Below are 72,089 nucleotides of genomic sequence, written 5' to 3' on the forward strand. Positions count from 1 at the left end.
TTATATATACACACACATTTATGATATATACAGACATGTATATTATATGCATACAAATATATCTTATACAGGGGAACCTTGGATTAAGAGTAACTTGGTTTGAGAGTGTTTTGCAAGACAAGCAAAGCTTTATACAAATTTGTAACTTGGTTTAAGAGCAATGCTTTGCAAGAAGAGCAAATACTCACTGTGCACACTTCTACTTCTGCGCTCTGGAGGTAACATTCTGTACATATGTACTGTATACAGTATACCATTGTACAGTAGAGTATATACTATATAGCATGTCTATCAATGTGCATTTATGGATACAGTATTGTACTTTTTTTCTGCTAACCAGTGCAGCACATTACTTGTACTGTACCTCTTGCACCCAAACAATTGTATTGTAAGCTAAAGGGCAGTTTAATTTGCTTCATGATTTTTACTGTACAGTATTTTATATTAGTGACTGTAATAATTTTATATGAATAGAGTACATTATATTGTATTACTGTAATACGTTTGTATAAATACTGTAAATACAGTACACAGTATAGTACCGTGGAATGAATTGTCTGAGTATCAATTATTTCCTATGGGAACATTTGCTTTGATATAAGAGTAACTTGGTTTAAGAGCTCACTCCCGGGACCAATTATGCTCGTAATCCAAGATTCCACTGTATATACAGACACATGTACATTATATATTGTGAGGTAGCACGGTCGGCTGCGCAGCAGAAGACACGGGATCCAGGCATCAAGGTTCACAGCACACGGTTTTAATGTCCAAACAAAAAGTCCATAACAAAATACATGTGCCTCTCCAGCAGAGGGCTCAGGAAGTTCTGGTCACTTCCCCCACACCCGGCACACCTGCCCTTGTTCCTGATTCTATTTAACCCTTCCTTCAGCCTGTAGGGAAACAGCATTAACCCTATAGTGGATTTACTTTCTATCATGGAGTGAGCACAACCGGGGCGAGACATACCGGCCGTCATAGATAACCCCGGTCACAGTCTCACATACCCCCCCCCTCAGTTCAAGCGTGCGGGGTTGAACTCCCGCCATCAAACACGGGCCGCGGGACAAGGCATCGGCGTTGCCCTGCAACCTACCGGCCCGGTGTTCAACCGTAAACCGGAAGTTTTGCAGAGAAAGGAACCACCGGGTAACCCGGGCATTCCGTTCCTTGGCGGACCTCATCCAGACCAGTGGAGAGTGATCCGTCACCAAGCGAAACTGCCGTCCCAGCAGGTAATAGCGTAGGGACTCCAAGGCCCACTTGATCGCCAGGCACTCCTTCTCCACTACGCTATAATTCCGCTCGGGAGGGGTGAGCTTCCTACTTAAGAAGGTGACGGGGTGTTCCTCCCCCTGAACCACCTGAGACAGCACTGCCCCCAGGCCGATCTCCGAGGCGTCAGTCTGTACTATGAACTCCTTCCGGAAATCAGGGTTGACCAGAACGGGCTGTCCGCACAGGACCTCCTTCAGGGCCCGGAAGGAGTCCTCGGCCTGCGGAGTCCAGCGCACCATGACGGACTTCTTGCCTTTGAGAAGGTCCGTCAAGGGGGCTGATAGTCCCGCAAAATCCTTTACAAACCTCCTGTAGTACCCCACGATACCCAGGAAGGCCCTAACCTGCTTCGTGGTCAGGGGTCTAGGCCACTTCTGGATCGCCTCAACCTTGTTAATTTGGGGCTTAATCACTCCTTGGCCTATCACGTAGCCCAAGTAGCGGGCTTCCGTGAGTCCCAATGCACATTTCTTGGGATTGGCTGTCAATCCGGCTGTTCGAAGCGCGTCCACCACCGCTTGTACCTGTTCCAAGTGGGTCTGCCAATCGGAGCTGTAAATAATGATGTCATCCAGGTACGCTGATGCATACGCCTGGTGGGGTTCCAGCACTAAGTCCATCAACCTCTGGAACGTGGCCGGAGCGCCATGTAACCCAAAAGGCAAGACAACATAGTGGAAGAGACCCTCAGGCGTAACAAAAGCGGTTTTCTCCTTGGCGGACTCCGTTAGTGGCACCTGCCAGTACCCTTTGGTCAGGTCGAGCGTGGTAAAATATCGCGCCTGTCCCAGCCTATCAATCAGCTCATCCACCCGGGGCATGGGGTAGAGATCGAACTTGGATATTTCGTTCAATCTCCTAAAGTCATTGCAGAACCTTAAGGAGCCATCGGGTTTTGGTATTAGGACAATCGGACTAGCCCATTCACTCCGGGATTTTTCGATGACCCCCAGGCGTAACATTGTCTTTACTTCCTCCGATATGGCTTGTCGTCGAGCCTCCGGTACCCGGTATGACTTCAGGCGTACCTTCAGGTGGGGCTCGGTGACAATATCATGTCGTATCAGACTGGTCCTACCGGGCAGCTCGGAGAAGACATCGGGGTTCTGCTGAACCAACCGTCTGGCCTCTCGCCTCTGTTGCTTGGTGAGGGCTTCTCCAATCCTTACTTCCGGTTCGTCCTCTCCGGAGGTCGCTGGAGCCGGATGTGAACGACCCGAAGAGGAGGGAGGTGGGGAAAAAACAGCCATCAGGCTTTCCCGTTCCTGCCAAGGTTTTAATAGGTTGACATGGTATATTTGTTCAGGTTTCCGCCTACCGGGCTGCAATACTTTATAGTTAACCACCCCTACTCTTTCCTTTATCTCGTAGGGGCCTTGCCACTGAGCCAGGAATTTACTCTCCGCCGTGGGGATCAATACCAACACCCGATCCCCGGGTTTAAAGGTCCGCACGGTGGCTTGTCTATTGTAGCGGCCGCTTTGCGCGGCCTGAGCCTCCTGTAAATGCTCCTTCACAATTGGCATGACCGCGCTTATGCGGTTCTGCATACCCAAAATGTGTTCAATCACACTTTTATGGGGGGTGGGCTCTTGCTCCCATGTTTCCTTTGCCAGGTCCAACAATCCCCGGGGATGTCGCCCGTATAACAATTCAAAAGGCGAAAACCGCGTGGATGCCTGTGGCACCTCTCGTATGGCAAACATCAGATAGGGAAGCATCATATCCCAGTCTTTCCCGTCTTTTGAAATCACCCTTCTTAGCATGGTTTTCAGGGTTTTATTGAAACGCTCGACTAAACCGTCCGTTTGAGGATGATACACAGACGTACGCAACTGCTTGATCTGGAGTAGCCGGCATAGCTCTTTGGTCACTTTAGACATGAATGGGGTCCCCTGATCCGTAAGGATCTCCTTGGGCAATCCCACCCGGCAGAACACAGCAAACAACTCCCGAGCTATAAGCTTTGCTGCAGTATGTCTGAGAGGTATCGCCTCGGGATACCGGGTGGCATAGTCAACGATCACTAGGATGTGTTGGTGCCCTCGAGCGGACTTTACGAGGGGCCCCACCAGATCCATCCCTATCCGTTCAAAAGGGACTTCTATAATGGGTAACGGTACCAACGGACTGCGAAAATGGGTCAGGGGTGCAGTAAGCTGACACTCCGGGCAGGTTTCGCAGAACCGTTTTACCTCCCCAAAGACCCCGGGCCAATAGAACCTTTGCAATATTCGCTCCTGCGTTTTCTTGACCCCTAGGTGGCCACTCATCAGGTGTTTATGAGCCAAGTCGAGGACCCGCCGGCGATGCGGCTGGGGCACCACCAACTGTTCTACCCCTACGCCCCGTATTTCATCTACCCGGTAGAGTAAATCCTGCTTAAGAGCGAAATGGGGGTACCTTACCTGGGCACCGGGCAGCTGTGCCACCCCGTCGACTACTGTCACCCGACTCCGGGCATGTATTAACGTAGGGTCCTGGAGTTGGGCTGTCCCAAACGTATCCGGGGACGCCTCCAACTCCGGGATGGGCTCGACCGTCTCAGCCTCTCCTGCCAATACCTCTAGGGGCGACCTATCGGGTTCACACTCTGTCCCTATCATGGTGACCCCTACGGCAGGTGTCCCGGATTCAGGATTGTAGGGCTCAGGTCCCGGACCGACCAATATCTGAGGGGACTTAGGGGGTCCCCTCCATAAAGTCCAAAAATAGGGCAGATCCCTTCCTAGGATCACGTCATAAGGAAGAGTGTTAAGAAGTCCCACCTCATGTTGCACCTGACCGCAAGGTGCTGTGATGGTGACAATCCCCGTGGGATAGTCGCGGCGGTCCCCATGTATGCAAACCACCCCCACGGTGCGTCCTGTGGCCTTTACTTTAGCTCTCAAGGTGGATCGCACAAGGGTCACTAAGCTTCCGGAATCCAACAATCCTGTAACCGGACATCCATTCACCTGTATTTGGCACAAGTGGGGCTCCGTCTCTGGGGAGACCAGGTCAGCGGTACACACCACCTGAGCATACATTGAACCCCGCCGGGTAACCCCACAATCCATGGGCTCCGTGGTGAGTGGACACTGGGCTTCCATATGTCCCACCCGCTGGCACCGCCAACATCTAATGGGGACGGAAACCCCCTTGACGGGTTGTCGTTTAGGGTACAGAACCTTCCGGACCTCAGGAATGGCGGCCGCGGCCTCAGACGGGACGGTAGGGGACTCCTGTACCGTTGTCAGCGGTGGGTCCTTGGCCCTAGGCTTGGAGGGGCCGGACCGACGGGCGGTACGCAAAGTCTCAGTGTCCCGTATCAAGTCCTGCGTAGCCACATGCCGCTCTACCAGGGACACTAATTGGTCCAGGGTACTCGGGTCACCCTGTCCGACCCACCGTTGAACGGTGACGGGTAAAGTGCGCACAAAACGATCCACTACTACCCTTTCCACCATTTGCGCCGGGCTCAGAGTGTCAGGCTGCAACCACTTTTTTACAAGATGCAACAAGTCATAGGCCTGGGAGCGTACGGGTTTGGCTTCCTCATAGAACCACTGATTTACCCGCTGAGCCCGTACATAGGTATTCACCCCCAACCGAGCCAGTATTTCGGCTTTCAGGGTCACATAGTCAATGGCGTCCTCGGCAAAGAGGTCCAGGTACGCTTTTTGGGGTTCCCCCGTCAGATAGGGCGACAATACCTCAGCCCACTGCGGGGTCGGCAGCTTTTCCCGCTCGGCCACCCGCTCAAACACCGCCAGGAACGCTTCCACATCATCACCCGGGGTCATCTTTTGCAACGCTTGTCTCACCGCTTTCCGGACGCTGCCGTCGTCACCCGGTCCCGGGGTTGTTGCTGCCGGTCCGGCACGGATCGACTTGGCCAGGAGAACCATCTGTTCTTGGTGCCTTTTTTCCTGCAATTGCAAGGCTTGCTGCTGACGTGCATTGGCCTGCTCCATCTGTTCTTGGTGCCTTTTGTCCTGCACTTGCAAGGATTGCTGCTGACGTGCATTGGCCTGATCCATCTGTTCTTGGAATTTTTTTTCCTGCACTTGCAAGGATTGGAGCAGGTGTGCATTGGTCTGTTGCTGCTGTGCATTAGCCTGTTGCTGCTGTGCATTAGCCTGAGCCAAATGCTTTAGTATGTCCTCCATGGCGTCGCCGGGTTTGGGCTGTAGTATAGCCGCTCGAATCCAGGACATGCGCAGCTGGGTCACCAGGGATGGATGCTACACCTCACCGGCTGTCATGCCCGCCGATTCTCCACCATATGTGAGGTAGCACGGTCGGCTGCGCAGCAGAAGACACGGGATCCAGGCATCAAGGTTCACAGCACACGGTTTTAATGTCCAAACAAAAAGTCCATAACAAAATACATGTGCCTCTCCAGCAGAGGGCTCAGGAAGTTCTGGTCACTTCCCCCACACCCGGCACACCTGCCCTTGTTCCTGATTCTATTTAACCCTTCCTTCAGCCTGTAGGGAAACAGCATTAACCCTATAGTGGATTTACTTTCTATCATGGAGTGAGCACAACCGGGGCGAGACATACCGGCCGTCATAGATAACCCCGGTCACAGTCTCACAATATACAGACAGATATTACATTATATATACAGACACATATACATTATATACACAGACACATGTACATTATATATACAGACACATGTACATTATATATACAGACACATGCACATTCTATACAGACATATGTACATTATATACAGAATAATAATCTTTTCCTTGCAGGGCAGGGGGTCTCTTCTTCTTCCACAGACTCGGGGTTCCTTGACTCTTCTGGATGGCGTCCTCTTCTTGTCTTTAGGATCTCCGACCCCAGGATCTTCCCAGTCCAGTACTCGCTTGGCGGCCACCAGGGATCTGCCACAGTCCGGCTCGCAGTCTCCCTCCCAGTCTCTTCTTGCAGCCCGGCACCGTGCTTCTCTCCCTACCGCCATTCCCGGACACTTCGTCCAACTTAGTCCAACTACACAGCTCAAAGGGGAGCACCGACTCCTGTGGCTAATCTACAAAATACAGCACACAGGGGAGCACTGTCTCATAAAGTCTTAACATCCTTTACCTTTCATAGGCGCGACACCCCACAGACACATATACATTATATATACAGACACATATACATTATATATACAGACATATACACATTAATATACAGACACATGTACATTATATATACAGACACATGCACATTATATATACAGACACATATACAGTATATACAGAATAATAATCTTGTCCTTGCAGGGCAGGGGGTCTCTTCTTCTTCCACAGACTCGGGGGTTCTTGACTCTTCTGGATGCGTCTCTTCTTGTCTTTAGGATCTCCGACCCCAGGATCTTCCCAGTCCAGTACTCGCTTGGCGGTCACCAGGGATCTGCCACAGTCCGGCTCGCAGTCTCCCTCCCAGTCTCTTCTTGCAGCCCGGCACCGTGCTTCTCTCCCTACCGCCATTCCCGGACACTTCTCAGGCAGCGTCTTCTCATGTGACCCGACTTCTCCTGTTCCCGCCCTAAGCTCTTCTGCTCTTTCTCCTCTTCCCGTATGTTTTAGGCAGAGTTAGTCCAACTACACAGTTCAGAGGGGAGCATCGACTCTGCCGGCTAGTCCACAAAACACAGCGCACAGGGGAGCACCGTCTTTTAAAGTCTAAACGTGCTTTACCGTTCATAGGAGCGACACCCCTACATATATACATTATATATACAGCCAAATGTACACTATATATAAAGACACATATACATAACATAAACAGACACATGCACATTATATACAGAAACATGTACATTATACATATAGAACATTTACATTATATATACAGACATATGCATATTATCTATGCAGGAAAAATGTACATTAGATATACAGACAAATATACATAATAAATACAAACACATACCATAATATAAACAGACGCATGCACAATATATACAGATATATGCATATTATCTATGCAGTCAAATGTACAAAATATACACAGAAAAATATACATTAGACATACATGTTCATTGTATATACAGTCACATGCACAATATATATACAGAAATATATACATAATATATACATAAACATGCACATTATATATACAGATAACTCTACATTATATACAGACAGAATAGACACAAACATATTATATATAGACACATATACATTATATATACAGACCTATGTACATTATATACATAATAATAATCTTTTCCTTGCAGGGCAGGGGATCTCTTCTTCTTCCACAGACTTGGGGTTCCTTGACTCTTCTGGATGGCGTCTCTTCTTATCTTTAGGATCTCCGACCCCAGGATCTTCCCAGTCCAGTACTCGCTTGGCGGCCACCAGGGATCTGCCACAGTCCGGCTCGCAGTCTCCCTCCCAGTCTCTTCTTGCAGCCCGGCACCGTGCTTCTCTCCCTATCGCCATTCCCGGACACTTCTCAGCCAGCGTCTTCTCATGTGACCCGACTTCTCCTGTTCCCGCCCTAAGCTCTTCTGCTCTTTTTCCTCTTCCCGTATGTTTTAGGTAGGGTTAGTCCAACTACACAGTTCAGAGGGGAGCATCGACTCTGCCGGCTAGTCCACAAAACACAGCGCACAGGGGAGCACCATCTTTTAAAGACACAGACCCATGTACATTATATATACAGACACATATTACATTATATATAAACAAATATACATTATATATACATGTACAATATATATATATATATATATATATATATATAGATATATATATATATATATATATATTTTATATATATATATATATATATATATATATATACACACACATTTTTACAGACACACGACATATATAAATACAAAGTAAGTACGGTATATATATTCATATTCAGATACATTTTCTGAATACAGTAGGTGCAAAAGAATGAAGAGTCCACACGTGATGATGACTGCATCATGATGAGTATCACCGTATATATATAGTGCAGATTTATGGAGCAATCATTGGGGATCTCAGGCCCCGGAGCCCCACACATCTGCTCCATATAATAGTGACTATGGGAACTATTGTTACTCACCTGTCCTGGCTCCAGCGCTGGGCTTTTTCCTCCTGAGATTACTTTCTCTAGTCTTAGAGATCTGCTAAGGCAGAATCATCCATGGACCTTGTGAAAATATTCAGCTCTGCTATATCGTTGAGTCAGCTCTGCTATATCGTTGAGTCAGCTCTGGCATATTGTTGAGTCAGCTCTGATATATCGGTGAGTCAGCTCTGCTATATTGTTGAGTCAGCTCTGCTATATTGTTGAGTCCACTCTGCTATATCGGTGAGTCAGCTCTGCTGTTCCACGTTGCACTTTCTCCATCGCTGGTCCAGTCCTGCTGTAGAATCGCTGGTGTATCTCGGCCCGGCTACACTGGCTCCTCATGGCGGAGTCTTCCTCGCTCCCTTCTGGATTGCACATTTATCACGTTGCCTCGATTCTGCTGATCATGTCCTGTGGCTCCAGTTCTTCTCCTCCTTCTTGACCAGTCTGCGGCACCGGCCTCATCTGTCCATGATGAAGAACAACTGCTCATCTGACCCAAGGGCTTGAGATATCCATCTCACCAGGAGAGACGCAACACCTATCATCAAAATGAAAAATAAAATTAAATGTTAGGTATTATTAAAGAACTCCCCTTTATTATTTAGGGGGAAATGGTGCAGTTCTGAACTTCAGCACAATCTCCCCCCAGATACACAATGTGTGAATGTGGCCTCAGTGATAAGTGAGGAGCCTCATACCTGGACTTGTCTTCTTCAAGCTGACGAGCTCTAGTGACACAAAATGGGTCAGGATTAGAATTTTGGACATTCTGGACCAATTGTGATGTCATATGAGGTCATGTGACCTGTGATGTCATGTGACCTGTGATGTCATGTGCTTTGTGATGTCATAGAACCTGTGATGTCATATGCTCTGTGACGCCACTGCTGTTTTATGTAATAAGTTTCCAACATTAAGAAAAAATTATGGTAATAAAAAAATTATTACTGTCTACAAATAATCCCCGACATCATTTATAATCGAGTCATGATGTAGCAAAACTGAAATGTTTAAGAAGTCTGTTGTTTGTTTTTTCATAAATCAATAGTACATGTAAAAATAAAAAACTGTGCCTGCCTTTAGCTCCTCCCTCTGCCTCTAGCTCCTCCCTCTGCCTCGAGCCCTTCCCTATGTATCTAGCTCCTCCCCTCTTCTTCACAACTTTATGAGCACCAACTGTCATCTCCTATCTCAGTAATGGGAATATCTATACTCAGTAAATACAGATTTTACCCATGAATTTGAGAGTGAAGATGAATCCAGAAGAAAACAACAGATTCCTCTACAATTTATTACAAAGTTGCTTATTTTCATGTGATCTATTGATTTATGAAATAAAACTTATAATGACGGTCACTTGTAACATTTCGCCCCTTTTATGTTAATCCCTATCACCGGCTGCTCTATGCACTAAAGGGAAACACAAGACTCCATTCTGCCATTCCTGACTTCAAAAACCTGCAGGTTCCAGGTCACCCCCTGATCCAACAAGACCAACACAGCTGACAACAGAGAACAATAGAATTTTGCAATTACATTTATGTTAGGAAAATGCTATTTTGACAACATTAATGACAAAATACCAAAAATGGAGGTTTCCCAACATGACCAGTCCGGGGTATATGCTTTTATTAGAGCCTATGATTGTCATCGGTGGAATAATAACCAATTACTAAGGGTTTCTCAGACCTGTAACATGTGAGTGGCAAGTCCTCATTTCTGGAGGGTTTGTGCAGATGGGGTGACCCCTTGTACGGCCGGGGTTACACTGACATAGCAGAGCACCAGATGTACATATGTTACATACAATCAGGTCTGGAAGATTTCTCTGACGTCTCCATTACAGAATCATCATGACAATTTCAGCAGAGAACTCCCCATACAGAGATTTTGGGTAATTGATGCGTTCTGTGTCCCCCACTAACCCCCCAGCTACACAATGTATGGATGAGATCCTGGGTGAGGAGCCTCCTACCTGGACTTGTTCCCTTCCGGCTGTCAGGCTCTAATGATACCACATGGCTCAGGTCTAGTATTCTGCACATTCTATACCATTGTGATGTCATCTTATGTCTATGATGTCATCAGAACTGTCTGTTTAACCCCTTCCGCCTAATAAACGATTGAAGTCTGATCTGTAAAAATATAAAATTGTCTGATCTATACAGGAAATGTTATAAAGGAAAAAACAAATGTTAAAAAATGCAATAAAAAGGATCAGAACATATTATGTATCCCAATATCGCACCAATTTTTTTAACCTACTGACATAGTAAAGTCTCTGCATGATCGGTGTCACCGGTATCTCACTGACCGGACAGACATTTCCACACTGGATAAATCTATCACGACTTTCATTCTACCATTATTTTCACAATGGCTGATAATATCGCACATTTTCTACACCGGGGTCGGAGTCTGTAGTAATGGAGGCTCCTGGGTGCAGCATTGGCATGACCAAAGGCTCTGTGCACTAAAGAGCCCCTCCCCCACAGGCCACACCCCCTTTATATTGATTGACAGTGTATGATGGTGAATAGTTGAGCGACTGTTCACAATCATGAGCAGGGGCTGGCTGGCAGATTTTACCCTGGGGGCAAGCACATAGCACTGGCCCATGAGTATCGGCCCATTCTTAGTGTGACACCCTGGCAAAAGCAGGTAGTCACAGACTACTGTACCCCCCACCAATGGTACAGGAATCGCCTCCTCCTTGGAATTAACAACACACTTCCCACACACAGGAACACCAGCCACAAATCCCCATGACAGCCAGGACACACCAGTATGTGGGACCAGGCGGATGTGAACGCCCACCTAGGGGTCTTGAAGTGGCACGGGAAGGGAACCAGTCAGGCTAGTTTTGAGTTAAATAACGAATTCCATAGGGATTACATATAGTGTGCCCTTTTTAAATAAAAAGGAGCAAAAAGCATACTCTAAGGCGGGCTTTGCACACTACGACATCGCAGGCCGATGCTGCGATGCCGAGTGCGATAGTGCCCGCCCTCGTCGCAGCAGCGATATGTGGTGATAGCTGGCGTAGCGAAAGTTATCGCTACGCCAGCTTCACACACACACTCACCTGCCGTGCGACGTCCCTGTGGCCGGCGACCCGCCTCCTTGTTAAGGGGGCGGGTCGTGCGACGTCACTGCGACGTCACACGGCAGGCGGCCAATCAGAGCGGAGGGGCGGAGATGAGCAGGATGTCAACATCCTGCCCACCTCCTTCCTTCCGCATATCCTACGGAAGCCGCAGTGAGGCCGGTAGGAGACGTTCCTCGCTCCTGCGACTTCACACACAGCGATGTGTGCAGCCGCAGGAGCGAGGAACAACATCGGACCGTCGCGTCAGCGTAATCATGGATTACGCCGACGCTGCACCGATGATACGATTACGACGCTTTTGAGCTCGTTAATCGTATCATCCAGCCTTTACACACTACGATGTCGCATGCGATGCCGGAAGTGCGTCAGTTTCAATTTGACCCCACCGACATCGCACCTGCGATGTCGCAGTGTGCAAAGTGCCCCTAAGACTATAAATGACTGGAGAAACAAGAGTATAGATGCTTGAAAAAATGACTTTATTAGAGGATACTGTTGCAATTAAAAAAACCCTAGAGGTTAAGAAGATAGAAGAGAGTACAAGATTGTTGTGAAAGGAGGACCCAGAAACAATGGTTGTAAGCTAATCAAAGAGGTATAAACAAATGTCCGGTAAGTACAGGGATGATAAATACAATAAAATTGCACAAAGCCCAAATAAATATATTAGAAAAAACGGACATAGATAAAATAAATAACATATATAAAGTGCCTGTGTGTTACAATATATGTAAGCGAAAACTGGATGTGCAAGCCAGAGAGAAAGTGCTCATAGTGCAAACGGCGCCTTAAAATAAAGGTGCACAAACCAGCATTCAAAAAGGTATCAAAACACAGGAACAAACATCAAAGATCAGCAAACCATGGATCCTGGGACCAAAGAAACACCCTACGTACGTTTCACATGAGTGAGGTAACCACCAGCTTCATCAGGTGAAGAAAAGAATAGTGATCCCAGGATGCGATGTGCGCTGTTTTAAACCGTCCATCTGATGTCATAATAGCTCATCAGAACGCTGCTATGGCGGCGCATGCGTGCATGGTCCTCCCCATCCCATCCACCGAATCCAGCCGTCCGGGCATATCATGCATGCTCGGGCGGCACGGCATTAGCCATGACAACCGCGCACGCGCAGAGGCCCTAAGGACGCCGGAGAAGGAGGGCGGGAGAAGAGGAGCATGAACGCATGCGCACAAGCAATGTGTTATAATGGGGATAGGAATACAGACATAAATGTAAGTTGCAGACATGTATATAAGATCAAGATGCCACGATTGAATTTAAACAGTGAGCCACATAGTAACAACGGTAGTTGGTCCAGAGTAGTAATGTATTTTAAGGTCCGCAAATACATCCGAATACTCAGGTCCAGTCAGTGTCATGATACGATGGGAGCCAGGACGCAGCACACAAATCATGATAAGTGAAAATTAAATAGAATATATCTGAAAATTAAAGAAAAAAGAAAAAGAAAAATTAAGGAAAATAATAGATAAATGAAGGCATCCAGGGGAAAGAAGGAAAAAGTGAACAAACAAGTAAAAACAAAAAGAGAATAACTAACAGGAAAAAACTGAAAGACACAGCAAGAAATCATAAGAATGACGAGAAACTGATATTCTCATTAAGGCCTTTTAGGGTAAGGGTTCCCAGAACGGCAATCCACCTTGCCTCACAGTGGGCCAATAATTTTTTGAGATTACCACCCCTATTGCCTCCATGGATGACATCGATGCCCCTCACCTTTAATGAACTAGGGTCACAATTATGACGCATCATAAAGTGACGTGGCAATGTTTTGAGGAGAGAGGCATCCTCCACTGACCTGGCTGCCCCAATCTCCCTCACATGCTCCCTCACCCGTACCCGGAGCTCACGGGACGTGAGGCCGACATAGATGAGGGAGCATGCACATGTGGCAAAATATACCACATGAGTTGTGCCACATGAGAAATGATGTTTAATCCCATAAACACGTCCTTCATCAGCAGAGTGGAAAGTGGCACAACGAAGGACATTGGGGCATGCCACGCAGTGGCCGCATGGAAAACATCCGTGATTTGGTCCCCTACTACCAAAGGGGTTCCTAATGGGGGGGATGTAATGGCTATGAACCAGTGCGTCTCGTAAATTTGGCACTCTCCGGGAGGTCATGGATGGAAAGTCAGTTAGAACACTCGACAAGATAGGGTCCGTTCTGAGAACTGGCCAATGCCGTTTGAGGACGGAATGCATAGTGTCCCACTCAGCATTGTAGGTGCTAATAAATCTGATCACTGGATCCTGTGTAGAGGTTTTCTTCTTATATTGCAATAATTCATTACGTGGGGTATTTTTAGCTCTTAAATACCCGCGCTTAATGTTCCGCTTGCTATAGCCTCTATCTAGGAAACAATGACATAAGTCAGTTGATTGTGCCTCAAATTTTTCTTGAGTGGAGCAAATGCGTCTCATACGCAGAAACTGACCCGTAGGGATGGCGCGGATGGTCGAGGGGTCATGGGCTGAAGATGCATGTAGAAATGCATTAGTTGAGGTAATCTTTCTAAAAACATCAGTTTGTACCATATTACATGAGTCTATCGAAATGTTGATATCAAGAAAGTCTATATGAGTTTTACTGTATTTATATGTTAACCTGATACCAAAATAATTGCGGTTAAGATTCTGCATATAAAAACTCAAGCTCCCCCGTTGTGCCCTGCCAAATCATAAAAATGTCATCGATAAAACGCAGCCAGCACTGCACATGGGCACTGGCCTTTACTAGAGATGAGCGAACCGGCCGTGGTTCGGCTCGAGTTCGGTTCGTCGAACGGAGGTCTCGTTCGAGTTCAGTTCGGCGAACGTTCGACGAACCGAACTCGAGCCGCATAGGAAACAATGGCAGGCAATCACAAACACATAAAAACACCCAGAAAACACCCTCAAAGGTGTCCAAAAGGTGACAAAAAACTCACAACACAACACAAACACATAAGAAAGTGACAAGGACATATACTCATGCGAAAACAAAAGAGCTGGACAAGGAAAAAGAGGAGGAGACACAGATATAGGCATGGCACGCCCTTCTAAAATCATGTAAAACACCGCAAGGTGACTCCAAGCGGAGTCTCCCTTTTTTTCAAAAATTGGGCCACACACACACCCACCCCTTCAGTGGCAGCACTTGTGCCCCAGTTGTACACTTCACAGCTAGATTTGCATTAAGCACATTCAAAAATACGCCATAATTAACCGTCCCCAGGATGACACTGGGGTAGGTAGCAAAGTCTTTGCTGAACCATGACTTGTTCATCTTGACTCCTTTTAAAAAACACAGCAAGCAAGGGTTACTCCAAGCGGAGTCTCCCATTTTTCCAAAAATTGGGCCACACACACCCACCCCTTCAGTGGCAGCACTTGTGCCCCAGTTGTACACTTCATAGCTAGAATTGCATCAAGCACATTCAAAAATACGCCATACTTAACCGTCCCCAGGATGACACCGGGGTAGGTAGCAAAGTCTTTCCTGATCCCAGCTCTGTTCATCTTGGATCATTTTTAAAAACAATGTAAGCAAGGGTTACTCCAAGTGGAGTCTCCCTTTTTTTCCAAAAATTGGGCCCCACACACACCCACCCCTTCAGTGGCAGCACTTGTGCCCCAGTTGTACACTTCACAGGTAGATTTGCATTAAGCACATTCAAAAATACGCCATAATTAACCGTCCCCAGGATGACACCGGGGTAGGTAGCAAAGTCTTTGCTGAACCATGACTTGTTCATCTTGGCTCCTTTTAAAAAACACAGCAAGCAAGGGTTACTCCAAGCGGAGTCTCCCATTTTTCCAAAAATTGGGCCACACACACACCCACCCCTTCAGTGGCAGCAGTTGTGCCCCAGTTGTACACTTCACAGCTAGATTTGCATCAAGCACATTCAAAAATACGACATACTTAACCGTCCCCAGGATGACACCGGGGTAGGTAGCAAAGTCTTTCCTGATCCCAGCTCTGTTCATCTTGGATCATTTTTAAAAACAATGTAAGCAAGGGTTACTCCAAGTGGAGTCTCCCTTTTTTTTCCAGAAATTGGGCCCCACACACACCCACCCCTTCAGTGGCAGCACTTGTGCCCCAGTTGTACACTTCACAGGTAGATTTGCATTAAGCACATTCAAAAATACGCCATAATTAACCGTCCCCAGGATGACACCGGGGTAGGTAGCAAAGTCTTTGCTGAACCATGACTTGTTCATCTTGACTCCTTTTAAAAAACACAGCAAGCAAGGGTTACTCCAAGCGGAGTCTCCCTTTTTTCCAAATAATGGGCCCCACACAGACACCCCATCAGTGGCAGCACTTGTGCCTCAGTTGTACATTTCACAGGTAGATTTGCATCAAGCACATTCAAAAATATGCCATACTTAACCGTCCCCAGGATGACACCGGGGTAGGTAGCAAAGTCTTTGCTGAACCATGACTTGTTCATCTTGACTCCTTTTAAAAAACACAGCAAGCAAGGGTTACTCCAAGTGGAGTATCCCATTTTTCCAAAAATTGGGCCACACACACACCCACCCCTTCAGTGGCAGCAGTTGTGCCCCAGTTGTACACTTCACAGCTAGATTTGCATCAAGCACATTCAAAAATACGCCATAATTAACCGTCCCCAGGATGACACAGGGGTAGGTAGCAAAGTCTTTGCTGAACCATGACTTGTTCATCTTGGCTCCTTTTAAAAAACACAGCAAGCAAGGGTTACTCCAAGTGGAGTCTCCCATTTTTCCAAAAATTGGGCCACACAGACACCCCATCAGTGGCAGCACTTGTGCCTCAGTTGTACATTTCACAGGTAGATTTGCATCAAGCACATTCAAAAATACGCCATACTTAACCGTCCTCGGGATTGCACCGGGGTAGGTAGCAAAGTCTTTGCTGAACCATGACTTGTTCATCTTGACTCCTTTTAAAAAACACAGAAAGCAAGGGTTACTCCAAGTGGAGTCTCCCATTTTTCCAAAAATTGGGCCACACACACACCCACCCCTTCAGTGGCAGCAGTTGTGCCCCAGTTGTACACTTCCCAGCTAGATTTGCATCAAGCACATTCAAAACTACGACATATTTAACCGTCCCCAGGATGACACCGGGGTAGGTAGCAAAGTCTTTCCTGATCCCAGCTCTGTTCATCTTGGATCATTTTTAAAAACAATGTAAGCAAGGGTTACTCCAAGTGGAGTCTCCCTTTTTTTCCAAAAATTGGGCCCCACACACACCCACCCCTTCAGTGGCAGCACTTGTACCCCAGTTGTACACTTCACAGGTAGATTTGCATTAAGCACATTCAAAAATACGCCATAATTAACCGTCCCCAGGATGACACCGGTGTAGATAGCAAAGTCTTTGCTGAACCACGACTTGTTCATCTTGACTCCTTTTAAAAAACACAGCAAGCAAGGGTTACTCCAAGCGGAGTCTCCCATTTTTCCAAAAATTGGGCCACACAGACACCCCATCAGTGGCAGCACTTGTGCCCCAGTTGTACACTTCACAGGTAGATTTGCATCAAGCACATTCAAAAATACGCCATCCTTAACTGTCCCCAGGATGACACCGGGGTAGGTAGCTAAGTCTTTGCTGAACCATGACTTGTTCATCTTGGCTCCTTTTAAAAAACATAGCAAGCAAGGGTTACTCCAAGCAGAGTCTCCCATTTTTCCAAAAATTGGGCCACACAGACACCCCATCAGTGGCAACACTTGTGCCCTAGTTGCAAACATGATGTTTTGATTTGCATCAAGCACATTCCAAATCCACAAGCATTTACTCTCCCCAGGATGACACAGGGGTAGCAAATTCCTTGTGGATCTATGACTTGTTCATTTTGATGAACGTTAGTCTGTCCACATTGTCACTGGACAGACGCGTGCGCTTATCTGTCAGCACACACCCAGCAGCACTGAAGACACGTTCAGAGACAACGCTGGCAGCTGGACATGACAAAATCTCCAAGGCGTAAGTTGAGAGCTCTGGCCATTTTTCAAGATTTGAAGCCCAAAATGAGCAAGGCTCCATTTGCAAAGTCATGGCATCAATGTTCATTTGGAGATACTCCTGTATCATCCTCTCCAGCCGTTGACTATGTGTCAGACTTGTTGTCTCTGGTGGCCTTGCAAAGGACAGTCTAAAAAAATTATGAAAAGATTCAATAAAATTGCTGTTACCAGCACCAGATACGGTGCTGCTGGTACGGGTAGACTGTTGAAGATGACGAGACCATCTCATGTTTGTCAAGTTACAACTGGGAGATTCACTCCCTGCACCTGCACGGTTGTTTGGTGGAAAAGCTGAGCTAAGATCGAGTAACAGCTTCTGCTGATACTCCTGCATACGTGCGTCCCTTTCTATGGCTGGAATTATGTCACAAATTTTGGACTTGTACCGGGGATCTAATAGTGTGGCAAGCCAGTAGTCATCATCACTTCTAATTTTGACAATGCGAGGGTCATGTTGGAGGTAGTGCAGCAAGAAGACGCTCATGTGTCTTGCGCAGCCTTGCGGACCAAGTCCACGCTGTGTTTGTGGCATAGAGGTGCTAACCGTTCTTTCTTCCTCTGACATCTCCCCCCAACCTCTTTCAACTAAAATTTGACCAAGGTCTCCCTCATCCGCTAAGTCTTCCATGTCCATGGACAGTTCGTCCTCCATTTCTTCATGTTCTCATGCACCTTCCTCAACATTTCGCCTGCTACCATGCGCCCTTGTTGATTCCTGTCCCCCATGGTCCCATGCCTGCTGCGTTGGTGATGATGAACGTCTGGACCTTGGTGATGTTGTTGTGTCTTGCGCATATGAATTCTCCTGTAGTTCCTCCCCTTCCTGTTGTCCCATCCCCTGACTCCGAATAGTGTTTAGCGTGTGCTCCAGCATGTAAATGACTGGAATTGTCATACTGATAATGGCATTGTCAGCGCTAAACATATTCGTCGCCATGTCGAAACTGTGCAGAAGGGTGCATAGGTCCTTGATCTGAGACCAGTCCATCAGAGTAATCTGCCCCACCTCTGCATCTCGTTGGCCCAGGCTATACGTCATGACGTATTGCACCAGGGCTCGGCGGTGCTGCCACAGTCGCTGTAACATGTGGAGAGTCGAATTCCAGCGTGTCGGCACATCGCATTTCAGGCGATGAACCGGCAGGCCGAAAGACTTCTGGAACGATGCAAGTCGCTCAGCTGAGGCGGTTGAACGGCGGAAGTGAGCAGACAGTTTTCGTGCCCTGGTCAGAAGGCCATCTAGGCCGGGATAGTGTGTTAAAAATTGCTGGACAACAAGGTTCAACACGTGAGCCATACAAGGCACGTGTGTCACTTTGCCCAGGCGAAGGGCCGCACCCAGGTTTGCAGCATTGTCGCACACGGCCTTACCAGGCTGCATTTTGAGTGGAGACAACCATTTATTAAACTCAGTCTCCAGAGCTGCCCACAACTCAGCCGCTGTGTGACTCCTATTTCCAAGACATGTCAAGCTAAAGACCACCTGATGCCGTTGCGCTCTGCTGCCAGCATTGTAATGAGGGGTGCGTGATTCCCTCTGCGCAGTGAGAACGCTGGTGGCCTGACCAGGCAGGCTTGGGGCGGAAGTGGAGGACCCAGATGAGGTGGAGGAGGCAGAAGCAGTGGCGGAACTTGGACAGACAGAGGATTGACACACAAGTCATGGGGATGGCAAGACTTGTGCAGCAGACCCTTCACCATGTATCCCCATAGTTACCCAGTGCCCAGTCAGAGACATGTAACATCCCTGTCCATGCTTACTGGTCCAAGTATCGGTGGTGAAATGCACCCGTTCACACACAGAGTTTCTCAAGGAAGCGGTGATGTTGTGTGTGACATGCTGGTGTAGCGCGGGCACACCTTTCTTAGAGAAGTAGTGGCGACTGGGCATCTGGTACTGGGGCACAGCGACAGACATAAGGTCTCTAAAATCCTGTTTGTCCACCAGGCGGAAAGGCAGAATTTCGGTAGCCAAGAGCTTACAGAGGGATAAAGTCAACCTCTTAGCTTTGTCATGGGTCGCAGGAAATGGCCTTTTATTTGTCCACATCTGAGGGACAGAGATCTGGCTGCTGTGTGTAGACGGTGTTGAGTAGGGTGTCCCTGGAAAAATGCAGCTTTGTGAGGAAAGTGCAGGCGTAGACATGATGTTGCCTTCATCCAACGTTGGTGCTATCGATGTCTGAGAGAGCTGTACACACATACTTGTTTCCCCTTCCAAACCAACTGACGACCTACCAAGCAAACTGCCTGTTGCGGTTACAGTGGTGGAAGTTGTGCGTGGAAAACCAGGTGTGACAGCTGTCCCCACAGTCCTAGAAGATGAAGAGCGCGCGGATGCACTGGAAGGGGCAGGCGGTGGATGGTTCGCTCCGCTAGGCCGCATTGCAGCACGGTGAGCATATGATATTTATTCATGTGACGATTCATGGAAGAAGTTGTCAAACTGCTGAGGTTTTGCCCTCTACTAACAGAATCACGACAAATTTTACAGATCACATAATTTGGGCGATCTTTTGCTATGTCAAAAAAGGACCAGGCTAGGCAAAGCTTAGAGGGCATTCGACCTGCTGAGCCCCCCGACTAGTGCTCAGAGGCAGAGTGGTGGCTGAAGATGCAGTTGTAGACGTGCTACCAGTGCTCCGACTCTGTCCAGGAAGGCGCAAGGTAACTTTGTCGTCGGTTGCATCCTCCTCCACCACCTCTGCTGACCTCCTCGAGTGCCTGACTGTGGGTTGACAGTAGGTGGGATCTAGAACTTCCTCATCAATTGTTGTGTTTGCACTCCCCTCACCCTCATACCGAGCCTCTTCTTGCCCTGACCGAATATTTAAGTTGTCATCCCAATCTGGTATTTGCGTCTCATCGTCATCAGTATGTTCCTCATTGTCTATAACAACAGGTGTTACAGTTTGTGAAAAAAGGTCAACATTATGCTCAGAAACTTGGTCCTCACGGCCTGAATCAGAGTCACAAAGGTTCTGGGCATCACTGCAGACCATTTCCTGGTCTGTACTCACTGTAGCTTGGGAGCAGACTTCTGATTCCCTGGCTATAGTGTGACTGAACAGTTCTGCAAACTCAGCCATCTCAGTTCCACCATACTGTGCAGGGCGGATGGAGACTTCAGAGCTGGGAGAATGCAAGTGTGATTGGGCTGACAACTCAGAGGACTGGTGTTTTTTGGATACGGTAGTTGAGGTGGCGGCACTTGTTGGACCACTTGAGATCCATTCAAGCATTTTCCTTTTTTGGCCATCATCTACCTTTGTTCCAGTTTTTCGTGTCCGTAAAAAAGGGAGCACATCGGATTGTCCACGGTAAGTAGTAGACATCTTACTTTTGCTGGAAGATGGTCTATCTTCAGCAGATGTTAATGGAGCTTTGCCACCTTCCCCACGGACAAACCCTTTTTTTCCTTTTCCAACACGCCTCTTCCCCTTTCCACCAGCATCTGTCATTTTGCCACTCATTTTGATTGCGACAAGATTGTGCACTTAAAATGTGGTAGTAAAAATTGAGAGGTGGTGTAGATTTCAGCGGTGGTCTAGCTTTATTAACAGCAGAATAAACAACAATAATTATCTCTGACAATGCAACTACGGCCCTTAAACTGGCAGCAGTGTTTGCTAGTATAATGGCTTAGTAACAATGAGTTTGAGTGTGCAATGCAGGCAGACGTGCTGCAAATATCTTTGCACTAGTGGGACAATACAGAAGTCCAACAGCCACGTTTAGGATGCCACTAAGTTTCCTCAGTGTTTGCTAGTATAATGGCTTAGTAACAATGAGTTTGATTGTGCAATGCAGGCAGACGTGCTGCAAATATCTTTGCACTAGTGGGACAATACAGAAGTCCAACAGCCACGTTTAGGATGCCACTAAGTTTCCTCAGTGTTTGCTAGTATAATTATGGGGAGATAAGGTATGCACACCAGTGACTATGTAAGGGGAATACATGGAATAGCAGAAACTGCTGTGTGAATACTGACTTGAAAAATCCAATAGCTATATGTAAAGTGAAAATGTGAAAAATGGAATCTGCATTACTGCCATGAACATATGAATCAAGAGAAATTTAGCTACTGAATTGATCAGTAGCTAAATTTCTCTTGATTCATATGTTCATGGCAGTAATGCAGATTCCATTTTTCACATTTTCACTTTACATATAGCTATTGGATTTTTCAAGTCAGTATTCACACAGCAGTTTCTGCTATTCCATGTATTCCCCTTACATAGTCACTGGTGTGCATACCTTATCTCCCCATAGTGATGTTTTTTTAGGTTTTTGCACCCAGTTCAGACTTAGAATGGTGTTCCAAACGTTATCCTTATTGTTAGTATTTTTTCGTTTGGGAACCCTCCCCAACCACACCTATTGCCAATCCATATCATACGCATATATAGCCTGGGTCTCAGCTTCCCATACACGGTAAGTTTTTTAACTGCATGAGAGGACACACACAAGCTAGGGACCCCAACGTAAAGAAATACTTTGGCGTAGTGTTGGGGCTCTATTGCATTGATCAATTCAGTAGCTAAATTTCTCTTGATTCATATGTTCATGGCAGTAATGCAGATTCCATTTTTCACATTTTCACTTTACATATAGCTATTGGATTTTTCAAGTCAGTATTCACACAGCAGTTTCTGCTATTCCATGTATTCCCCTTACATAGTCACTGGTGTGCATACCTTATCTCCCCATAGTGATGTTTTTTTAGGTTTTTGCACCCAGTTCAGACTTAGAATGGTGTTCCAAACGTTATCCTTATTGTTAGTATTTTTTCGTTTGGGAACCCTCCCCAACCACACCTATTGCCAATCCATATCATACGCATATATAGCCTGGGTCTCAGCTTCCCATACACGGTAAGTTTTTTAACTGCATGAGAGGACACACACAAGCTAGGGACCCCAACGTAGAGAAATACTTTGGCGTAGTGTTGGGGCTCTATTGCATTGATCAATTCAGTAGCTAAATTTCTCTTGATTCATATGTTCATGGCAGTAATGCAGATTCCATTTTTCACATTTTCACTTTACATATAGCTATTGGATTTTTCAAGTCAGTATTCACACAGCAGTTTCTGCTATTCCATGTATTCCCCTTACATAGTCACTGGTGTGCATACCTTATCTCCCCATAGTGATGTTTTTTTAGGTTTTTGCACCCAGTTCAGACTTAGAATGGTGTTCCAAACGTTATCCTTTTTGCTAGTATAATGGCTTAGTAACAATGAGTTTGAGTGTGTAATGCAGGCAGACGTGCTGCAAATATCTTTGCACTAGTGGGACAATACAGAAGTCCAACAGCCACTTTTAGGATGCCACTAAGTTTCCTCAGTGTTTGCTAGTATAATGGCTTAGTAACAAATTAGCTTGAGTGTGCAATGCAGGCAGACATGCTGCAAATATGTTTGCACTAGTGGGACAATACAGAAGTCCAACAGCCACGTTTAGGATGCCACTAAGTTTCCTCAGTGTTTGCTAGTATAATGGCTTAGTAACAATGAGTTTGAGTGTGCAATGCAGGCAGACGTGCTGCAAATATCTTTGCACTAGTGGGACAATACAGAAGTCCAACAGCCACGTTTAGGATGCCACTAAGTTTCCTCAGTGTTTGCTAGTATAATGGCTTAGTAACAATGAGTTTGAGTGTGCAATGCAGGCAGACGTGCTGCAAATATCTTTGCACTAGTGGGACAATACAGAAGTCCAACAGCCACTTTTAGGATGCCACTAAGTTTCCTCAGTGTTTGCTAGTATAATGGCTTAGTAACAAATTAGCTTGAGCGTGCAATGCAGGCAGACATGCTGCAAATATGTTTGCACTAGTGGGACAATACAGAAGTCCAACAGCCATGTTTAGGATGCCACTAAGTTTCCTCAGTGTTTGCTAGTATAATGGCTTAGTAACAAATGAGCTTGAGTGTGCAATGCAGGCAGACGTGCTGCAAATATCTTTGCACTAGTGGGACAATACAGAAGTCCAACAGCCAAGTTTAGGATGCCACTAAGTTTCCTCAGTGTTTGCTAGTATAATGGCTTAGTAACAATGAGTTTGAGTGTGCAAAGGACAGGAGGGTACAGTGGCAGGGTTGTGGGTCTGGGTAGAGGAAAGGAAGCCTCCCTTTCTATCCCTCCTAATGGGGAAATGCAGCGAGGAAATCCCTGACCTTAGCTACACAGACGCTGTCATCTTGTGTAGCTGTTAAAATCTGTTTTCACGGCCCTGACTGTCACCTATGGCTCTGACCCTGCCGGTATTAGCCCTTACAAGGGCTGAAAGAAACTTCTATCCCTATTCTGTATAGCGCTGTGTATAGAGCGTACACAGCAGTATCGGACGCAGGAGCTACGCCAGCGGTGACTGACACCCAGACGCAGAAGGCAGATAATGGCGTGCTGGAGGAAAATGTCCGTTTTTATAATGCAGGGACATGTGACATGGACATCCTATCACACATGCCGTTGCTTCTCTGTCTAAAAGTCCACTTAGCTGTGTGTGTGTCTGGGATTGGCTGACATGCTGGCCCGTCCCATTACACGCGCGCGCTTAGGGAAGGAAGACAAGGAAAAAAAAAAATGGCGATCGCCATTATCCAAACAGCAGTGATCTGAATGCACTGTTCCCGCACACTATTCACTGAAATTTCATAATAGTGTGAGTCACAGAGTGACTTACACTATTACAGCGGAAAGCCAGCTAGTAATTAGCTTGTCTTTTTGCTGCTAGAACCGTTTTCGAACGTATCTAGAACTATCGAGCTTTAGCAAAAAGCTCGAGTTCTAGTTCGATCTAGAACAGCCCCCAAAATCACTCGAGCCGCGAACTGGAGAACCTCGAACCGCGAACCGCGCTCAACTCTACCCTTTACGCCTCCATCACTAAAGACCAACCTCTCCCAGTAACCCAGGAAGAGGTTGGCGTATGAAGGCGCACAGGCCGCGCCCATCGCAGTGCCGCGCTGCTGGAGATAAAAGACATCTTTAAAAACAAAAAGGTTATGCGTTAGGGTAAAACGGAGGAGCTCCACGACCAAATCGACCATCCCGCCATCCCGACCGGCTGCCTCCAAGTAAAAACGCACCGCTGCCAGACCATCCTCGTGTCTGATGATAGTATATAAATTCTCCACGTCTGCCGTAACAAAATACATATCCTCCTCCACAAAGACACCATCAATCCTAGTTACGACGTCCGTCGTGTCCTGGACAAACGAGGGCAGTGTGGCCAATAATTATTTTAGATGGAAGTCAATAAATTTACATATAGGATCACACAAGCCCTCGATGCCAGACACTATAGGACGTCCCGGGGGAGTGACGGCGTCCTTGTGGATTTTCGGGAGAAGATAGAATGTGGGAATGCAAGGATATTTGACAGCGAGGCCCTCAGCCATTTTTTATCAATTATGCCATGATCAACGGCTTTAGAGAGTATCCCTTTTAACTGAGCGGAGAAGGAGGATAAGGGGCAAAAGTGTAATCTGCTGTAAGTTACTTTATCTTTTAGTTGACGTAGCGCCTCCCTTTCTTACTTCTCCACCGGCCAAACCACTACGTTCCCCCCCTTGTCTGCTGGTTTAATAACTACATCATCCATCAGCTTCAGTTGTTCAAGTGCGTTCCGCTGCCGATGTGTTAAGTTGTCAAAATTACGTCTTGAACGAATAGTTCTAAAATTTTCCATGACCAGTTTAACAAATACATCGACAGCTGGACATAAAGTAAAGGGAGGGAACCTAGTGGATTTTGGCAGCAGAGAAGAAGGAAACTTACCAGTAGAAGGAGGTAATGGTTCTTGCAGCTGATCCTCTAATGCTCTCAAAGCCTCCCTCTCCGCCCAATCTTCCAGGATAGGGCCTTTGTGGTGAAGTTTATCCAGGATTACTTTTCGGGCAAAGATATGGACGTCCTTCATGGCTGTAAAGAGGTTAAAAGGGTAAGGCTAGGTTCGCACACTGCGTCTTTTTGACGCTGTGTTTTTGTGCGTTTTTGGCCGGTAAAAACGCACAAAAACGCACCTGCGTCGAAAAAACGCATCAAAAAACGCATGCGTTTTTGCCGCGATTTGGTGCGTTTTTGGCTGCGTTTTTGATCTCTGCGTTTTGCTGCGTTTTTCCAATGCATTGCATGGGGGGAAAACGCAGAAAAACGCAGGAAAGAACTGACATGTCCATTTTTTTTTTTTAACTCAAAAACGCAGGTAAAAAAAACAGATGTGTGCGGACAGCAAAAATGAAAACTCATAGACTTTGCTGGGGAAGCAAAGTCCTGCAGTTTTGAGGCCAAAAACGCACCCGAAGAACGCGCAAAAACGGCGCGAAAAACGCACTGTGCGCACATAGCCTTAGTAAGTGAAAAGTTCAACCTTTTTGATAACACTTCAATCTGTGAGACCGAGAGAGCACGTGATGAAAGATTGATTACCTGCAATTTATTAGTAGATTGTTTATTATTCATGGCCACAGTTTGTGCAGGTTGATGACGGATTTTGGCCTTTTTAGATCCTGCCAAGATTATCATCACATGCTCTACTCGGACCCCCAGAATGACCATCTTCCATAGAGACCAAAGATTGTAACGAGGTCGATCTAGATCGAGATAGTGAATTATTATGAGTGGTCGATCTTCCTCGTGTCTGATTATTCTTCCACTTGTAAATTCGATTTGTAAGATAGCCTTGTGAGTCTCTATGAAATGTCTTAAACTTGAGGGTCTTAATTTTCTTTTCCTATTTAGTCAGATCACCCTCAACCTCCGTATTCAGTTTCTCAAGGGCCTCAGGTGTAAGCGACTTTTTCAAAGTGGAATCAAGACCATCAATTTCCCATTCAATTAATAGTAAAGAAGAGCTATTATGGTCTCTGAGTAATTCCAGGTACCCTTTAGAACAATTATGTGAATATTGTTCCCATTGTGTTTTAAAATCATCGTCTTTAATGGGAAAAGAGGGAAAAACTTGTACCCTGAGACCACGGGGAATGAGTTTTTTTTCCAAATATTTATCTAAAAAAGTGCGGTTCCACCAGATTTTAGTACGCTTATACAGGAGGCACTTATACTTAGGGAGAAGTATTGCTGTTGACAAGCTGTCTTCAGTTTCAGGATTAAAATTGCCATCAGTTTTCATTTCATCATTAAGTTTATTGAGCTACGTCTGGTCCCGGGCTCTGAAATTCATGGTAATTCAAGGAAAAACTGTGAAAAACACAGAACACATATAAATAACGAATTCCATAGGGATTACATATAGTGTGGTCTTTTTTAAATAAAAAGGAGCAAAAAGCATACTCTAAAGGGTACTTTACACAGTGCGATATCGGTCCCGATATCGCTAGTGTGGGTACCCGCCCCCATCTGTTGCGCGACACGGGCAAATCGCTGCCCGTGTCGCACAACAGCCGTCACACAAACATACCTGTCTGGCGACGTCGCTGTGACGGGCGAACCGCCTCCTTTCTAAGGGGTCGGTCCGTGCGGCGTCACACCGACGTCACTGAACCGCCGCCCAATAGCAGCGGAGGGGCGGAGCTGAGCGGGATGTAACATCCTGCCCACCTCCTTCCTTCCTCATAGCGGCCGGGAGGCAGGTAAGGGGAGCTTCCTCGTTCCTGCGGGGTCACACGCAGCGATGTGTGCTGCCGCAGGAACGAGGAACAACTTCGTTACTGCTGCAGTAACGAGATTTGAGAATGGACCCCCATGTCGCCGATTAGCGATTTTGCACGTTTTTGCAACGATGCAAAATCGGTTATCGGTGTCACACGCAACGGCATCGCTAATGCGGCCGGATGTGCGTCACGAATTCCGTGACCCCAACGACTCCGCATTAGCGATGTCGCAGCGTGTAAAGCCCGCTTTAGACTATAAATGACTGGAGAAACAAGAGTATAGATGCTTGAAAAAATGACTTTCTTAGAGGATACTGTGGCAATTAAAAAACTGGATGTGCAAGCCAGAGCCAAAGTGCTCATAGTGCAAACGGCGCCTTAAAATAAAGGTGCACAAACCAGCATTCAAAAAGGTATCAAAACACAGGAACAAACATCAAAGATCAGCAAACCATGGATCCTGGGACCAAAGAAACACCCTACGTATGTTTCACATGAGTGAGGTAACCACCAGCTTCATCAGGGGAAGAAAAGAATAGTGATCCCAGGATGCGATGTGCGCTATTTTAAACTGTCCATCTGATGCCATAATAGCGATCAGCTGATCGCACATCAGAACGCTGCTATGGCGGCGCATGCGTGCATGGTCCTCCCCATCCCATCCACCGAATCCAGCTGTCTGGGCACACCACGCATGCGCGGGTGGCACGGCAGCAGCCATGACAACCGCGCATGTGCAGAGGCCCTAAGGACGCCGGAGAAGGAGGGCGGGGGAAGAGGAGCATGAACGCACGTGCAAAAGCAATGTGTTATAATGGGGATAGGAATATAGACATAAACGTAAGTTGCAGACATGTATATAAGACCAAGATGCCACGATTGAATTTAAACAGTGAGCCACATAGTAACAACGGTAGTTGGTCCAGAGTAGTAATGTATTTTAAGGTCCGCAAATACATCCGAATCCTCAGGTGCAGTCAGTGTCATGATATGATGGGAGCCAGGACGCAGCACACAAATCACGATCTTGAAGTGACACGGGAAGGGAACCAGTCAGGCTAGTTTTGAGTTAAGTGGAGTGAGTAGTTGGAGTCGGTGACAGGAGCTGAAGTGCAGCGTGGTCAGGTTTGGAGCCCTAGGACCACGGGAGGACCGACTAGGTGGCAGACAGATTTGTAGGGCCACAGGCGACGGAGATCCGGTTGCGGGAGACCTGAAGTGGACTGGGGCATGATTGTAGCCCGCCAGTACCGACAACGGGAAACCGGTCCGGAGGCCGTGCACAGGCGGGTTACCTGGACCCTAGGACGAGGCAAGCTTCAAGCCCCTTGTTAATTGACCATTGGGACAAGGTACCAGGCCTTGTTCCCGAGGAAAAAAGCCCAGATAGAGCAGACCGGCAGCCCAACGCGGGGGACAGGGTGTCCGCCAAGAACCCACTGAAGTCCCACGGGTCAGTGTCTGCGGGCAACGGCTCCCTCTGCATCCAAAACTGCAGGGGAGCGGATTTCTCCCGTTCCATGAGGGGTTAATCCACACACCACAAGGCACAAGTGCAGGAGGAATTGTCCCTACTTTGTCAACCCGTGTGCGGGACCAGCACACCCCTCCAGAGGCAACCGGCATGCGGCCTTGGTTTACAATACAGATTTGGTGTGATTTCTTCCTAATTGTAAGTACACCGGTGTCATCCGGTCCATCCTGCCGACAGCGCCCAAGCCCTGCTCCTTACCTACACCTGGGCCCCGGGACTACACTTCTCCCATACCCGTGGAGGGGATACCACCTTGCTGCCCCCACGTCATTGGTCCCGAACGCCGGCCACAAGAGCTAGCGGCGGTGTCACCATCCCATCACCGCAACCCACGAGTAGTGTCACAGACAATCTCCCCTGTAAATACCTCCCTTTTTTCACTGTGTGCGAGGACGGGCGGTTGCACAAGCCCCGGGTCCGGTCACAACAAGAGCCTAGGACACGATCCCGAAACCGAGCGCCACTCGATCAGCCCCGGTTGCCGCAGCGGAGGCGGCACTGTACCACCCTGCGCTCGGCTGCAGCCGAGCTGCTCGGATCCAGGCTCGTTGGTGGGTGGCTCGAGCGCCTCCGGACCCGGGGTCACTTCGCTCTGAAAGGATGCTGGCGCTACGTAGGGGGGTGGTAGGTAGGTGTACGGCCGGAGCCGTGTTTGAGTTCGTGATGTGGTGAAGGTGTAGACACCACCGCTGCAGTACGGGGCACCCGGGGTAGATGGTTATGCAGCAAGATGTTAACCCCTCCGTGGGCAGGGATGATGGCCCCAGGACCCGTTGGGGAGAGCTGGGTGGTGCAGGGCGCTGCGCGGCCGGATGGCACTCTTGTACTCACTGTTATTTACACACACAAGTCTCTGGTAAACAAAGTTGATGGTGGTCGGTGCCCGCAGCCGACTGCATCTGGTCCCCCAACCGGTTCGGTGGTCTTTGCCTTTCTCCTGCACCTACTACTACTTTGTGTAGTGTATGTGTAAACTGCCTGCGCTTCAGCGACGGGAGTCCGCTCCCCGGCTGTATGTATGTCGGGAAAGCCCGTTTGCTCGCAGATGCTAGCCCGTGGGATCTCTCTGCCTGTGCGGTGGCTTTCTATCCCCCTCGGTGGGCTGTTGTCTTCAGTCGGGACTTGGGTGGGAAAGGAATTATAGTCCAGACCGCAATCAGTAAATTAACTCAGTCCAGTGAATTCTGGACCTCGTTTCAGGGTCTGAGTACCCCCCTGTGTGCTCCGGTTTCCAATCGGTTCCCCGGGTCGGTACCGGCGGGCCACTACCCTGTCCCGGTCCACCACAGTTCCACCGAGCCGTCTTCCCGGCTCCTGCAGGCTAAGGCCACCGTATGCCTCCTAGCCAAGGTGTGCGGGCTACGACCCTCACACCTGTCAGTCTGCTGCAGACCTGTACACAGGCCTACTTCCACTCTCCTTCACTCCTGTCACTAATCTGTCTTGACTACTGAACTTGACTGACTTGCACTTCCTGCCTCAGGCCCTCTGAACTCCTTGGTGGGCGTGGCCAACCGCCTGGCTCTGCCCCCTGATGTGTCCATTAAGCTCTGAGGGAGGTGACTAGGGTTTATGTGGTTTGGCTGGTGTTACCTTGTGTGGGACTGGTGTTGTGCGGGGCGCTATCTGTGACTACCTGGCTAGTCCAGGGTGTCACAGCACCTGTCCGCAACATTAGCATGATTACTTCTAGATGCTTCATAGGCTTTGTTTTCAGGACCTTACTGTCTGTCTGAGTGCTGTCGATGGAGAAAACTAGCAGCACTGGGACCAGTTCAGATGATGGTTTGTACTGGTCAGGTCTAGTACATATTATACATGTTGATGACTATCTATAAGCTGGATTACTACAGATATAAGTAAAGCAAGGTACACTGGGCTTTTCTACACTCCTAAAAAAACATATCCCTGGAGTAAAGGTTGTCACATATAAGCATAGGTCCGCTAGATAAAGTAGTACAGGGGCGGTCAGGGCAGGGGTTGTCATCAGGCTCTGGAGCCCAGGGGGCCCAAAAAATACCCTTTGGTCTATATCAGGGGTGGAAACCTTTTTTTTGTCAGGGGCCATTTGAAAATTTCTTCTATCATTCGGGGGCCACACAGCTTGAAAATTACCCTACTATAGTTGGTCAAACTATTAACTCATTGTGGCGGCTGGAGCTGCTTCTCTTTAGTGCGGCTGTGATATTAGGTAATATTGATCTTGTTGCATCTCCCAACTACTTTACCTGGCTTGTGTCGCCTGAGACTGCTGAGGGCATATACATCACAGGAGATGCTAGGGGCATTTACATAAGAGGAGATGCTACGGGCATATACATCACAGAAGATGCTGGGGGAATATACATCACAGGAGATGCTGGGGCATATACTGGACATCACAGGTGATGCTGGAGTCATATACATCAAAGGAAATGCCAGGAGCTTATATATCACAGGGGAGGGCTGAGAGGAATATACATCACTGGGAAGACTGGGTAGCATAGAATTGACTAGGGAGGCTGGGGAGCATAGACATGACTAGGGAGGCTGGGCTTCATAGACCTCACAGTAGACATTGAGGGCATATACATCACTGGGGAGGGTTGGAAGGATTATTCATCTCTAGGGAAGCTGGGGGGCATGAACATCACTGGGGGTACAGACATCTCTTGGGCTATATGCATCACTAGAGGGCACAGACATAGGTGGTCACAAACATCGCTGGTAGTATATACAGCACTCGAGGGGCACACACAGCCCTGGGGAGGCTGCAGAGGCACATGTAGAGGCCTAGAGTGGCTGCAGGGGCACACAGAGGCCTGGGGAGGCTGCAGGCGCACACACAGACACTTGGGGAGGCTGCAGGGCACACACAGTGGCCTAGGGAGGCTGCAGGGGCACGCACAGAGGGCTGGGGAGGCTGCAGAGACACACACCAAGGCCTATGGAGGATATAGAGGGACACACAGAGGCCAGGGGAGGCTGTAGGGACACACACACAGAGGCCTGGGGAGGCTGCAGGGACACACACAGAGGCCTAGGGAGACTGCAGGGCACGCACAGAGGCCTGGAGAGGCTGCAGTGACACACATCTGGCGCCCCTGACCTGGTCAGGCACCACTGAGTACTGCACCCATGCTGGGAGCAGTGCAATACAGGTAATCCAGAAGGCTGACCGAGGTGTGACTACACAGGCGCATAGTAATCAGGTCTCACACATCTACCTTTGGGAGGACACCTGAGAGATTCCATGAGGGGGGCGTAGCCTCCATGTCCACTCAAGGGGTGTGGTAGAGAGCCTGGTTGCTAGGTGGCGTAGGCAAGAACAGGAGAGGAGGAGCAGTGAGCCAGTTTAGTGTGCAGCTCAGGGAGAGCAGACGTGAGGAGCAGACCCTGGAGCTATTGCAGTCTAACTGCGTCCGCGCAGTGACTACCGACGGGGGAGATCGATCACCTGGTAGTGCCGCTCGAAATCCACCCAAGGCTAGAGAGAGCAAAGGGGGGGCAGAGTAAGGGGGACTGCCAGGGAGGTACCAGGCCCGCAAGGTTAACAGGTCCCAGTGCAGAGACAAATTCACCTTTCTTCTGCCAAACCTGCCTGAGGGGGCACTTCAGACCCTCAAGACAACACCACAGAGCCATGTAGCAAAGAGAGGGCCCATAGTTCACAGGAGGCTAGCAGCCGGAGTAACCTGGTCCAGGCTGCAAGCATACAGGCCGAAACGAGGGGAGAACAGGCAGCAGCAACTTCCCTGGGTGACCCCCGTAGTGACTTCAAGTCGAGGTCACCACAAAAACACAAAGGGCTAAGGAAGGCGAGTTGGTACTCACCATCATCAGCCAGCCAGGATACCTGGTTCCAGCCTGGTTCATCCAAGTTACGCCCGGGTTACTCACCCTGCCACCTACTGTGAGTAAAAACCCTGAAAGACTGTCTGGACTGTGCCTGAGTCATTCTGCGACCTGTGGTTCCACAAACTTGCACAGGGCCCTGGGGCTTGCCTCACTCTCTGGAGGCCACTACAACTGACTGCACCCACCATCAGCCCCAGGCACCCCTTAATCTGCAGTGGCGGTCACCCTGACCGCAATACTGAGAGTGGGGTCACGACAATCCTAAAAGAAGGTTCCCTACCTGTGACCAGACTGTTCCATCCACGTGGAGTCCCTGAAGGTAATGCACCGACACATCACCTGTGGGGCTTCACACACACAGAGGCCTAGGGAGACTGCAGGGCATGCACAGAGGCCTGGAGAGGCTGCAGGGGCATGCACAGAGGCCTAGGGAGGCTGTAGGGGCACACACAAAGGCTTGGGGAGGCTGCAGGGGCACACACAGCGTCCTGGGGAGGCTGTAGGGGCATTATATAAATACTTTATATAAATTCCATATAACATGTCATCTTTATATCTATAATTCTACATACTTTTTTTTAACATTTTTGCTGATATACATTTTCTTAGGAAATATGTGATTTGCTTGTGTCTATGGGCACCCTATATGCAGGGGCGTACATAGAAATCATGGAGCCCCATAGCAAAAGTCTGAATGGGCCCCACCCCCACCAATAAAAAAAAACAAAAAAACAAACAAAATATTATCATAGTAATCATTATACATGTTACTGGGGGCCAGCATGCGTTACTGGGGGCGGCTTATAGTCAGAAATAACACATACTACTACATAGAGTTACTGAACAACACCCACCATATAAAGGTTTGCAATGTACTATTACATTGCAAAATAATGCCGCCACATCATGACCAAATATCACCACATAGAGTCTGAATATAACCACCGTCCTGTTACTGAGCAAAGGCCACTGCACCAAGACAAGTGAGGTCACATCACAAATCCCTAAAAAATCTGCAATATGTGAACTTGGCCTAAAGTAGGGATGTCCTTCTTCGTGCCCCTCACTACACACAATATATATTTTCACATCTGTCTCTCCCATTTAATGGTAACGATTATGACCCTCTTTATAGCCTTTGGATCTATACTAAAACTCTGCAAAGTACAGGGATAATACACACACACACACACACACAGTGATGGCACAGCACAGGGGCAACACACACACAGTATTGGCACAGGGGGGCACACACACACACACCCATAGTGATGGCACAGCACAGGGCAGTTTTTCTGTAGTGTTACAGGCAGACGTTTGTACATTATAATACCTGCTCCTGTGCTGTGAGAGATGATGATAGTGGCTCCGGCCTCCCTGCTGCACTTCCTGTGAGTCTTCCTGGCTGCTCCTCCTGTCCTCTGCTTTTTCTATAAAATTCCTTCTGTTCTCCGCTTCTCACTGTTTTTTCTGCTCTTTGTTTGCTTTTCTCTCTTTTCTGTGGTCTCTACTCCTTCTTCACTCCTGCACTCTTTTCCTTTTCATCATTTCATTCTCCCGTGGCTGTACTGAACAAGCTCCGCCCCCTCTCCTGATTGGCTGTTCTGACATCTCTCACTAGAAGAAGCTGCTGCCTGGTCACTCCCTCCTCTTCAGCACAGGCCGTGCACAGTGTGCAGTGTGGGCACCTCTGAATCTCTGCGTTGGCTAGTCTGCAGTTATAGAAACAGTGCCGGCTCCCAGCGGTGTTAATCAGCTGCTTGGTGATGGCCCCGAGGGCATATTGCATGAAAGTGAAAACGCACACACTGCGGGCAGCCAACCCGGGCCCCTCCAGCTGGGGCTGCCACCAGGAATTTCCGGGCCTGATATGGACAAAATTTTCTGGCACCCTTCAGACTCCACCACAGCTCCACCTCTACCCCTCGAACCTTCGGCAATAGAAAAAAGTTGTTTCCAGCATCACGTCCAAGAAAAGGTTAAAAAACAATTTTATTCCATAAGGTTAAAACCAACACTAAGTTGGATGGACGTCCACAAAATATAAAACAAAGTCTTATGCGTTTCACACCTAAAAGAGGTTCTTAGGGGTACTTTGCACGTTACGACATCGCTACTGCAATATCGTCAGGGTCATTACGAAAGTGCCGCACATCCGGCGCCGGTAACGACGTCGCAACGTGTAAAGCCTAGATGCGCCAATAAACGATTGAAAAAGCGTCATAAATCGGTGATCTGTGTAGCGTCGGACATTTTCATAATGTCGCACCAATAGGAGATACGATGTTGTTCCTCGTTCCTGCGGCAGAACACATCGCTGTGTGTGAAGCCGCAGGAGTGAGGAACTTCTCCTTATCTGCCTCCACCGCCAATGCGGAAGAAAGGAGGTGGGCGGGATGTTTACGTCCCGCTCATCTCCACCCCTCCGCTTCTATTGGCCGCGTGCCGTCGCTGTGACGCCGCACGAGGAAGGAGGTGGGTCGCCAGCCAGAGCGACGTCGCAGGGCAAGTAAGTGCGTGTGAAGCTGCCGTAGCGATAATGTTCGCTACGGCAGCTATCACAAGATATCGCATGTGCGACGGGGGCAGGTACTATCGCGCTCGGCATCGCTATCATCGGCTAGCAATGTCACAGCGTGCAAAGTACCCCTTAGTCTTAGACATATCTGGCTAAATCTGCAAAAGTAAAGGCCCTGTCACACACAGAGATAAATCTGCGGCAGATCTGTGGTTGCAGTGAAATTGTGGACAATCAGTGCCAGGTTTGTGGCTGTGTACAAATGGAACAATATGTCCATGATTTCACTGCAACCACAGATCTGCCAAAGATTTACCTCTGTGTGTGACGGGGCCTTAACTTATGGAATAAAATTGATTTTTAAACTTATTTCTTGGCCATGATGCTGGAAACAACTTTCTTCTATTGCCAAACTTTGCCTCTTTGAACATGGAGCTGCCCTCCCTGCACCGACCCCCAGAGAAAGCACACTGGTGATGCATTTACAAGATGAGCTCAGATCCTCCTGTGCATACTGACCTCCAACCTTCCACAATCCCACCATCACTCTTGGAAAATCTCCAATTCTGCAAACAGTCCTCACCAATGAAACATTAACCGCTAGTCGTCATTTTGACAGCCCGAAAAAAGCTAGTCAAATAGCCCTTACACAGCCTGGAGGTGTGTTTGGGGTCAATGTCCTGTTGAAAAATAAATGATGGTCCAACTAAATGCAAACCGGATGGAATAGCATGCCGCTGCAAGATGCTGTGGTAGCCATGCTGGTTCTGTATGCCTTCAATTTTGAATAAATCCCCAACAGTGTCACCAGCAAAGCACCCCCACACCATCACACCTCCTCCTCCATGCTTCATGGTGGGAACCAAGCATGTAGAGTCCATCCGTTCACCTCTTCTACAAAGACACGGTGGTTGGATCCAAAGATCTCAAATTTTGACTCATCAGATCAAAGCACAGATTCCCACTGGTCTAATGTCCATTCCTTGTGTTCTTTAGCCCAAACAAGTCTCTTCGGCTTGTTGCCTGTCCTTAGCAGTGGTTTCCTAGCAGCTATTTTACCATGAAGGCCTGCTGCACAAAGTCTCCTCTTAACAGTTGTTCTAAAAATGAGAAGGTGTCTCCAAACTTTTGGTCTGAACTGTATATATATACTGTATGTGTGTCCCCTATAGGAACCTGCACCGTCTCATTTACAATCACGATATTTTGCATAGACACCTCATGTGACTCAGGGATCGTCATAGACTATTTTTTGAGGGGAAAATGTAACCCCGCGCTTTAGGCTGGGGCCACACAGGGCACTAGTGTGATCCTCGCATGACCCTCGGCTCACACTGGGAGCACAGCAGGAGCCGAGTGTCATGCAAGTGTCACTGCGACTGAGGTCCGATCAGATCATGCGAGCAGACCTCAGCTGCGGGGGACGGGACGGCACTCAGGAGGGGAGGGCCAGCGCTGCGGAGGGGAGGGAGGTATTTATCTCCCTCTCTCCTCCATAGCCGGCTATTGCCATTCTCGTCCTGCACATGGGTTACACCGGTGTAACGCAAGTGCAGTGCGATATTTCTCTCGCCCCATACACTTGAATGGGTGCGAGAGAAAGAGTCTCGCATAACAATCGCAGCATGCTGCAATTGTTTTCTTGGTCCTATTGGGGCCGAGAAAATAATCGCTCATATGCGCTGGCACATAGGCTAATATTAGTCCGAGTGGAATGCGATGTTTTATCGCATCTCGCTCGCTCTGATTTTCATGCCATGTGTCTTAAGCCTTACAGTTACTCTCCAAAAAAATTCCTTACATTAAAGTCAATGAAGCTAGTAGGTGAGGTCATTAATAGGAGTTGTGAATGGTTATTATAGGCAACAAAGGACGTTGCTAATGTAAGAAGCTTCTGTGTGAGGTAATATGATATCGGTGGAGAGACGGATAGAGACAGACAGGGAATGAGAGAGAGAGACAGAGACAGCGACAGACAGCTAGGGAATGAGAGAGACAGAGAAACAGAGACAGACAGACAGGGAATGAGAGAGAAACAGAGACAGATAGGAAATGAGAGAGAGACAGAGACAGACAAAAAGGGAATGAGAGAGACAGAGACAGACAGGGAATGAGAGAGAGACAGAGACAGACAGATAGAGAATGAGAGAGAGACAGAGACAGACAGATAAGGAATGAGAGACAGACAGAGACAGACAAAAAGGGAATGAGAGAGACAGAGACAGACAGGGAATGAGAGAGAGACAGAGACAGACGGATAGAGAATGAGAGAGAGACAGAGACAGACAGATAAGGAATGAGAGACAGACAGAGACGGACAGATAGGGAATGAGAGAGACAGAGACAGACAGGGAATGAGAGAGAGACAGAGACAGACAGATAGGGAATGAGAGAGAGACAGAGACAGACAGAAAGGGAATGAGAGAGACAGAGAAACAGAGACAGACAGACAGGGAATGAGAGAGAGACAGAGACAGACAGATAGGGAATGAGAGAGAGACAGAGACAGACAGATAAGGAATGAGAGAGAGACAGAGACAGACAGACAGGGAATGAGAGAGACAGAGACAGACAGATAGGGAATGAGAGAGACAGAGACAGACAGATAGGGAATGAGAGAGACAGAGACAGACAGAAAGGGAATGAGAGAGACAGAGAAACAGAGACAGACAGACAGGGAATGAGAGAGAGACAGAGACAGACAGATAGGGAATGAGAGAGACAGACAGACAGAAAGGGAATGAGAGAGACAGAGAAACAGAGACAGACAGACAGGGAATGATTAAGAGACAGAGACAGACAGGAAATGAGACAGAGACAGACAGACAGACAGGGAATGAGAGAGACAAAGACAGACAGATAGGGAATGAGAGAGACAGAGACAGACAGATAGGGAATGAGAGAGACAGAGACAGACAGAAAGGGAATGAGAGAGAGACAGAGAAAGACAGATAGGAAATGAGAGAGACAGAGACAGACAGATAAGGAATGAGAGAGAGACAGAGAAAGACAGATAGGAAATGAGAGAGACAGAGACAGACAGAAAGGGAATGAGAGAGAGACAGAGAAAGACAGATAGGAAATGAGAGAGAGACAGAGACAGACAGATAGGGAATGAGAGAGACAGATAGACAGACAGAAAGGGAACAAGAGAGACAGAGACAGACAGGGAATGAGAGAGAGACAGAGACAGACAGATAGGGAATGAGAGAGAGAAAGACAGCGACAGACAGGGAATGAGAGAGAGAGACAGAGACAGACAGATAGGGAATGAGAGAGAGAAAGACAGCGACAGACAGGGAATGAGAGAGAGACAGACAGATAGGGAATGAGAGAGAGACAGACAGATAGGGAATGAGGGAGAGAAAGACAGCGACAGACAGGGAATGAGAGAGAGAGACAGAGACAGACAGATAGGGAATGAGAGAGAGAAAGACAGCGACAGACAGGGAATGAGAGAGAGACAGACAGATAGGGAATGAGAGAGAGACAGACAGATAGGGAATGAGGGAGAGAAAGAGACAGACAGATAGGGAATGAGAGAGAGACAGACAGATAGGGAATGAGGGAGAGAAAGAGACAGACAGATAGGGAATGAGAGAGCCTGCTTGATCTATCCATAGATTTTTTTTCTTTTTTTTTCAATATTCTTTTTATTATTAAGAAACATCAAACAGTTTTAACCAGCAAAAATACACAACAGGCACCGTTACAGAATAAGGGTCACTGATTAAGGTCCATCTAGAAAGTCAAGTATAATATAATATAATGAGCATTGTAACGTCTTCCTATTAGTTAATCCAGGTTAACTCCCTATGTCATCTTGTCCTTAACTGCACTTTGAGAGAAGGTAGGAAATAAAAAGGGGACTGTGACAAAAGATAAGGGAAGGAAAAAAAGATTCCTGTAAAGATAGATTGAAGTCTCTTTCACTGGGCGAGAAAGTGTAGAGAGGGTAAAGCAGGTCCCATACAGAAAAAGTGGTAAGTAGGTGGAAGAAATTGAGAAATTCGTTTAATATATGGGGGGGGAGAAGTCTGGGACGGATTACTATGGTGTCACCAAAGTACGAGGGGCTGCTGATAAGTCTTTGGCTTTGTGATCTTTTTTTGTTTCTATGGTAACGAATGTTACATCACATGAAAGCCTTATGTGTCTAATATATGTTTTCAAAATATTGTGCTTGTTGCTCATGACGACAGTGTTCTACGGACGCGGGAAAACAAAATGGCGGAGTCTAATGCGATATTCACAACAACTGAGACAGAGGAGTGATAAAAGTTTTGTTTCTGCAAGGAAATTCCGCGAATGATATTCATGGTGATATGTCGCAGACATTGGAGGATCAATGCCCTTCATATTCCACAATTAAGAACTGGGTTGCCAAATGTAAAATGGGCCACTTCAGCACCAATGATGAGGAATGTCCTGGACGACCGAGAGTGGTTGTTGTTCCGGAGATTGTCGATGCTGTGCACAACCTCATACTGGAGAATCCACGAATTTCAGCTAAAGCAATCTGCTAGAGAAGGGGAGACAAAGGCGCAAATAGGGTCTTACCCGGTATTTACCGTGTAAAAAGATAAAGATGAACACACTCACCTGATGAGGTTGTGCCAGTCACAACCCCTTGAAAAGCATGTGAGTGTCAGCGTGGTTGAAAGCAGCGGCCCCGTGATGTACGTAGTAAAAAATCTGTATATATGTATATACATATATGAGAAACGGGTTTCAGCCGCGCTAAAAACCACTGTTACCAAGGTGTTGATTAAAATCTCTTATAGTAATATTTTTTATCTATTATCTATTATTTATCTATAATATTTATTTTTAATATTATATCTCTTATATAATAATATTTTTACGGCATCCACATGCACATATCTTTATTACATCAGTGCATTTGTCACCTGCACATCACTATTTCTATATTTTCGAACCCCTTATTGGGGCACTAGTAGTAGCCGTTTAATTCTCCCTTCTCCAACAAGTAGTCAGCTTTGGAGTAACGGATGATGGCAAACCACTTTGTGTTTGAACCCAGTGAGATACTCCTCCTTTTGGGTTCCAGTACCACGTTAAACACGTTTTTATGTCCATCATCAATTGACGCGCTTTGAAAGAAATCAAACAGTTTATATATACATTTCACTTTTATTTCATTTTCACAGCCATTTCACGTTTATTTAAAAATTCTAGATGCTCTGTAAAAATTTTTTTGCTGGGTGTTAATACATTTCCTTTTGCAATCTTCACGTGCTCATGAGTCATTCCGTTACCATGAGAGCATTGACGTCACAGATGTCAACGTGGTGAAATGGACTCCTATATAACCAACCGGTCTGCATACTGTTTGTACATTTTCTCTTTTTCCCTGAAGAAGGAGACGGCTTATGTCTCTGAAACGCGTTGGATTACTGTAATAAAAAAGAGATTTTAATCAACACCTTGGTAACAGTGGTTTTTAGCGCGGCTGAAACCCGTTTCTCATATATGTATATACATATATACAGATTTTTTAGCTAAAGCAATAGCAGACATCATGAGGATTTCCCGTGAACGTGTTTGTGTCATTATCCATGAACATTTGGACATGAGGAAGTGATCTGCAAAGTGAGTCCCCAAATGTTTTACAACAGATCAGAAAAGGAGCGAGTGACAACTTCCCGGTCCATTTGTCAGCATTTCCGGACTGATAAGAACTTCCTGGATTGACTGGTCACTATGGATGAGACCTGGATTTATTTGTATGACCCTGAAAACAAGGAGCAGTGAAAAGAGTGGAGGCAATCAGCTTCATCTTCCATCTCACAGGCAATCAGTGATGTAGTATTGTTACAATACAGCAGAGCTGTGAGAGCTGCAGCTGGTAATGTCTTTGTAAGAAGAGGAAGTTCAGATCTACTGTTCTAGTTAAGTCATATGTCTAACACCGGTAATGCACAAACACTTGATTTTCCTCAATTCATGGGCAGTTATTTGTGCCTTTTTTGCCCAACACGCTTCTTGTGACCCTGTTGGCTATTTGCCATGAAACGTTTGATTGTTTGGTCATCACGCTTCATAAGTTGGGCAATTTCAAGACTGCTGCATCCCTCTGCAAGACATCTCACAATTTTGGACTTTTCAGAACCTGTCAAATCTCTCTTCTGACCCATTTTGCCAAAGGAAAGGAAGTTGCCTAATAATTAACCACAGCTTATATAGGGTGTTGATGTCATTACACCGCACCCCTCCTCATTACAGAGATGCACATCACCTGATTTACTTAATTGGTAGTTGGCTCTTAAACCTATACAGCTTGGAGTAGGACAACATATATAAAAAGTATCATGTGATTAAAATACTCATTTGCCTAATAATTCTGCACACAGTGTAAGTAACAACTGATCCTTATTCGAGGAACCAATGCAAGAATTCACACACAAAACTTCACCATTCTTCCCACACTTTTCTTACTTTTTTCACACTGATTGTTTAATTAGATCAAAAACTACTTCGCTACCAGATTCCATAACCAGCTGGGACACTCCACTACCACGTCGTCCATCCACGGAGCCAGCAAATAAGCTACAACTGGAGGAGATTTAGCTGTTAGAGAATTAATTGCATGACCCACAGATAGGTTATCACAAGGAAAACAAACCTTCCTGTTCCTGAATTCTGAACCCCAAAATTCGAATGCCACTATGATAGGAAAAAATTCCTTTAATGACAAATTCTTTACAAAAACCATATCACTCCAAGACACAGGACACCAACCTAAACACCAATGTTACTGAAAAAAGCACCAAAAACAACTATTCTCACTGCATTTGTATACAGCTGCAAGCCACCATTGGACACGCTCTTCTCCATCCACAACAAAAAAGTGTTATATTTTGCCAAAAAATAATCCCAAACAGTCAAATCGGCCCTGACCTCCTGATTGAATCTCACAAAATGCACCAGTGATTTTACTCCCGGTATGGCAACTTCCAAACTCTTAGAAAAAATAGAAAACATTTATCCTATAGGCGTAATACGGCATGTAAACTTGAGCCTATCCAATAAAAACTGAACTTCCCTGCATTGAAACTTTTTAGTCAACCTTAGCGCATCCACTGGCAACTTCAAAGCTGCTAACTTTTCCACCGGGAGCCTATATTCCACTGCCGTTGAATCAATCTCAATACCCAGACAGCACATAACCCACATCATTGAATCCACTGCTTTATCAAATGATATATATGATCCGTAAGACAACTCTGTATCAATGCTGTCATTTACCCACTCACCGGCCGGGTAAGAAAAATAATGGTTAAGCCTAAACCTTTGTTCAAACTTTTGGAACCACACCCAAAGGGGACACCCTGAAATTGGGCCATGGGAGGTCTCAGAATTGTTTTACTTCCTTGGATATTTTCTCCATCACTACTTCAGGATATTTCCGTGCTGATTTCAAATTACCTAGCCTTAAAACTGGAGCCTGTCGAGCAGATGGGATCCAGAACCTCTCTGAAAAACCAGACCGAATTAGAAGGCCTGCTTCTAAATTTGGATATCTGTTTTAAAGAGAGGAGCATTACTGCAACCTTCAGCAGGGTCTTCCCTTTATCAGCACCCTAATATGACTTTATTTTTGCTCTCTAAGACCACTTGGACAAGCCATGACTCCCTCCAACAACTGGAACACTTGTCTTTGAACTTACACAATGCTCCAAATTTGCATTGTTCCTCATTAAATTGCCAACAAAAACCTTTTCTTTGAGATACCTAGGATCCACCTGCTGACCTAAAAACCCTGGCGCTCCCATGAAACGGCTATGAAGCGAAAAACCATATCACTCCAAGACACTGGCCACCGACCTACGTGCATCCACAAGGATATGTCCTTATGGTCCCACCTCATGCTGACCTCATGGCCTTACACTGTCTAAACTGTTCATCATATGTAAGGCCAAGCCACAGTCCCATACACTCTGTAAGCCTCACCAATCACATCCATATAACTAAAAAAGGCGAACAATGCTCAGGCTCTTTTTCCCTATCACAATTGCCAAGATCTCAAACACCTGCAACCAGTTGGAAAACATCCTAGGAATTAACCGATACCTACATTTTTACTCCTCCTCCTTCTACGTCTTGGAATCGCTAGGCTTTACCTCAGGGATGGGAAACATTTTTTCTATCAGGGGCCATTTGAAAATTTCTACCATCATTTGGAGGCCACACAACTTTAAAATTACCGAACTATATTTGGTCAAACAATTAACTCACTGTGGCGGCTGGAGCTGCTTCTCTTTGGTGTGGTTGTGATATTAGGTAATTTTGTTCTTGTTGCTTCTCACAATTGATTACCAGGTTTGTGTCACCGGGAACTGCTGAGGGCATATACATCACAGTAGACGCTGGGGGCATATACACCACAGGAGATGCTTCGGGCATATACATCACAGGAGATGCTAGGGGCATATACATTACAGGGGAGGGCTGAGAGGAATATACATCACTGGGGAGGCTGGGGAGCATAGTCATGACTGGGGAAGCTGGGGTTCATGGGCCTCACAGTAGACATTGAGGGCATATACATCACTGGGGAGGGTTGAAAGGAATATACTAGAGAAGCTGGAGGGCATAAACATCACTGGGGGGGTACAGACATCTCTGGGGGTTTATACATCACTAGAGGGCACAGACAGCCCTGGGGAGGCTGGAAGGGCACACACAGAGGCCTGGGGAGTCTGCAGGGGTACACAGATGTCTGGGGAGGCTGCAGGGACACACAAAGAGGCTGGAGTAGGCTACAGGGGTGCACGCAGAGGCCGGGGCAAGCTGCAGGGACACAAACAGAGGCCTGTGGAGGTTGCAGGGGAACACAGAGTGGCCTGGGGAGGCTGCAGGGGCACACACAGAGGCCTGGAGAGGCTGCAACGGCACACACAGAGGCCTGGGGAGACTGCAAGGGCACAAACAAAGGCCTGGGGAGGCTGTAATGGCACACACAGTGGCCTGTGGAGGCTGCAGGAGCACACACCAAGGCCCTGGGGAGGCTCCTGAGGCATGCACAGAGGCCTATGGAGGCTGCAAGGGCACACACAGAGGCCTGAAAGCCAAAACACGTGTAGGGTACATGCGCCAGCACCAGCAGGAGAACATGCCACTGGTAATATAAAATTCCTGTTTACTGACATCTTTTTGTAACTCTATATTTCCCAGCAACTGCACATTGATCACTTGGCTGCTCTTTGTGATTGGGGTTTGTTATCCACACATGCGATTAATTTCATTAACACCCTGATGTCTTGAGAGTAGTGTTATTTACAGCCTTGTATGGTTGCTTTCTTTAGCTTTTTCTCCCCCTGCTGTTCTTGTGGTGCCTATCAGTCACTTTGTTTATGCCTTGTTTTAATTTGTTTAAATAAAAATTACCTTTTAGCTTTGATTCATGTATACTGAACCCCCCTTGTATTGGTAACTTTTGGTCATTTGTTTATTCAATTAATTGTTGAATGAGGGCGTGTTGGGGAGTGTTTATTCAAATGAACTTTTTTTTCGTATGTGTGTGTTTATTTTAACTCTATACTTATCGGGTTAGCAACGCGGGTGTCTGATAGACACCTATCCATTATTAACCTCTGGGATTGATTCCAGCTGTCAATTCACAGCTGACATCAACCCCAAAAGTATCACCCCAATTGCTACCACACCAGAGCAATTAGAAAAAGTAGTGCAAAGTGCTAGAATTGGCACAACTAAAGGATTTGCCACTTCTGAAGAAGCTGTGGGCTGCTTTTTTTAGGCTGGGAGGTGACAAATAACCATGGACCTTCCCACCCTATAAATATCAGTGACCAGCTGTGTGCTTTAGCTTGGCTGGTTATTAAAAACAGGGGGGTACCCACACCATTTTATAAATTAATGAGTTTAAAAAAATGGTGTGGGAACCACTCTATTTTTGATACACAGCCAAGGAGGGTTACAGCTTGCAGGTGTCTGCTTTACCTGTGCTGGCTATCAAGAAATAGGTGGGAGCCCACGTCATTTTATTTTTCTTTATTGTTTGCAGCAATGTGCAGGCAACTTCCCCATGCAATAAAGCTTGTTGCTTGATTAGCTGCAGAATTTCAACTAACTTTATTAACATACAAACAGAACCCGAACATGGTCACAAATTTTCTTTAAAAGTCTGTGACCTGGACACAGTACAAACCCACCTCTTTACAGTTCAAGTTCGCTCATTCCTACTCATTAGAGTTGAGCGATCCTGAGGTTTGGTGTTCGGTGATCGTACAAAACACAGACTTTACAAAAAAAAACTGTTTGAGTTCGGAGTTTGGGTGCTTTACGTATGGAAACCACTCGTGTGAGCATCACTGTGCTCGGTTACAGCCCAGTGTGAGCCGATTGCAGTGTTTGATAGGCGCCCTCTGGAGATAACAGCACCGTGATCGGACGTAGTGTACACAAATAAAAAAAATGGAAAAATCCTGCCCTGGAAGTGTAGTGTTTATGGCCGGCTGCATGTGAGCGGAGACCCGAACTGCCCAATTAATGACTTCCTTTTGGGTTCAGGTCAAGTCTGGGTCCCAAATCGATCTTTATCTAAAGCTCGGCTACACCCGCTGAACCGAACTTCCATAGGCCCGCTCATCTCTAGTACTCACCAGATGTCGGTAGCAACCCATACAATCCACACTGGCAAAGAAATTAAACCATAAAAATCCTTACATATTTTTTTTTTATTGATTCCCTATCCACATTTGTTTTCAGGACAATTGCCCCCGTTGTGCTTCCTTTTGCCGCACCTAGCCTGTACTACGACCATTTTACAGGCATTTTACAACAGAGGTTTGGGTCTCCATTGACTTATATGGGGTCAGAGGTCACTTTCAGATCAAGTCCGCATCCAGATTCAAATTTTTAACTAAAGTCCAGCAGAACCCGGACATCCATGGGTCCTCTCATCTCTAATGGTGATAAATACATGTCAATTGCACCTTTAGAAATATATTTACTTAGGAAATGGGTGATGTGTTCAATATTTATTTTATATAGGTTGAACTCGTTGGATTTCTGTTTACCTTCAACCTTAAAAACTATGAAAAACTATACAAAGACCTATGATTGTACCTGATAATGGCATGAACTGTCCCTGAGATCCTTGTATACAATGTGACTGCTGACCAATGCTCTTTATCTTACTTTAGGTTGTGATTGTACAATGTTATTATACTAAACGTTCCAGATATTCATGCATAAATACACATTACTTAGGCCTCATTCAGACGTCTGTGTTACATATATGTGTGGTTCTGTCGCTTATCCATGTTATGTAAATATAAGCTTATAACCTGACTTTAAATTCATCCATTGGTTTTATAAATTACTCTTTTGAAAGCTGAAACCCTCCCAAATTTGGTTTAGGTTATGAAAATAAAGTTCCTGTAAAGCTGAAATATTGGTCATTTAATAAACACAGAAAGGTCAGATTTTGGCAAGACAAAAGTTTTGTCGCCCACAGAAAGTAATGTGAAATTCAAACAAATAATTGACTTCTAATAAAAAGATATGTTGCATAACATTGGTGAATGAAGTTGTGGTGCTATTAAAGCCATATTTAATATTTTGTGTGACTTCCATAAGCTTGAAGGACTGCATCCATGCGGTTCAACGATGATTCATACAATTTATTGATGAAGTCATCAGGAATAGCAAAGAATGCAGTCTTATATGCCTCCCAGAGTTCATCTAGATTCTTTGGTTTTGTCTTCCAAGCTTGCTCTTTCATCCTACCCCAAACTTGCTCAATGATGTTCATGTTTGGTGACTGGGCTGGCCAGTCCTTGAGCACCTTGATCTTCTTTGCCAGGAGCAACTTTGTTGTAGAGATGGATGTACGAGATGAAGCACCATCCTGCTGCAGAATTTGACCCTTTTTATGATTGGGAATGTAAGAGGTAGCTTGATATTTTAGGCTATTGATATTGCCTTCCACCTTGCAAATGTTTTGCACACCCCCATTCTGAATGTAACTCCAGACCATGATCTTTCCACCACCAAACTTAACTGTTCTCTGGATCCATACGGGCTCAAGTAGGTCTCCTGCAGTATTTGCGGTGGCTGTTGTGTAATTCTACTGAAGATTCATCAGAGCAATCCACCTTCTGCCACTTTTCCAGCGTCCATCTGTTTAGCAGGCTGGTGAACTTGGCAAATGCCACATGGTTATTTAATTGCCTTTTGTTTAGTGCTGGCTTCTGGGCACTGATTTGACCATGGAGGCCATTTCAAGACAGAATCCTACAAACTGTTCTAGTTGACACAGGGACTTGAGGTGACCAGGCCTTTTGGAGCTCTGCTGCAGTAGAAGAGGGGCTGGCTTTGGATTTTCTAACCAACAAACGTTCCTCCTAAGCAGTTGTCTTGCGGGGTCTGCCGGACCTGTGCTTGTCAAAAACATCACCAGTCTCTTCAAAAAATGTTTTAATTCTTTGTACTTGATGCTGAGACACATTAAAGGTGCCAGCCACCTCTGCAGTGGATCTGGTCTTCAGCCTCTTGAAAATCAAGGCTTTGGTCGTAGGGTGAATTTTTGGCATGTTGTCAGAGGTCAAGTTGCAGTTCAACTGAAGGTCTGGGATGCTGGGTTTCTTTTTATACACACCCACTAATTAACCGATCATTTAGTGAGCACAGGTGAGGATGTAAACTAGGATTGGGTGCATTATATGACAAGGCGACAAAACTTTTGTCTTGCCAAAATCTGACCTTTCTGTGTTCATTAAATGACCAATATTTCAGCTTTGCAGCAACTTTATTTTCATAACCTAAACCAAATTTAGGAGGGTTTCAGCTTCCAAAAGAGTAATTTATGAAACCAATGGATGACTTTATAGTCAGTTGATAAGCTTTTATTTACATAACATGGATAAGCGACAGAACTTCTGTCAGGGACTGTATGTCACGTACCACTATAACCTATGGTGCTGTGTTATCTCAGAGACCGTGTGTCCTTTACTTTACCCTGGGGCCATCTGTCCTGTTGATAATTTGGCCTAGAGCTTCTGTGGTTGATTATTTTTGCAATAATAATAGTAAAAGTGTGAGTCTAAACTAGACGGATCCCTTGTCTAAATGCACTTGGACTCTAATTGTGCAAACTACCTCTCTGGAACAGGACTTCAGCTGCATAATGTCTAGATAGCGGCATATTTGTACACAAAGCTGTATAATTATGGTCATGGCCTAGTGGTCACAAGGACCAACGAAGGTGCTGGGGAAATGTAAACTAGTGGATGTTCCCAAATGTGCTACAATTATTAAAGGGAATTTGTCAGCAGGTTTTTGCTATGTGAGCTGAAACAGAATGCTGCAAGGGTTAACACAGAGAATTCAGGGATGCCTGACTTGTCAGGGTCCGATCAGTTCTTTATTTGCTATGTTTCTTTAAGCAGCAGGACTTCTCATTGCTCGGACTATAATGTCATGAGCACGGCAGTCTGGCATGCCTCCTCCTCTGACACCTCATTGTCATTTGTGTAATATTGAGGGCAGTAGTGATCACTCCCATCATTGTCACTGTACAAGTAAAATTCTAGACAAGAAACACGCACCACACCGTATATATATTTTAATTATTTTTATTGAAAAGTAATAAGCAACATTGTAATGAAACTATTACTGGCCTTTTAAGTGATGAAGTAATGATCACAGTGACTCTCAGATCAGTGGAGACTACAGGACGAGCTGTGGTCATTGTGGACTGGTAGAGAGTCACTGGACCCTAAGATCCAGAGGAAGGCGAAGAAACCCCCGGAGAGTTCTGCCTCAGGGGGAAAAAAATTCCTTCCTGACCCCAGTTCTGGCGATCGGATATTTCCCTGGATCGTGTCTGTCCTGCTGCATATTGCTGTATATCAGTATGTGATTATCAGCTCAGGAGAGCCGGACTCTGCCGAGAAGAGCCACATACACCTGCTCCTAGGGGATTAAATATTGTTTGTTAGCCCTCCCCCAAAAATAAGCCCTACCCTGAAAATCAGCCCTACCCCAAAAATAAGCCTTACCCCAAAAATAAACCCTCACCCAAAAAAAGCCCTACCCCAAAAATAAGCCCTAAAAGTAATTTTTGGCCTTTTCGGAATAAGGCTTAAATATCAGCCCAACTAGAAAATAAGCCCTAGTCACGGTTCAATAATGAAGTGTCCATGCAGCTAAATAAGCTAAAGAATACTGCAGGACACTTCATTATAGAAAGCAGACACCCAGAAAAGAGAGAAGACAGCCCCCAAAGAGAGAAGACAGCCCCAAAAGAGAGAAAACAGCCCCAAAAGAGAGAAGACAGCCCCAAAAAAAGAAGACAGCCCCAAAAAAGAGAAGACAGCTCCAAAGAGAGAAGACAGCCCAAAAGAGAGAAGACAGCCCCAAAGCGACAAGACAGCCACAAAAGAGAGAAGACAGACCCCACAATCATATTCATCAGACCCCGAACTGTTACGGCTTGTAGGTGCCGACACACACACATCTTATGATACCTTACAGCTTCCGGTCACCTGAGACGCTGTGGAACACGAGGACCTGTACATCGAGGAACTGTGGTGGAATGCATAGAGGAACTGCAGGTCCTAGATGTGCTCCACCGCAGATCCTCATGTTCCACAGTGACCGGAAACAGTACAGTATCACCAGATGTGTATGATATTACTGTGATCGGCTGTGTGAGTATGTGTGAGAGCAGAGGGAGGCATTCCACAGCTTCCCAGGTCCCCTGCAGGCCGGAAGCAGGGGAGGACCACTCTGGAGCACACAAGGACCTGCTGGGAGTGAACACTGAGCATTGCAAGAGGACCTGGGAGCAACGAAGATGTCCGGGGTCTGGTACGTACACGTATACATTATATACACACACATGTACATTATATATACTCACACATGTACATTATATATACACATACATGTACATTATATATACTCACACATGTACATTATATATACACATACATGTACATTATATATACTCACACATGTACATTATATATAGAAACGTATACATTATATATACAGAAACATATACATCATATATACTGTACATATACACATTATAGTTGCAGACACATGTACATTATATATACAGGCACATTATATACAGAAAAATATACATTATATATACAGAAACATATACATAACATATACAGACACATATACATTATATATAGGCACATATACATCATGTATACAGACACATATACTGTACATTATATAAAGACACATATACATTATATAAACAGACACATACATTATATATACAGACACATGCATATTATCTATGAAGTCAAATGTACATAATATATAAAGACAAATATACATTATATATACAGAAACATACACATAACATATAAACACACATATGCATTATATATACAGACACATATACTGTATATTATATAAAGACATATACATTATATATACAGACACACATATATTAGATAAACAGAAACAGGCACATTATATACAGACACAAGTAGATTATATACAGACAAATATACATTATACTGTATATACAGACACATACATTATATACACAGACACATGCACATTATATACAGACACAAGTAGATTATACATATAGACACATATAAATTATGTATACAGACATATGCATATTATTTATACAGTCAAATGTACATAATATATACAGACACATTTACATTATATATACAGACACATTTACATTATATATACAGACATATGTACATTATATATACAAACACATATACATTATATATACAGACATATGTACATTATATATACAGACACATATACATTATATATACAGACACATATACATTATATATACAGACACATTTACATTATATATACAGACACATTTACATTATATATACAGACACATGTACATTATATATACAGACACATGTACATTATATATACAGACACACATGCATTATATATACAAACACATGCACATTATATATACAGACATATGTACATTATATATACAGACACATATACATTATATATACAGACACATGTACATTATATATACAGACACATGTACATTATATATACAGACATATGTACATTATATACAGAATAATAATCTTTTCCTTGCAGGGCAGAGGGTCTCTTCTTCTTCCACAGACTCGGGGATCCTTGACTCTTCTGGATGGCGTCTCTTCTTGTCTTTAGGATCTCCGACCCCAGGATCTTCCCAGTCCAGTACTCGCTTGGCGGTCACCAGGGATCTGCCACAGTCCGGCTCGCAGTCTCCCTCCCAGTCTCTTCTTGCAGCCCGGCACCGTGCTTCTCTCCCTACCGCCATTCCCGGACACTTCTCAGGCAGCGTCTTCTCATGTGACCCGACTTCTCCTGTTCCCGCCCTAAGCTCTTCTGCTCTTTCTCCTCTTCCCATTTGTTTTAGGCAGGGTTAGTCCAACTACACAGTTCAGAGAGGAGCACCGACTCCGCAGCTAGTCCACAAAACACAGCGCACAGGGGAGCACCGACTCCGCAGGTTAGTGCACAATACACAGCACACAGGGGAGCACTGTCACTTAAAGTCTTTATGTGCTTTACCGCTCATAGGGGCGACACCCATACATATATATACTGTATATATAGACATATGTACATTATATATACAGACACATATTACATTATATGTACGGACACATATACATTATATATAAACAAATATAAATTATATACACAGACACTTACACATTATATATACATACACATATACATTATAAATAGGCACATACACATTATATATACAGACACATGTACATTATATATACAGATAAATACACATTTTATACATACACATTTATGATATATACAGACATGGAAATTCTATGCATACAAATATATCTTATATATACAGACACATGTACAATATATATACAGACACATATATACATTATATATACAGTCACATGTACAATATATATACAGACACATGTACATTATATATACAGACACATATACATTATATATACAGACACATACAATATATATACAGACACAGTAACATTATATACAGAAAAATATACATTATACATACAGAAACATATACATAATAAATACAGACACATATACATTAAAACTAGACACGTATACTTAATATAAATAGACACATGCACATTATATACAGACATATGCATATTATTTACAATGTACAAAATATACACAGAAAAATATACATTAGATATACATGTTCATTATATATACAGACACATGCACATTATATATACAGACACATGTACATTATATATACAGACACATATACATTATATATACAGACACATGCACATTATATATATAGAAATATATACATTATATATACAGTCTCATACACATTATATATACCTACACAAGTACATTATATATACAGACACTACAACATTATATATACAGACACATGCACATTATATATACAGACACATATACATTATATATACAGACACATGCACATTATATATACAGACACATGTACATTATATATACAGACACATATACATTATATATACAGACACATGCACATTATATATACAGACACATATACATTATATATACAGACACATGCACATTATATATACAGACACATGTACATTATATATACAGACACATGTACATTATATATACAGACACATATACATTATATATACAGACACATGCACATTATATATACAGACACATGTACATTATATATACAGACACATATACATTATATATACAGACATATGTACATTATATATACAGACATATATACATTATATATACAGACACAGATACATTATATATACAGACACATGTACATTATATACATAATAATAATCTTGTCCTTGCAGGGCAGGGGTCTCTTCTTCTTCCACAGACTCGGGGTTCCTTGACTCTTCTGGATGGCGTCTCTTCTTATCTTTAGGATCTCCGACCCCAGGATCTTCCCAGTCCAGTACTCACTTGGCGGTCACCAGGGATCTGCCACAGTCCGGCTCGCAGTCTCCCTCCCAGTCTCTTCTTGCAGCCCGGCACCGTGTTTCTCTCCCTACCGCCATTCCCGGACACTTCTCAGGCAGCGTCTTCTCATGTGACCCGACTTCTCCTGTTCCTGCCCTAAGCTCTTCTGCTCTTTCTCCTCTTTCTGTATTTTTTGGGCAGGGTTAGTCCAACTACACAGTTCAGAGGGGAGCACCGACTCTGCCGGCTAGTCCACAAAACAAAGCACACAGGGGAGCACCGTCTCCTAAAGTCATAGCGTCCTTAACCGTTCATAGGAGCGACACCCCTACATATATATACAGACATGTGTACATTATATATACAGACAAAAATACATTATATATACATGTACATATATACAGACAAAAATACATTATATATACATGTACAATGTACAGTATATATATATATATATATATATATATATATATATATACATACTGTATATATCAGAAAATATACTATATATATAGAGACTTGTACATTAAATATAAATAAAAATATACATTATATCTGTTCGGATATTGTATGCTCTCTCTCTCTCTCTATATATATATATATATATCTATCTATCTATATATATATATATATATATATATATATATATATATATGTAGATATGTACATTTTTATACTGTATATACAAAGAAATGTATACTTTATATACAGACACATGTAGTGCATTATATATAGACACATAAATATTATATTTCCAGACCTAAATATATTTAAAGACACACATTATTCATATATATGCCCACACTATAAATACACATCAGTCATGCACATCTCACATGTTACACATTAGCACATGAAATATATATATACATTATTTATAGAAATGTTTACAGACACACTACATATATAAATACAAAGTAAGTACAGTGTATATATACTGTTGTTATATATATATATATATATATATATATATATTCATATCCAGATACATTTTCTGAATAGGTGCAAAAGAATAAAGAGTCCACACGTGATGATGGCTGCAGCGTGATGAGTATCACCATATATATAGTGCAGATTTTTGGAGCAATTATTGGGGATCTCAGGCCCCGGAGCCCCACACATCTGCTCCATATAATAGTGACTATAGTAGCTATTGTTACTCACATGTCCTGGCTCCAGCGCTGGGCTTTTTCCTCCTGACATTACTTTCTCTGGTCTTATAGATCTGCTAAGGCAGAATCATCCATGGACCTTGTGAAAAAATTCAGCTCTGCTATATCGGTGAGTCAGCTCTGCTATATCGGTGAGTCAGCTCTGCTATATCGGTCAGTCAGCTCTGCTATATCGGTGAGTCAGCTCTGCTATATCGGTGAGTCAGCTCTGCTATATCGGTGAGTCAGCTCTGCTATATCGGTGAGTCAGCTCTGCTATATCGGTGAGTCCGCTCTGCTGTTCCACATTGCCCTTTCTCCATCGCTGGTCCAGTCCGGCTGTAGAATTGCTGGTGTATCTCAGCCCGGCTACACTGGCTCCTCATGGCGGAGTCTTCCTCACTCCCTTCTGGATTGCACATTTATCACGTTGCCTCGATTCTGCTGATCATGTCCTGTGGCTCCAGTTTTTCTCCTCCTGGTGTCGTCCGGTCACTACAGTCTCGGTTGTTCCTTCTTGACCAGTCTGCGGCACCAGCCTCATCTGTCCATGATGAAGTAGACCTGCTCATCTGACCCAAGGGCTTGAGATATCCACCTCACCCGGAGAGACGCAAACCTATCATCAAAATGAAAAATAAAATGAAATGTTAGGTTTTATTAGAGAACCCCCTTTTATTATTTAGGGGTAAATGGTGCAGTTCTGAACTTCACCACAATCTCCCCCCAGATACACAATGTGTGAATGTGGCCTCAGCGATAAGTGAGGAGCCTCATACCTGGACTTGTCTTCTTCAAGCTGACGAGCTCTAGTGACACAAAATGGCTCAGGATTAGAATCTTGGACATTCTGGACCAATTGTGATGTCATATGAGGTCATGTGACCTGTGATGTCATGTGCTTTGTGATGTCATGGAACCTGTGATGTCATATGCCCTGTAACGCCACTGCTGTTTTATGTAATAAGTTTCCAACATTAAGGAAATATTACGTTAATAAAAACAAATATCATGGGCTACAAATAATCCCCGACATCATTTATAATTGAGTCATGATGCAGCAAAACTGAAATGTTTAAGAAGTCACTGTTGTTGTTTTTTTTTCCATAAATCAATAGTACATGTAAAAATAAAAAAACTATGTGATAAATCTTATTAGGGAAATCCATTAATTCTCCAGTAGGATTAATCTTTATTCTCAAAATTCTCATTTCATTGGACACAGATTTTGCCATTACTGAGATAGGAGATGACAGTTGGTGCTCAGAAAGATCTATGGAGACCTGTAACTGGGAACCAGGAGAACTGGAGACATGTCTCACTCTGCCTCTGGCTACTCCCTCTGCCTCTAGCTCCTCCCTCTGCCTTTAGTCCCTCCCTCTGCTTCTAGCTCCTCCCTCTGCCTCTAGCCCCTCCCTCTGCCTTTAGCCCCTCCCTCTGACTCTAGCCCCTCCCTCTGCCTCTAGCTCCTCCCTCTGCCTCTAGCCCCTCCCTCTGTCTCTAGCTCCTCCCTCTGCCTCTAGCCCCTCCCTCTGCCTCTAGCCCCTCCCTATGCCTCTAGCTCCTCCTCCCTTCTCCTCATAGAACTTTATGAGCACCAACCGTCATGTCCTATCTCAGTAATGGGAATATCTATACTCAGTAAATACAGATTTTACCCATGAATTTGAGAGTGAAGATGAATCCAGAAGAAAACAGCAGATTCCTCTACACTTTATTACAAAGTTGCTTATTTTCATGTGATCTATGGATTTATGAAATAAAACTTATAATGACGGTCACTTGTAACATTTCGCCCCTTTTATGTTAATCCCTATCACCGGCTGCTCTATGCACTAAAGGGAAACACAAGACTCCATTCTGCCATTCCTGACTACAATAACCTGCAGGTTCCAGGTCATCCCCTGATCCGACAAGACCAAGACAGCTGACAACAGAGAACAATAGCATTTTATAATTAAATTTATGGTAGGAAAATGCTATTTTCACAACACAAATGGCAAAACACCCAAAAATAGAGATTTCCCATCAGAGCAGCCCGGGCTATATGCTTTTATTAGAGCCTATGATTGTCATCGGTGGAATAATAACTGATTACTAAGGGTTTCTCAGACCTGTAACATGTGAGCGGCAAGTCCTCATTTCTGGAGGGTTTGTGCAGATGGAGTGACCCCTGTACGGCCGGGGTTACACTGACATAGCAGAGCACCAGATGTACATATGTTACATACAATCAGGTCTGAAGATTTCTCTGACGTCTCCATTACAGAATCATCATGACAATTCCAGCAGAGAACTCCCCATACAGAGATTTTGGGTAATTGATGTGTTCTGTGTCCCCCACTAACCCCCCACTACACAATGTATGGATGAGATCCTGGGTGAGGAGCCTCCTACCTGGACTTGTTCCCTTCCGGCTGTCAGGCACTAATGACTCCACATGGCTCAGGTCTAGTATTCTGCACATTCTATACCATTGTGATGTCATCTTATGTCTATGATGTCATCAGAACTGCCTGTTTAACCCCTTCCCGACCCACTAATGATTGAAGTCTGATCTGTAAAAATATAAAATTGTCTGACCTGTGCAGGAAATGTTATAAAGGAAAAAACAAATGTTAAAATATGTTGACCTACTGACATAGTAAAGCCTCTGCATGATCGGTGTCACCGGTATCTCACTGACCGGACAGACATTTCCCCACTGGATAAATCTGTCACAACTTTCATTCTACCATTATTTTCACAATGGCTGATAATATCGCACATTTTCCCCACCATGGTCTGGAAAGAATAGAGAGGTCTATTTTTTTTCATTATTTTTTTCTTAATATTTAGTCATATAGTAAATCTGTGTCTGATTCCTCCCAGGCCAGAGTCTGTAGTAATTCAGGCTCATGGGTGCAGCCTTGGCATGACCAAAGGCTCAATGCACTAAAGAGCCCCTCCCCCACATGCCACACCCCCTTTAGCTTGATTGACAGTTTACGCTGGCAAATAGTTGAGTGACTCTATTCACAATCATGAGGAGGGGCTGGCTGGCAAAATTTTAGCCTGGGGGGCAAGCACATAGCATTGGCCCATAAGTATCAGCCCATCCTGAACATGATTATGTCACACCCTGGGGTTGCTCGGATCCGGACGGTCCGTTGCTCGAGGGGTACCGGTTCTGAGGGCACCGTCGACCCGTTTTAAATGAAAAATATGAATAAAATAAAAGTCCGACTACGCCACTCGCAGTTTGCGGCCAGGGATGATGGGGCCGCCGCTGCAGGTTCCCACTGGGAATAATGGATGGGGGCAGCATGGATGTTGGATCCCTCCGCGAGCAGAGTTTTTCCCCAAGGGTCGGTAAATGGTTAATGTGAAGGCGCACGGCAATAAGTCAGTCCAGACAGAGAGGGCAGTTTGATGGTGTTTACTCACTGGTTTGACGCCCTGAGACGTACTGGATCCCAGGTGCGCCCGAGTCCTGATGGTTGTGCCTGCCTACCTGGTGCCACTCTCCACCTGTGCACTCCAGTGTATGTGGGTCCTCCCTTGCGTGGAGCACTTGGAAGTCCTCCTGGTGTTGGGTCCTGCCGCAGGCAGCTTGGACTATTTAAGGGAATATGTCTCGGTCCCCTCTTTGCTGCTGATAGGGTAATGTGGTGCGGGGTGGTAATCGTGGGTGAGGTAATCGTCTGCCGCACCCCGGCACGCTACATGAAAATGGAGGTCCTGGCTGGGTGTGTGGTGTTTCACTCCAGAGGCTATATACATTGGCAGGCCGGATGTTGCCTGTTGTCTTGGCCGGCCAGGACCAGATGGTACACAGTTCATTGAGGGACACCACAAGTTCATAAAAAACAAAGTTTTATTGAACGTTAACTTGTTATCCACAATGTACATAAGATGGTGGACACAAATCTTCTTGCACATTTCAATATCACAGAGGATTATTAAGCACATTCTTCACTTTAGTCGTTCCAACCTCCATAAGTCCTTTTCTTCCCAACACTACCCGCCTAGTACAACATCACAGTCCTTGAAAGTCAGTCTCCTCCTCAAGCAGTCCCACGTCTTTTCCCTCCTAGACGGGTATCGCCAATATGGCTGGACCGAGCTATAAGCTACTGAAGACATCCCAGGGACTTAAGACACCCACTCCGTTCCTTATCCTGTTCTTTCTTGCACCAGGACCCGTCTCTCTCTGCCACTCGTTCCTTTGGTCAGTGCGCTGACCCGGCTCCACTAGATCACTCTGTGTCACGGTAATCTCCTTCCCTTTCTCAGTTGTTCCCTCTTTTCCTTTGTCACACTATTCTATGTAATGGTCTCCTCTCTTCAGGACACCCATGTCATGCGGCTCTTCTGCTCCTCAGACCTGAGGTCTGTCTCTGTCACAGGCTGGGCCCTAACTGACGTTCCCACAGCAACCGTTTCTCTCAGCACTAGCTCATTCCCTATTGGCTAATCCTAGAACCCAAACTGTCATCTGTCTATCTTCGGGCAGATTTAACTTTCACCTGCACCTATAACACTAATATAATGTAGGATGCTTAATAAGGTCTTAGATTACATAACATTACACCGTATACCAAAACACATACTGTACATTACATCTTCAATACTGCTACACCTCTACATAGTAACATTCTCTACTCTGCTACATCTTATACATTACAATACCTTACATTATACATTTATAGATAACAATACTTTATATCTTATCACATGTATATATTTAAGAACCCATTTGGTGTCTTCAGGGGTAGGAACTCGACCACCATCTTACAATGCCTCGGACGTTAGTGGTGGCAGAGGAGTCCTGGAAACCCACCCGCCTGGCAGAGTTAACAGATGGCTTGAAGTCCTGGTCTATTCTGGGATCTGCACGCCGTGCGTGCAAAGTACTGTGAGCCCTGGATGTCCACCCAACAGGATCCCTCTGTCCTTGGAGCTCGCTCTCTCACTCTTCAGCTACTTTCCTCCTTCAAGTGGTTGTTCTTACTACTCAGGTCTTTGCAGTGTCTTTCCTTCTTTCTATGTGTCTCAAGAGTCTCTGGTCTGTCTTGACACCCTTCCGCTTTCACTGTCTACTGCAGACTACTCACTAACACTTCCCAGGTCACCTTCTCCTCCCCCAAGTCTGGTCTCTTCCTCCTAGTTGGCTGCCTGTTATCTACAGTGCCCAGCCCTGTCATCTGGCTAGGTGAGGCTCCCAGCCGGGTACAGCGAGTGTAAATATCCTGGTGTGAAAATAAGACATTGTCTTATATTTTTTTTTGCCCTGAAAAAAGCGCTAGGTCTTATTTTCAGGGGGTGTCTTATTCTCGAGGAGTCATGGTTGGGGGTAAGTTTACCCCCCCATAAAAAGCAGACCCCCCTCCATCCCAGGATCGTCAAACTTACCAGCCCAGGGCGTCTGTATGGCTCCCAGATCCTCCTGTGATCTCCCTGCAGCTGTGCTCCCCTGCGTCTGGCAGACATCAGATCACACACACACACACGCACACACACACACACATCACTTCTCACTGTGATCTCCCTGCAGCTGTGCTCCCCTGCGTCTGGCTGACATCAGATCACACACACACACACACACACACCATACTTCTCCCTTTGCCCTCCGGTGGGCGGTCCCAGCAGCTGTGCTGCACACCGTGCTCCTCTGCCTCCTTCTGTCACTCACAGATCCGATCGCATACATTCACACATAGTCACACATCAGACAGTATACACGCACACATTTGATCGCATACACACACACACACACACACCACTTCTCCCTGTGCCCTCCGGTGGGTGCTCCCAGCAGCTGTGCTGCACTCCTCTGCCTCCTGCCGACACTCACAGATCCGATCGCATACATTCACACACACACACACACACACACACACAATATCGCACATACGCGCGCACACTCTCACAACATCCGGACATACCACATGATTCCGGCCATGTGATCCTCCGGCAGGTCCTGGAAGGTCACTGCACGCACAGTATCGCCGCCGAGAAGCAAGCGATATTGCCGGATGTTGTGAGTGTGTGGATGCGATCTGTAGTGTGTGTGTTTGTGTGTGTGTGTGTGTGTAGTGAGTGATTATGATCTGATTCTGATTATGATCTGATCTCTTCTGGGGGTGCCCGCTGCCTATAATGAAGTGTCCTGCAGTGTCTTTAACTCTTTCACCGCTGCATGACACTTCATTATTGACCGCGGCTAGGTCTTATTTTCAGGGGATGTCTTATATTAAAGCATCCCTGAAAACTCTTGGGAGGTCTTATTTTCGGGGGAGGTCTTATTTTCGAGGAAACACGGTAGTATGTGTGTAGTGACTGGCGCGGTCATGTAGGACCCAAACTGTTAACTTAATTGTTACCTTGTTTTTGTGGCACCTGGTTACCGCAGGGGCGTCACAATTACTTCTAGATGCTTCATGGCCTTTGTTTACAGGACCTTACTGTCTGACTGACTGCTGCCGATGGAGAATAACTGCCAGCACTGGGACCAGTTCAGATGATGGTTTGTACTTGTCCGGTCTAGTACATATTATATATGTTGATGACTATCTTTAAGCTGGATATATGTCTTTACAGATGTAGTAAAGCGACATACACTGGGTTTTTCTACACTCCTAAAAAACATATCCCCGTAGTAAAGGTTGTCACATATAAGCATAGGTCCACTAGATAAGGAAGTACAGGGGCGATCAGGGCAAGGGTTGTGATCGGACGCTGGAGCCCAAGGGGGCCCAAAAAATCCCTTTGGTCTATATCGGGGATGGGAAACATTTTTTCTGTCAGGGGCCATTTGAAAATTTCTTCCATCATTTGGAGGCCACACAGCTTGAAAATTACCCTACTATATTTGGTCAAACTATTAACTCACTGTGGTGGCTGGAGCTGCTTCTCTTTGGTGCGTCTGTGATATTAGGCAATATTGATCTTGTTGCATCTCACAACTGCTTTACCAGGTTTGTGTCGCCTAGGATTGCTGAGGGCATATACATCACAGGAGATGCTACGGGCATATACATCACAGGAGACGCTGGGGGCATATACATCACAGATGATGCTGCAGGCATATACATCAGAGGATATGCTATGGGCATATACATCACAGGAGACGCTGGGGGAATATACATCACAAGAGATGCTGGGGGCATATACATCACAGATAATGCTGCAGGCACATACATCACAGAAGCTGCTGCGGGCATATACATCACAGGAGATGCTGGGGGCATATACCTCACAGGAGATGCTGGTTGCATATACATTACAAGACATGCTGGGGCATTATACATCACAGGATATGCTGGAGGCATATACATCACAAGAGATGCTGGGGGCATACACATTACAGGACATGCTGGGGCATATACATCACACATCAAAGGAGATGCTGAGGGCATAAACATGACAGGGGAGGGCTGAGAGGAATAGACATCACTGGGGAGGCTGGGTAGCATAGAATTGACTAGGGAGGCTGGGAAGCAAAGACTTGACTAGGGAGGCAAGGGTTCATAGACCTCACAGTAGACATTGAGGGCATATACATCACTGGGGAGGGCTGTGAGGAATATACATCAATTGGGAAGCTGGGGGGGGGGCATAAACATCACTGGAGGGTACAGACATCTCTGGGGGTATATACATCACTAGAGGGCACAGACATAGTTGGGTGGTCACAAACATCATTGGTGGTATATACAGCACTGGAAGGTCACACAGAGCCTGGGGAGGCTGGAGGGGCACACGTAAAGGTCTGGGGACGCTGGAGGGGCACACACAGAGGCCTGGGGAGGCTGGAAGGGCACACACAGAGGCCTGGGGAGGTTGGAGGGGCACACACAGAGGCCTGGGGAGGCTGCAGGGGCACCAACAGATGCCTGAGGAGGATGCAGGGGGCGCATACAGAGGCCTGGGGAAACTGCAGAAACACAAACAGAGGACTAGTGAGGCTGCAGGATCACACACAGTGGTCTGGAAAGGCTTCAGGGGCATGCACAGAGGTCTGAAGAGGCTGCAAGGCATGCACAGAGGCCTAAGGAGGCTGCAGGAGCGCACACACAGACCTGAGGAGGCTGCAGGGGCATGCTTAGAGGTCTGTGGAGGCTGCAGGGGCACACACAGAGGCCTGGGGAGGCTGTTGGGACACACATAGTGGCCTGGGGAGGCTGCATGGGCAACACAGAGGCCTAGGGAGGCTGCATGGACACACACAGAGGCTTGGGGGGCTGCAGGAACACACCACACAGAGTTCAGGGGAGGCTCCACAGGCACAAACAGAGGCCTGGGCAGTTTGCAAGGGCACACACAGAGGCCTGGAGAGGCTGCAGTCGCAAACACAGATGCCTGGGGAGGCTGCATTGGCACACAGAGGCCTGGGGTGTTTGCAAGGGCACACACAGAGTCCTAGGGAGGCTGCAAGGGCACTCACAGAGACCTGTGGAGGCTGCATTGGCGCACACAACAGAGGCCTGAGGAGGCTACAGGTGCACTCACAGAGGCCTGGGGAGGCTGCAGGGGCGCCAACAGATGCCTGAGGATGCTGCAGGGGCGCATACAGAAGCCTGAGGAAACTGTAGGGACACAAACAGAGGCCTGGGGAGGCTGCAGGATCACACACCGTGGTCTGGGAAGGCTTCAGGGGCATGCACAGAGGCCTAAGGAGGCTGCAGGGGCACACACAGAGGTCTGGGGAGCCTGCAGAAGCACACACACAGACCTGAGGAGGCTGCAGGGGCATGCTTAGAGGTCTGTGGAGGCTGCAGGGGCACACACAGAGGCCTGGGGAGGCTGCGGGGGCACACATAGTGGCCTGGGGAGGCTGCAGGGGCAACACAGAGGCCTAGGGAGCCTGCATGGACACACACAGAGGCTTGGGGGGGGCTGCAGGAACACATCACACAGAGGTCTGGGGAGGCTCCACAGGCACAATCAGAGGCCTGGGGAGTTTGCAAGGGCACACACAGAGGCCTGGGGAGGCTGCAGTTGCACACACAGATGCCTGAGGAGGCTGCATTGGCACACACAGAGGCCTGGGGAGTTTGCAAGGGCACACACAGAGTCCTGGGGAGGCTGCAGGGGCACTCACAGAGACCTGGGGAGGCTGCATTGGCGCACACAACAGAGGCCTGAGGAGGCTACAGGTGCACACATAGAGGCCTGGGGAGGCTGCAGGGGCACACACAGTGGCCTGGTGAGCCTGCAGAGGCACAAATAGATGCCTGGGGAGGCTGCACAGGCACACACAGAGACCTGGGGAGGCTGCACGGGCACAAGGAGAGGCCTGGAATGGGTGCAGGGGCACACACAGAGGCCTGGGGAGGCTGCAATGACACTCACAGAGGCCTTGGGAGGCTGCAGGGGCTCAGACAGGCCTGTGGGCACAATCAAACTTGGGGGACACTGGGCAGCTGCTCCTCTTCTATGGGAGGAGAGGGTATTGCAGGCTTACCCCGCCCACAAAGTAATCTTCCAGTGTATGCATGGTGGAGCCTAGAATGTATGGGCTCCTTCCAGGTTGGTGGGCGTGCATTGTGTAGAGGGTTTAAAGGGCCAGCAAGATGTGGCTACTGCCTGAGTACTGCGGTCCCTGGGAATATGCCGCAGAAAAAGTCATTGTGGGCCACATACGGCCTGTGGGCCGGAGGTTCCCCACCCCTGCTTTATCCAAATTAAATTTCTCCAGAGGAAGCAGTGAAAATAATTCCACATAATCTCCTTTCCTAATCATATCTTTAAACTCCTGCTTCAAATGCTCCCCTAAATGGCGCTCAAAACAAACATAAACCTCACTCCTAGCACGATCGTCTAAACGCAATACCTCATCCTTCTTCACCTTTTCCTTATCATTTTTTTTCCACATCCATCTTTGAGGAACTCCCTTGCTGACAAACACTAGGGGATTCCAGAACAACAACCAGGGCCTGCTCAACAGTCAATCCTGAACATGTCGGGGTTACCCAAGCTCCTATGGGAGATTGCAAAGTAACAGATTCTGACAGCTCTGCCATCAAACCCTGCCACACAGCCAATAACTGACCCTACAAATCTGAAGAATCAGCGTTAGGGCCCTGATTCTCCCTTAAAGATACCCCCATATATCTAACATTACTATCAGTAGAATAATTTTCCACAACAGAAAAATCAATAACCACTGTATATTACTCACCAGGCTGCGTCAGAGGTGTCTGCTGCCACTTGCTCATTTGTCTATGCTCTGTGCCGCCCCTGCAGCGGATCAGACCGCTCGGATCCAGGGGTAGTGATCGCTCGTGGCTCGAGGGTTTCCGGACCCGGGGGTTTAGGGGCTACACTCAAATAGAAAAGGGAGTATTTACAGGGGATTTGGTATACCGTAGTTCGTGACGCCACCCGTGGTGTACGGTAATTGTGAGTACCGCCGCTGCCGTCGGGAGTACCCAGGGTCATGGAGTGGGGCAGCTAGGTGACGTTGCCCTTCATGGGTAGGGGTAGGCCATGGGACTTTGGTGGGTGATGCGGGAACGCAGTGCAGGGGTCAGTCGGGTACTCACTCAGCAATGAAGCAGACGCTGACAACAGGGTAAACCAAGTCTCTGAACGGCGTTGCCTCTCGAGGGGAGCTTGTCTGGGTCCCATCCCCTGCAGCACTGCCTGGTGGTCTGTAACCTGCCTCCTGGCACTAATTTAGATTGCCCATTGTGGCCCGGTAGCTTGGAGCTGTCCGGGCCCCGCTCCCCACTGTGGCTAAGTGGAGGAGCCTGCTCTCAGGGGCTCACGCTTGGGATTTCAGTGGGCTGCTTACTAGGAAAGCCCTATCCCCCCTCGTTGCGCTACTGCCACCGATCTCTGAGCTGGTGGGAACAGTCCATAAAGACCCTGTCCTCCAAAGGTTAATTGCCGGGTTTCCTAAAGCTTCTCCCCGACCTAGGGTCCGTGTACCCCTTTGTGCCTTCGGTCCATGATTGTTGATAGGACCAGGCTGCTGACCGTACTCCTTGACGGGTTCCAGGCACCTAACCTCAATCCCTATGCAATCGGGGGTCTGACTCCTCTAGGTCCAGACCACCGTCTGCGACCTAGTTTACTTCTCCCCTGGGAGCTCCAACTCCCAGCTTCCTCAGAGCTCCTCACAGCTCAAGGGCTACCACTCAACTGACTTGACACCTCCCACCTCCCTGTCTGACCCCTAGGTGGGCGACCCTATTCCTGCTTAAGCAGCCCACTGGTGTGCCTGATAGGTGTGGAGCAAGGTGTATCTAGGATTTGTGAATGCTGGTGGAGGCAGTACTGTAGGATAGAGACCCAGAACCATGGGGGGTTGAATACTGCATGGGCAGGGCAGTTTGTGCAGTACCCTGTGACGACCTGAATAGTCCAGGGGCGTCACAACTCTCCATTTTCAATGTTTGATTCAGGTGTCCTGGTATCGCAGACAAGCCCAGGGAGAACTCTACAAGGGACATCCCCGGTCACTACGTCCTGAAGCACAACCTCTACAGTACTCTTCCTCCTTCCTGTTGCACTTTGAGAGGGCCCACCCTGCAGGTCCCACTGGGTCCAATGTCTCCTGGAATGCACCTTCACATGGCGCATCTGTCGATTGCAGCCCCCACCAACAGCTTAGCCATGTTCACATTTGGAAGGCCACAATGCTATTGAGGATTCCTCCTGGGGACCGAAGAAGCAGGATGTGTGCTTCATTCCTCCTGCCCCAGAGGGTCCCCGAATCTTTAGGTGGCATCACCCATCTACTTGATAAACAAATGTTCAGTTGTAATGTCGCGGGCGGGGAGGACGCTGCCGCTGCTGCGCTCTCGCTAACGCTCGGGTCCAGCGCTGCTGCGGCTGCTCGGTGGCTCGAGCGGTCGGCCAGATCCGGGGACTCGAGCGGCGCTCCTCACCCGTGAGTGAAAGGGGTGGTTGGTTTGGGGGATTTAGTCCGTGACGCCACCCACGGGTCGTGGTGAAGATGGGCACCACCGCTGCTGGTGACGGGGATCCCGGGAGCGATGGTAGGGAGCAGCTGAGATGTTGTTTTCCCCCTCCGTCGGTAGGGGTCGGTGGTTCCGGGGCCCGGGGATGTTGTGACGGGGAGGCAGGGTTGGTGAGGTGCAGGGTCGCAGGGACAGCGCGGCGCGGTGCCAGATGGCACGGGTATACTCACTCAGCAAGAAAGGTACAAAGTCCTCCGTAAACCAAACGGCTGGATGGACGGGTCCCGCAGCCGGCTGCAGTGTCTCTCCCCAGACAGGTGATGGCGGCTGTCTTTCCCTGAACCTTGATGTTCTTCTGCTAACTACTATGGATTCCCAACGGTAGTCCACTCCCCGGTGTATGGGTACCGGAGGAGCCCGTTTGCCCGCAGACACTGGCCCTAGGGTCTCTAGCCTTAGGCGGTAGCTGTATACCCTCACAGTGTGGGCGGTTGCCTTCAATCGGGACTTTTGCTGTTGTGAAACTCCTGGGGTTCCAGTCACATTCGGATCTGACTATTGTCGGATGATTTGCCTGTGTGTGCTGGCTTCACTTCGCTCACCGGTCGGTACCGGCGGGTCGTCGCCCGTCCCCGGTCCTACGGTTCTGCGTTGCTCCACCACTCCTGCAGACGGCCATCACCGTCTGCCAACCTTGCTGTTAGTGCCTGGGCCACAAACCCAGACACCCAAGTGCTTGTTCCTCTCACTTCAAACTCCTCAACTCTTCTGACAATTTTCCTGCCTCCAGGCCTGTGAACTCCTCGGTGGGTGGAGCCAACCGCTTAGCTCCGCCCCACCTGGTGTGGACATTAGACACTGGAGGGAGGCAACAAGGGTTTTTGTTTGGCTGGTGTCCCTGTCTAGTGGGGGTGGGGTGTTTGTGTGTTATCTGTGATGACCTGGCTAGGCCAGGGCACCACATTCCCCCTTGGTGAAACGCAGACCGTCTGCGGGCTGCTCGTCCATCACCGGTTTTCTTTTTAAAAAAACTGTAAACAGATGGACGGGTGTCTTCCGCTCTCCCACCCAAGCAACCTAGCCCTGATGCTGCCCCTAAGAAGTGGGCAGCACCCCTTGACCCCAGTCCAGGTTTAGGCTGCCCGAGCGGGAACGGGTACGGTAACTCGCACCCGGCTGTCACTTCAGGGTGCCCCACGTCCTTGGGGGACCCCTGACCCCCGGAGGATGGCCACCGGTCCTGGTGGTGGCCGGGCCCCAGCCTGCTCTGCTGCGGGCCCTTCCTCCAATCTACCTCTCCGGAGGCGGCTCCGACGGAATATCAACCTTTCAACTTATTTACAAGCCCACCAATTCGTGGGTGGCCTGCCAGTTCTCGGCCATGTCCATGAATAGTCTCTCATGCAGGTTGTAAAAACACACAGGGTCCCTCCGGGGACAACTTGCTGGCAACGGCCGGAATAATCACTTAGACAATCAGGTAACTGTTCACGGTTCATTAGAGTCATCCAATCAAACTGCTGAGGGTCCCAACAGGGGACAACTGCTTGCAACGGCGAACCGCTGCCACTACTGGGGATCACCATCACCACTCGCTTCCTCCGGATCCGCCCTAGGACTGTATAGCGGAGGAGGTGACCGTGGCTGCTCGTAGTTGTCAAGGCTCACCCTTCTCTGGACATCCAGGGCAAACCAGCCTCTCTCTCCCAGGTGGCAGGTATATGTGACCAACTCTCCCGCACAAAGGTCACGCTCCGGGTGGCCCAGGGGCAGTCGGCTGTGCACGTCCAACCGGGAGAAGAATGCCTCGACTCCCAGGCGGGGCTCATAAATAAACCCCCATCCTCGCCGGGGGTGGAACTGCTGGACTTGACCTTCGAAGACCGGGCCCGAGCTTCAGGGGAGGCCCTCCGGAGGGCATCCTTTACTTCCACAGTACGGGCCAGGACTGCAGCCTTCTCCCGGGCCTCTGCCTGTCGTCCCATCGGGTCTAGCCACCGCTCCCAACATAGCGGCTCCTCCAGCGCGGGGGTTGGGCCCAGCCGGTACCCCCCGATGCGGGCTACAACCGGCACCTTCTGATTAGGGGGGCACCGCTGTGTCGCGGCCTGTTTTGCTGCCTTGCAGCGGCAAACCTCCGCAGCCTCAGTCGAGGCCTGGGGTTTGGGAGCAGTCAGCGTCACCTTCCGGGCCTGAGGCGGGCTACCCTCCGTCTCTGTACTAGGCGGGTGGACTGCCGGAGCCTCTTCAAGCACGGCCGCCTCCGGGCGGGATAACTCCCAGGGGAGAAGGATCGGGACCGGCCGGGCACAAGTTGTCGTTCGCGGGCAGCACCTGCAGGTGGATTTTCGCAGGCGAGGGTGATGTCATCTTTTGTCGGGTTCAGGTGCAACTGGCCGGCCGACGGGGTGGCACCGACCAATACGGGCAGCGGGGAACGCAGCTGGCTGAGCGACGGCAGACCGGGCCCCTTGGCCGCAGCAACCGGTCTCTCTGGGACACAGGGGCGTGGGTCACTCACCCGCTCCTCCGTTTCTGTTTTCACCTCACGGGCTTGCACGGTCATCACCACCTCCACCATTCCAGCCTCCCATTCTTGCACCAAGAGCTGGAGCCGGGTCTGCAGCCTGTGCCTTAATTGGGCCACCCGAGCCTCCACCCACGCCGCTGTTCCAGGCGTGGGCCTGCTGGACGGGACGGACATCCTTCTTGCTCGGCCTCCAGGAACGGGATATTTTGCAGAGTCCTGGCATCCCCGCTTTCTATAACTTTGGCTACATCAGGCAGACACACTCTCGCGCCCCCTTGGTACTTTTCAGCACTTCGGTTTGTTGGGGGCGGGGCTTCACTTTCGCGCCTTCCCTGCTCGGAGAAGATGCTCGAGCGGGAGATTTTCGCCCCAAGATGGCGGTGCTTCAAAATTTTCGGCCGGACACCGCCGGCGGAGATCACAAGGCGCACTTCTACTGGTTAGTAGATGGGTTCAATCCTGTTCGTGATGCCAAGTTGTCGCGAGCGGGGAGGACGCCGCCGCTGCTGCGCTCTCGATAACGCTCTGGTCCGGCGCTGCTGCAGCTGCTCGGTGGCTCGAGCGGTGGGCCGGATCCGGGGACTCGAGCAGCGCTCCTCGCCCGTGAGTGAAAGGGGTGGTTGGTTTGGGGGATTTAGTCCGTGACGCCACCCACGGGTCGTGGTGAAGATGGGCACCACCGCTGCTGGTGACGGGGATCCCGGGAGCGATGGTAGGGAGCAGCTGAGATGTTGTTTTCCCCCTCCGTGGGTAGGGGTCGGTGGTCCCGGGGCCCGGGGATGTTGTGATGGGGAGGCAGGGTTGGTGAGGTGCAGGGTTGCAGGGACAGCGCGGCGCGGTGCCGGATGGCACGGGTGTACTCACTCAGCAAGAAAGGTACAAAGTCCTCGGTGAACCAAACGGCTGGATGGACGGGTCCCGCAGCCGGCTGCAGTGTCTCTCCCCGGACAGGTGATGGCGGCTGTCTTTCCCTGCACCTTGATGTTCTTCTGCTGACTACTATGGATTCCCAACAGTAGTCCGCTCCCCGGTGTATAGGTACCGGAGGAGCCCGTTTGCCCGCAGACGCTGGCCCTTGGGTCTCTAACCTTAGCCGGTAGCTGTATACTCTCACGGTGTGGGCGGTTGCCTTCAATCGGGACTTTTGCGAAACCCCTGGGGTTCCAGTCACATTCGGATCTGAATATTGTCGGCGGCTACAAGCCTGGTCGGGGTCCGATGGCCCTGCCTGTGTGTGCTGGCTTCACTTCGCTCCCCGGTCGGTACCGGCGGGCCGTCGCCCATCCCCGGTCCTACGGTTCCGCGTTGCTCCACCACTCCTGCAGACGGCCACCACCGTCTGCCAACCTTGCTGTTAGTGCCTGGGCCACAAACCCAGACACCCAAGTGCTTGTTCCTTTCACTTAAAACTCCTCAACTCTTCTGACACTTTTCCTGCCTCCAGGCCTGTGAACTCCTCGGTGGGTGGAGCCAACCACTTAGCTCCGCCCCACCTGGTGTGGACATTAGACACTGGAGGGAGGCAACAAGGGTTTTTGTTTGGCTGGTGTCCCTGTCTAGTGGGGGTGGGGTGTTTGTGTGTTATCTGTGATGACCTGGCTAGGCCAGGGCGCCACATTAACATCTATTAAATGTTTTGCTCTTATATCAGCCATTCATTTGTTAACTTGTCTGATGAAGGAGTCTCTGTGCTCAGAAAGCTTGCAAATGTAATTTTTCTGGTTAATATTGGTATCTCTCCTCGAATACTTTTTTGGATGGTGAAGGTCGGAACATATACAGTGGGGAATAAAAGTGACATAGGAAGAAAGGAAGGGATCCGGCACCAATTTCTTCTTAAAATAAAATCATTCAAAAGTTTATTGGATTCTTAAAAAATTCCTGTGGACACCGTGGGGGGGTTACCAGGCATGGGAACTTTACGCGTTTCGGACTTACATTAAAAACACAAAAAGTCCTTATTCCTAAGTGAAAGTGTAAGTCTTTTACCAGTTGGACCTACCGGTGGATTCCAGGCACCCGCAAGGAACAGCAGTCCGGGTTGCAGGTGAGCTGAAAAACTTTTTTTGCTATTCTAGTGGGGAATAAAAGCATTCAGTCAGCCAACAATTGTGAAAGTTCTTCCACTTAAAAAGATGAGATTTGCCTGTAATTGACTTCATAGATGACCACAACTATGAGAGACAAAATGAGAAAACAAATCCAGAAAATCACCTTGTCTGATTTGGCAAGATTTTATTTGCAAATTATTGTAGGAGGGGGGCGATCAGCACCCTCTCATGTGAAGGTAGTGTCATGGTAATGAAATTGTAATGTATATGTACAATGTAGCAGGTTGAACAGGTGCGCCGTTCAGCTCCACCTGGCGGTCATCGCTCGTCATGTACAGTCATGGCCAAAAGTTTTGAGAATGACACCAAAATTATATTTTCACATGATCTGTTGCCCTTTGGTTTTTAGTTGTGTTTGTCTGATGTTTACATCACATACAGAAATATAATTGCAATCATATTAGAAGTACCAAAAGGTTCTATTGACAGTTAGAATGAGTTAATGCAGCAAGTCAATATTTGCAGTGTTGACCCTTCTTCTTCAGGACCTCTGCAATTCTCCCTGGCATGCTCTCAATCAACTTCTGGACCAAATCCTGACTGATAGCTGTCCATTCTTGCATAAGCAATGCTTGCATTTTGCCAGAATTTGTTGTTTTTTGTTTGTCCACCATCTCTTGATGATTGTCCACAAGATCTCAATGGGATTAAGATCTGGGGAGTTTCCAGGCCATGGACCCAAAATCTCTATGTTTTGTTCCATGAGCAATTTAGTGATCATCTTTGCTTTATGGCAAGGTGCTCCATCATGCTGGAAAAGGCATTGTTGGGTGCCAAACTGCTCTTGGACAGTTGGGAGAAGTTGCTCTTGGAGGACATTCTGGTACCATTCTTTATTCATGGCTGTGTTTTTAGGCAAGACTGTGAGTGAGCCGATTCCCTTGGCTCACTCACAGCAAGCAACCCCACACATGAATCGTTTCAGGATGCTTAACAGTTGGCATGAGACAAGACTGGTGGTAGCGCTCACCTCTTCTTCTCCTAATAAGCTGTTTTCCAGATGTCCCAAACAATCGAAAAGGGGATTCATCTGATAAAATGACATAACCCCAGTCCTCAGGAGTCCACTCCCTGTACCTTTTGCAGAATATCAGTCCGTCTCTGATGTTTTTTCTGGAGAGAAGTGGCTTCTTTGCTGCCCTCCTTGAAACCAGGCCTTGTTCAAGCAGTCTCCGCCTCACAGTGCGTGCAGAAGCACTCACACCAGCCTGCTGCCATTGCTGAGCTAGCTCGGCACTGCCGGTAGTCCGATCCCGCAGCTGAAACAGTTTTAAGATACGGTCCTGGCGTTTGCTGGTCTTTCTTGGGCGCCCTGGAGCCTTTTTGGCAACAATGGAAGCTCTCTCCTTGAAGTTCTTGATGATGCGATAGATTGTTGACTGAGGTGCAATCTTTGTAGCTGTGATACTCTTCCCTGTTA

The sequence above is a fragment of the Anomaloglossus baeobatrachus genome, chromosome 9 (assembly GCF_048569485.1).
Source record: "Anomaloglossus baeobatrachus isolate aAnoBae1 chromosome 9, aAnoBae1.hap1, whole genome shotgun sequence".
NCBI classification, from domain to species: domain Eukaryota; kingdom Metazoa; phylum Chordata; class Amphibia; order Anura; family Aromobatidae; genus Anomaloglossus; species Anomaloglossus baeobatrachus.